Consider the following 72089-nt stretch of genomic DNA (forward strand, 5'->3'; position numbering starts at 1 on the left):
GCAGCATTATATGAAGACATCCAGTCAGCATAATCCATTATGATGCCCCACAAAATGACAATAATGTCCAAATAGTGTGAATACTCTTCGCTCTCAAAGTAGCTAAATAAATAAAAAACTGTCCATTGTCCAATTATGTCGGGATTTGTTATACATAGTTTAGGTATAAAACGCTTTAGAAATACACAAAAAGGTCGACACTTACATTTGCGAAATCGAAAATCGACTCTGTTCGACTCTTCACCCCATGGTTCACTTACTGCATGAAGAGCTGGTTGTGGTGGTTGTAGGCCTGGAAGCAGTGCGGGCACACCCCATGGTTCACTTACTGCATGAAGAGCTGGTTGTGGTGGTTGTAGGCCTGGAAGCAGTGCGAGCACACCCCATGGTTCACTTACTGCATAAAGAGCTGGTTGTGGTGGTTGTAGGCCTGGAAGCAGTGCGAGCACACCTCGTTGACCAGTTTGATGAGCGACTGGAGCACGGCCGCATCGTCTCCGCTGGGGTCCAGCTGCTGCTGTTCACGCAGACGGCCGTACCTGGGCAAAAACATAAGCTTAATGTCGATCTTTGGTGTGGAACTATGATGTACCTCGACCGAAAAACTACCGTAAGCGTGGATGGTAATATTTCTAAAATACAGTGTGTCGCGAAAAAAAAATTGCCCGATTATTTTTACTAACTTTTTAACTTCTTTCGGGACACCCTGTAGATATCTGTCACATAAGGCATTTGTCGGGATGGGATCACTTACGTAGCAGCCTGGAGGACGATGCAGTTTGGTTGTCTATTATTTCCATTCGCACATGCTTTACCTCTGAGGTTAAAGTTAAAATTTACAAGTCGCTGCTGTCATCAAAACAATTGGGTAGGTTATAAAATGCAAACAATGCATGTAAATTACTTCTCTTCTCTTAAATTCGAAATGTCACTTAGGCTCAATTATTTTAAACGTTGATGATTCAAAACATCAAAGACGCAACATGTTTATGTGAGAATCTCCAGGTAAAAGCTCATTCTGTAACACTACTCACCATTCCACGCAGCCCTTTTTCACCGTCTGAATGATTTCGCTGCGAATTTCCTTCTGGAAAGGCAAGTACACGCCGGAAAATCTCCATCCCGGAGAACGCAGCCAGGAATCTGTTGAAAAGTATGATAATTAGCGGATTTAACCCTCGCCCGCACATGGGGGGGGGGGTGGGGTGGTTGCCACCCTCCCCCCCCCCAGGTAGTCTTTCTGCTCTGCACTCAACATTTTTAGAGCTAGAAGGCTGATTTTTCGTATAGCTGCTCCTCTATCCTTTCTTGATGTCCACTGAAAATTTCAAGTTTCTGTGATTTTTGGTTTCGGAGATATGACCTTGTTTTTCAGGTCATGTCATGACCCAAATGGCCAATTCTCAACATCTTGCGTTTGCCATGGGCCTTGCGAGCTTTTGACACCCTGATTTCGGCCTTTTTTGCCAGTCTTACCTCCCACCTATCATGGAACATGTTGTTCGACGATGTACAGGGGTCAAGGTCAGGGTCAAGGTCAACCTAGGTCATCTAAGATAATTGCGTTTTAGGCAAGCTGAATTTACTTTTTGTGAATTTTTTTGACTGCATTTTTGGTAAAAGCTTCTCAGATCATGATTTCATGTAATATGGACACATAAACAATCGGTGCACACATCAGTATACACACAGACACACACAGACATACAAACATATATAATTGACCTTGACCTAACTTGACTTGAAATGACCTCAGCCGCAAAATTCTGGTCTGGTAGTGTGACAAAGAGATTCTAGCTGGCTTGGCACCAGAAAACAGCATCGTCATCGGTATTTGATAAGCAGCGCACTTGATATCCAACGGTGACCAAAACAGCAACATTTTTTAGTTTGACCTGACCTGGAAGGTCAATGACTGACCTGAGAAGGTAAAACTGGGTATCATTGGATTCGTCTCTTCCCAAAGAATCTTTTTGGTCTTTACCGCTAAGCTCTATCTCCAACAGGAACGAAATGGCGCGGGGGGGGGGTGGCAACCACCCCCCCATGTGCGTTCTAGGATGGGAAAATGGCATGTGCGGGCGAGGGTTAACACGTCAAAAATACTCAAAAATACTCGGGACACACTCAATTATAATCATCTAGCATCACTTTCTTCAGCAGTTGAGCTCAAAAGCTACCTCGTTAGGCGGCACGGGCGGAACTCGATAGCAGCGCCTCTATCGGTCACTAGGGAAAGCTTTGCTGTAGGCGACGAAATACCGGCTGAGTTGTCACACGTTGAATAGGTTTATAGACATCCGTCTTGTGAAAAAGTTGAACTTTTGCCTTCAATATTTCTACAGGCAATTTTAGAAGTGTCTTCACATAGATTACAAAACCATTTAGATTATTCTATTCACTTCAAGCCTTTCCTATTGTTCTTGACGAGATGCGGGAACTATTTCTAATTAGTGTTTCTAGCTTAGTAAAAGAACATATTATGCAAACGATGAAAGAAGCATAAATGGAAGATTTTATATGCAATTTTCTCTAACAATTAATGGTAAATTATCTACATATCAAGGAAAAGATGCATGCTAACTGATAATTTAAAGTTCTTGGGGCCAGTTGTTTTCCTCTTTTCTTACGTCGCCCCAATGGCCGCGAATACACTAGTGATAACGCCTATCGTTGAACGTCAGTCTCTCTTTCTGAAATTACATAATTAAATCAGCCAGCCTGCACAGCTGAGTGAATTTTTCGACGGCCGTCTCAGAATGGGACTCCCACGCAGACACGGTCACCTTCCATCTCGCATTTTCCGCCTCCTCAATCAAAGTCTCAAGCAGTCACTAAGGACTCTCCAAACCTCTCTAAAGCGTGGTTTCTAAGGTAAACTCAGGAAAATGAATAAAATCAGTTTTGAGACGAAAAATAAAGCACAAAGTTGATCAATAAGCTTCAGTGTGAGCACTACACATGAAAAGCATACCATAGAATAAATATAATTATTTAAAACGTCCATTACAAATGACGTTATGCCATTAGGTTCTCATTTGACATTTTTTAGATGCTTCTATCGTGCCGCTGGTCTCATGATTGGTTTTAATATCCATGGGTGGAGAACCTGCCCCGGCCACCCCGGCCGTGGCCGGGGTAACTTTCAGCCGACCCCGGCGCGGCCGGGGTAACTTTTTCCACTTTTGCAAATCCTGAAAGCTGTCTCCATACGAAAAAACTGCCATCTATAAAAGCGTCTCTCATTATTCTTATCTACCTTGAAAAGTTATTGAAAATTTACTTTATTATTTTCATTTTGGAGCTTCTATGGTTTTAAGTTTTTTCATCGCAGAGCCCGACATGTTTCATCAAACAGAAGTAGGTAGGTAGGTAAATCATATTTCAGGTGCGAGCTCAAATCAATAAGAGGGTCAAAACGGTCAAATTTGACATTTTGTTTTGTGTGGGAAGTTTGCAACTTCCACGGAATAAGCTTTGCAAAGGGCATTAGCACGATCATCCAGCAAATTTGACCTGATGACCTGACCTAGCACTAGGTGACATGCGTCCGAAATTTTAAGGCGTGTTGCAAAATTGTTGTTACAATTACGAAATCTTCCGCACCTGCGTGCAGCAGTTTTCCCTAAAAACGTACAAACGGCAGACATCCTAGGGGTTTGTTGATAACCGTTGACAAATATTTGAGCATCATCGTCTTTCTGACTTTCGGTCGCCGGCCGGGGTAACTTTTTCAAACATTCTCCACCCGTGTTAATATCATTACAAACATTACAAATGCCAGTGCATCTATGTCGTCACAAACAGAAGCTCTTAAAATGCACTAGCAACTCTACGCCGAACAAAGTCTCCCTGAAACCCCACAAAGTATCGTGCCTAACCGCCAACACACTTTGCAGTAACCGGACCAGTCTGGTTGTGGTAAAAATATACTAACGTATGCATTGGTTTGCAACAATGATTGTTGAGGACAGAGACATACTAAAGGAACGGGTATTGCACTATTTGACAAACTTCCGGCGTGTTGCGGATAACAAAGCACAAATGGCGCACTGAAGCTGCAACAGTACAGCAACTGCATTACATGCAAATGTTTACCATTACATCAAGAAATAGTTCAAGCTAGTGAATATACGTGCAACTCAAAGCATGCTACCTGGTTGGTAGTATTTGCTTTCTGAGCCGGGTATATTCTCTCTGTTCTATGCGAGAATATTCAACTAAGGCGACTTATGTATCGTTACCAGTCATTTTCAGAGTTCTCCTTATCCCGTGCTTCGATGCACCAGCAATTACGTGAGGTCTTAAGTAATTAGGCCCAAACAAAAATGAGCATGAACTATTACTTTGCCCTTCTTTGCCCCAAACAATCAACGCGAGTAAGAACACGTTGCTGAAGTGAACAACCAAACAGCCTAACTCTGCCGCAGGTAGGTTACTAGGTACAGTTTACATTAGGTAAGTGACCCGGGGAAAAACTCACTTGAGCAGGCTGTCGAGCTTCCTGTGAGCTTCCTTGTTTCCGGCCGGGAACAGCTTCCTCAGTTTTCTCAGCACGGCGAAGCAGTGTGCCAGTGTCGTTTTGAACGACTCCGCCAGCGACTCTTGCTGAAAATGCACAAACACGGAAGTACAGTAAGATGATTGTCAGCGACACCCTTGCACAGTTCCGTCTCAGTTTCCAGTTTCAATTTACCGCGAGTTAAACTATCCCGTACGCTCTTCAGCAGCACTCAGCAGCAAATCATAGCAAACATCAGCACCTGAAAAACATTTCATTGCGCATTGGAGCTTGACCATAGTTGTTGATAACCATAATGATCCGCCTATCCAGATCGATTCCTACAGTTATTCTACATTTTCTACACGTTGTTCTATTCCCTTGAATTCCATGCATTTTAACTCGCTGTATCCTTTTCCTCTGTCTCTCCTCTCTGTCTTTTCTATCTCTCCTTCACTCTTCTCTCTCTCTCTCTCTCTCTCTCTCTCTCTCTCTCTCTCTCTCTCTGTCTCTCTCTCTCTCTCTCTCTCTCCCTCCCTCCCTCTCTCTCCCTCTCTCTCTCTCTCACTCTCTCTCTCTCCCTCTCCCTCTCCCTCTCTCTCTCTCTCTCTCTCTCTCTCTCTCATCACACCACTCTCCCCATTATCGTCCTGCCTTACCTCTTCATATGTGAGCGCGTCCTGTGTGAATTTGTCGTTGAGCTGTTTGAGGATCTTGAGCAGCAGGCGGTAGTCGAGGGAGGTTTCCTGATGCTGCTCGGCGTAGGCGATCCAGCGACAGACCTACACAGAGGAGGGGGGGGGGGCGGGGGGAGAAACGGACTAAACTCAGTTTTACAGGGTACAGGCGCAGGAGAGATCGACTTAGATGCTGGGAATGATAATGAGATAGCAACGTCAGTAAGTGTGACATGATGGGCTTGGTGAAGAGTTGGAAATTGATCATGTATTAAGGCATTTGAGAGCATTATGACCAAGGCATTTTTGCCTGTTTACGTAGGTACAAAAGAAAAAGGGAGCAAGACAAGAAGACGCAAGGCCCATCCTCGTCCACCGCCGACTCGCACCGCTTGATTTAGCTTGGTAAAATCGCTTAGTAAGAAAGGAAGAAGAGAAGTAGATCAGGAAAGTAAATTCCACCGGCACACAGTCTACCCGCCGTCTGCCTATAGCTCTCACCGCCTGTTGCAGCTCGGTGAGGTCACCCTGGACGGCGTGCTGGTGGAGTATGGTGGTGGCCGGGGTGGGCAGCTCACCGCTCCACCGGTACGACGGGCCCTGCCGGAAATGATCGGGGGTCTGGTGGTCTAATTTAGGGAAACAGAATGGGTATCTGCCTAGCGTTATATGAATGGGGAACACCCACTACTCGTTGAATAGCGACAGTGCTATGTTTGGTAAGTGTCATATTGCGTAAGTTGAATATGGGTAGCCAAAAATAACACCAAACTCTGCGCTTAAAAGTTAACAAATTATGCATCTGAGAGACATTTTCAATTTGCAGATAATTACCAACCAAAAAGATCATTGCTGATTTGCCTGTGAAAAATTAGTCTGAAACGCAATTTTCCCCAAATAAATCCCAAAACATCTCATCTTACTCTGTACTTGGACAGTTCGTGTTTGACGAACAGTTCGAAGAGTTTCTGCTGCTGGATGACTTCTGACCAAGTGTCCTCCTCCGAAACACCCCTGTGGACAGCGAAAAGAGACCGTCAGGGCCTGAGATGCCCCCATGAGAAGTGAATAGAGACTGATAGAGACAGACGCAACCCTGAAGGTAAAAAAGAGACCGTCAGAGAGCAGGGACCGTCAGATATGAAGACACCCTTGAGGACAGAGAAGGATGTATACCGTCAGTGACTAAAGAAATCCATGACAAGAGGCTGCCAAAGACGGACACACCAGGGTATATTGAATCAAGGGAGACACCCTTGTTGAGAGAGACTTTCGGAAATTCATTAGCAGTTTCGGGTCGGCGGGGACTGAAAGTATGTAGTGAACGGCGTATATTGGGTTCTAAACACAACTGCCGATAAGTTTCGCTTCACTGAAACACGCTGACCGGCATTTTTCTTCACAAACTTCCTATAGATTTCCCAACTTCTTGGCTCGGTAGAGTGCACGGTTTTTTAATGGCGGGTGGTGCCAAAGTTACCTAATTAGAGATCCCCAACGACGTTTGCTCGTTACGGAAATTGAACGAATGGAAATTATCTATTAGAAGTGTGAATACTGCATGAAGACAAGAGCACAAATCAGTTATCAGTTTAACCCTAGAACGCCTAGGGGGGGTTGTATCAACCCCCCCCCTGAGGTTTTTTCGAAGTGCACGCTAAACGGCTTGTCGTAGCGGGCTGAAATTTTCAATACCCTCTGGGGCAACCTTTGCGCATCTTTTGCCGAAAAAAAATTGATCGGGTCATGTCAGGTCACGGAGTTATGACGTCATAAGAGGTACAGCCTCCGGCCGACAGTTACCAAACGTGTGCGCCGAATCCCTAGATTTTCTGCCGGTGATACCCACATTGTTTGATAGATCATGATGAAACTTCCCAAGCATGTTGGGGCAAGCATTGGCTATCGTGTGGTGCAAGAAAATTGACCGGGTCAGGTCAGGTCACGGAGCTATGACGTCACAAGAGGAACAGCGTCCGGTACTATTTTTGAAAAGCGCCCGAACCACTATTTTGCTAATTCTTGTCACCTCAATGGGAATATGCAGCAATATTAGCTTCTATAGGGAGCAAATGGACCTCCCAAATCCAAAAATACAATCAGATTTCAAAAATTTAAATTTTGATTTTTCGAATTTCTGCCGCCGACTGTGACCTTGCCGACTTCCGGCGCTCCCAACGCGCCATTTTTAGGGCTAGGGAAACGAAATACATACCAAACGATAGAGAATTGATCAAGGAACACGATAGTGAAGGTTTCAAGTCGATATCTCCCACCGTTTTGCCGCAATCGCCGCGGAAAGTTGAAAAAGTTTGATTTTTTCGAAAAATTTGACCTTTGACCGGTCATAAGTAGGTCAAATGTTGACCTAGGACCAAAAATATACCACCAATCACGAGATCTCGTTGAGAGCAATCCGTTGTTTTTTTCCGCTAAGCTCTACGACCTTCCGTTTCGAAACGCCAGGGGGGGGTCGTAACAACCCCCCCCCCCCCTGGTCGTTCGTGTTATGAGAAATGGCCTGGTCGTGCGAGGGTTAATAGCCTGCGTAGACAACTCTACGACCTATTAGTTAAAGGGAGATAATGAGCTTTCTTTTTTCTTTAATAAAAATTACTCGACATCTATACTATTTCTACTGTAGTTTCTATAAAATATGAAAATTTCCTAGCACATTTTCGTATGTGAAAAAGGTTTTTATTTTTGCAAAAAAGAAGCAGTACTTGCAGTACTTGTAACACCCACCGAAATGCGTTGTCCTTCTTGTCCTTCTCTATAAAAAAGTCGCAGTATATGGCGCTTTTGTTTCAAACAGCGACGCTTGGGTTTTTGTTTATTTTATCGCCTTGTCGTTGCTTGGTTGTAAGGATTCTAATTTGAATTAGAGTTAATTCGGTTTAGAATTAATTAGATTCGTACATAGTGCCTACTCTTCTTTGTTTCCAAGTATTATTTTGCGCCACAAATGAACGGCATGCGCCAGAAACGCAGCCAAATCTTGCGATTGCGACTACGAAATTCATTATTTTGGCCTCAGAGCCTGAAGCGAAAAATACAAGCATATTTATTTCAAAAAGACTTCAGGTTTGTCGAACGGTGTTATGAGAATTTTGATAACAGTACTGCATAAGTTTTTCAGTGATGCCGCAAAAGTGTTGTATCTATCTTCTTTTATTGTGCAGTCGGCGGGACCGATTCAAAATTGAGTCGTTGCTACTAAAATAGCAGCATATGGCCTCAGATGATGAACAGGAAAAATAGTTGCGTAAATTTAGACATAAACCACCCCCAAACCATGAATATCTTTTGAAGGCACTAAAGACGACCATTAACTAACTAGATGTGATGAAGATCAAATGTAAGGAATACGCTCATTTTACAAAATTACATGCAAGTACCAAAAAGTGATGTAAGTACTTATTCAACGGTCATTTTCAGCGCTCCCCGCTAACGTGACTTCAAGTTGAGATATTTGCGGCAAGGTACCGCATTGAGCAAAATGGTTTTAATTTACATTATAACTTGGTGTGTTTTGTCAGAAAATGATCCTAACTCAGATTTTGTGGAAAAAGGTCATTATCTCCCTTTAACCCGCGCATGACTGGGGTATTTTCCATAACACGAGTGACTGGGGGGGGGGGGGGGCTCTCCAGAGCCCCCCTCCTATCTCCGAGACTACTAGGCCGATCATCAAAATTCAAACGGCGTCTGATAGCCCTGGAAAAACTGTCGAGCGAAACCTATTTTCATTGACCTTGAGGTCACCGATGACGTCACAGGTCAGGTCAAAGTAAAAATTATCGATATTTTTGCTAGTTCACAATTTAGGCTCTGACCACCGGACGGCGAGTCCGATCAGGCTCATTTTTGGTTTACGCACTCCTTGACAGATGCCTTAGATACCCTGCGGGTACCGAACTTTTACTTCCAATTTTTAAGGTCAAGGCCAGGTCATCCTAGGTCACGAAAATTGTATATCATGTATTGGTCACGTGACGCATGTTTTATGGTCCATTTTACTCGTAGATTTCGAAAATAGTGTCGTCTGTGTCATTTGAGGTCATTGTCAGCTGAATTTACCGGAGGTCAGGTCACTTTCAGGTCAGAAAATGTCAAATTTTGAAAATGAAATTTTCAACAAAAAAGGTGCATCTTAGATGCAGTTTGAGCTCAGGAACACGACGGTGCCATTTATATTGCTGTACGACGTCAAAAACGTACCGAAAAATAAACTTGAAAAAACATAAAATTGTAAAAGTTTGACAAAAATGCGAATAACTTGGCTATTTTTGAAGATATTGGGCTAAAACTTGCAAATGTAGTTCATCAGTGTGTGTTCTATCACATGTATTCCGGTTTTTGCGAAAAGTAAAAAAAAATCGAAAAAAATATTTTTTTTTGTAATTGTAAATACATATTTTCCAAATTTTTAAAATGTCGAAAATTCGAGATAGCAGTTTGATAGCTACGTGTATTTGTAGTCCACTCATGCAAAGAAAATGGATCTAGCTTTAAAACTGAGCTCTTGAGAGCGTTTGCCGTAATTCAGTATTTTGCATGAAAATCGGCCGACATGACGTCACTCTGACGTCATTTTCGGTCTAACTATGGAAGCTAGAAAGTTGAAATTTTAACAGAAGGTGTCAAATAAATGCCTTTGAAGGTACCGCAAGTTTCGTGTTGATCCGTCAAACGGTTTAGAAGATATTGCTGAAAAACGGCAGGGGGGCTCTGTAGAACCCCCCCCCCAGTCATGCGCCGGTTAACCTTCGCCCCAGTGGGGGGGGGGGGCATATGTTACCACCCTGTCGCATTTTTTTTGCGTGTGAGCTTTTTGTACATCAATTTTGGACAATGTGTGAAATTTTTGACCCCAGGTCATGTCAGGTCAGGTCACCAGGTCAAGTTAACTGACCAAGCCTAAAAAGGTTTGCAATCATGTCCAGCCTGCAGTGTTAGTCAAACTTGGTGGATTGCATGATGTTATGGGCGACTACAATTTGTATATCTCGGATTTTTTTTTATATCCGTGACCTAAGGTCAGGTCAGTGGCGTGACCTTACGATTATAAGTCAATGGAGAAAAATGAAATTGGCCTCTACATCCATGTGTACGCATAGGAATAGTCCAAATATTTCAGAATCACAATGATTTGGGCCACCCGTGACGACCAAGGTGTCTTTTTTGCTGATAGCCTCTAGAAAGGTCATCCGAGGTCATTTCAGGCTACAAACATATTTTTGCCAATAACTCTCGATTGGAAAGAGATAGGACGCTGGGGATGGCCTCATTGTGTTTGTCTTGTTGAGCCGCATCCAATGATATGAAACATGACCTTTTCAGGACAGGACCTTGACCTGAGGCCAAATTTTCAAGTTGACCTGTCAAGGCCAAATTATAGTTCATTCGACGCGTCTCGGCGAGAAGAACACGATTCTGGCAATAGATTTGTCGTGGCTGTTTTTAGTCAAAAGTTATCGTCGAAAACACTTTTCGTAAAAACAGCTATTTTTGGAGTTTTTGCCCTCTGGAGGCTAAACCGTTGACCTAAGGTCAATTTTGATTATGTCCTTATCAAAAGAAGAGTTCTAAAGCTATCGATTGCTATTCCATGCGTTTTTCTAGCTATCATAGTTCCTGAGATAAATGCATGTTTTCTGAGAAATATAATGACATTTGGCAAATTTTGACTTTTGATGACCTCCAGTTACCCCAATATTGCTCTAAGATGAAAAATGACGGAGATAATTTCAAACGTACGCATTGAGAGCTATCGACTGCTTTTTACCGCGTCTTTCTATCCCTCTTAGTTTTTGAGTTAGAGGTGGGTGGTAACATATGCCCCCCCCCCCCCCCAATAGGGCGAAGTTGGCTGAGACCGCCACTGGGGCGCGGGTTAAGTTGAAGGCAGAGCAGTGCACGCATCCTTGTGCCATAGATATTTGATGCTTTGCATGGAAGCTAGATAAAAAATATAAGAACTATACGTGCGAATGTGGCATATCAAACTGATGGGCCTGGGAAGACTGCCATTGCCGGTCTATAATCACCCGATGTCCGTTATATGAGCGCTCGTTGCCACCTACCTGTCCTCGCGAGTGGAGAGCCACATTTTCAGCCTGATGCGTCCCTGGACGGCCGATTTGGAGGTGCGTCCCTCCAGGGTGAACCACTGGTCTAGACCGGTCGAGGGGATGTCCTGCAAACGAGGGTCGGGGCTCAAACTATCGCTGCGATCCTATGTCATGTCATTATATAAGACCAGACAGCGAGTTGTGTATCACATGAGCCAGTGCTAATGAAATCGACCTATAGACTGAACATTTTACACTGAAAGAATGCAGGAGTGTTGCGAAATGCCACTCCCACCGGTTGCCTAAATCAATCCTTGTTTGTCAGTAAAGCTATGAAAACCCAAAAACGCGATGATAAGCGCTGATTACAGGCATCGTTTTCTTTTCAGCGACATTTCACCAATATTACATACGAGCAGGTTTTATCAGCCGGTAATTATGACCAACCAAAGTCCAAACCATCGGAAAGAAAGGCCCAACAACAAGACTGAAATAATATCCTTGCCGCAGCTCTGCCTCATTCCCGCCTCTCTCAAGAACATTTCAGCCTCATCAAGGTCCTCGTGTTATAAAAATGACCGCGCTCACCGGTGATTTGACATCAGTCAGCCCCCTTTAACAAGCTCCAGTGGCGCTAAACGAGCCGACGCAGTCAGCCAGACCGCACGGTGAATAGTTAACGTCGCCGAACGACCACTAAAGTAATGGCGACAGATCGCGAAAGGTCGCCCAACGGATAAAAATACCGCCCGAACAACGCTCAGGCGAATGTTAAGAGCAATCTCCGCGGCCAAATCTCATTTCGGTAGAACGATAACAGAAATAGGACGGAGATATCTCGGTGGAATTGATACCGTGATTTGAAATTGATGCTGGGACCTGTTGATCTCCTGATGTTGAAATCAATTCGGTGAAGGCCGTTGTGTATTTACAGTGGCCAGTCGGATGTTTGCACCAACTTTTTTCAAACTTCCCCTATCAAATTTTAGTTGCAATAGCCAGGCTGTCAGCATTTTGGAAGTCAAAAACATTCGGGAACAGAACAATCACAAAACCACTAAAACATGGCTGCAAATAGAACAGTTACGAAACCTCAAAAACATTGCAACAATCCATGGCTCTTTGGTGCGGGAAGGTATGCATTATCAAACTCAACAGTTGTACAATAACGGTGCAAGCTAATTTATAATGTAGTCCCTTCTATCATCATCAACTGATGACGATACCGCCATTGAAGATCCTCCCATACCAAGAATTTCGCAGCCCTGGAGCTCCCCTGTCATGTCTGAACAACATCTACTGACAAATACAATGCAGTCCCCATGCCGTACCTGCAGACTGATGTTGACACAGCCGAGGAAGTCATCCTGACCCCCCGACCCGGAGCGGGCCGACTGCGCCACCTGTTTGAAGAAGCGCGCCATGCCGCGCACACCTTTGACCTCATTCAGCTTGCTGACCGCGTCCAGAACGGACGTCTCGTCATCGTGGTCCCTGAGGATGTCGAGGGAGTAGTTAGATGTAAGAAGAGTGGGTGACGGCAGCATACTCTCTCTTTTCCCTGTCTTTTCTTTATCTTTTCATCTCTCTTCTTTCTATTTTTCTTTGCTCTTTCTCTTCTCTTTTCCTCCATCGTCTTTCTATTTTTCTTTGCTCTTTCTCTTCCCTTTCCCTCCCTCGTCTTTCTATTTCTTTGCTCTTTCTCTCCTCTTTTCCTCTCTTTCTCTCTCTTTCTTTCTCTCTCTCTCTCCCTCTCTCTCTCCCTCTCTCTCTCTCTCTCTCTCTCTCTCTCTCTCTCTCTCTCTCTCTCTCTCTCTCTCTCTCTCTATTTTCCCTGGTCTTTTACAATTTGCACACATTTTACAATCAATCTCTCTATCGCCAAGACACATTCATTCGTTCATCCATTCAATGATTCATTTATTCATGTGAATTTCACTTGATGGCTCTCGTTATTTTCCTGAAAACTGCTTTTTATGTATAAGTCTCCTCTCAAAAGGTGCCTGTAATTTAGTTCCGTAATCACTATACCTGCATACAATTTCGGGAAAATACCGACCAATATACCTACCATCCAGGTTTTCTAGGCTCAGGATTCATCAAACGACATGAAAATAAGTTTATGAATGCTGAAATTGGTATTGTTCTTTGATCTCTAGCATCAAAAGTCAAAACTGTCCTTCAAAGCACTGGCAAAGTTATTCATCTAATTTCATTTCCGGTGCAGCGAATTCCAGCCGCGCACCTTAAAAGAGCCCTTTGACTGTTGCCTCGCTCTGTTTAATTCGTACGCCTTCGTCCGGTGTCAGAAGTTGTGTGAAAACTTCCAGCGCAAATTAAACACCTGTGGTGTCGGCCTACAGGGCAGCCTGATTTGATGGCGGCACTTCAAAAGACGTCGTCCAAGTCAGAATGACAATCACAAGTTCAAGGGGCTGCTGAATCCCAATTCTTAATTAATTATGCTGGTAAATTACCACATTCTGAATCATGGTGACACGCAAACACTGAGTCTTTTTACGGAGCTGATTGGTCACTGACGCTGCAATAGCTACTAATCAATGTTGGCTCTGATGGCACATTTATTTGAGCTACAAATTCACAGGCAACTCAAACAAGAAAAAGATCCATCAGCTCTTACCAAATGTCTAGATGAAGCACGTCGGAAGAGACGTCGTCGATGTCCCTGAAACAGCAGAATTGAATTGCGTCTCTAAAATGCAAAATAGAAGATGACGAGGCACATGTATCAGAGGTTATGTCAGATGCTTAATAACAATCGTAATGGAAATATCAAAAGCAGTGTAACCTTAAAAACGTAAGCATGAATGTTACGCACAAAAACATGCTAAAGTACTCGTAGAAAGAAAATACAGAAGCTCTGAGGCATGCCGTCATAAAAAGCAATTGTCGTCTCTCACTCTTCTGCATCAACGCTTAGTATGCTGTCAACGCTGCCGCCATCAACCTTGCTAGGGGCACAACCTGCTTCATGTTCAAGCCTACTCAATTTTCACTCCCTACCTCCCTCCTTCCTTATTTCCCCTCCTCTCACTCACAGTCGGAATTTCTCCTCCCAGCGCGGATCCAGTGTGTTGGGTTTGACGGTGGTCGCTCTGATGAATTTAGCCGGCACCGCGTGACTCAGGCTGTCCCGGTGTCCCTCCCTGCCGCAGCCGCCGCCGCCGCCGCCCGATCCTGCCGATGACGGTGACGACACGACCGAAGGACGGGACTCGGGCTTCCGCTTGAAGCTCAGACGAAAGCTACAGGACAGGGTGAGAGACGTAGACAGGCGCGCGGTTAGTTACCGTACAGCACGCGTCCAGCTTGGTTAGAGATGGTTGTCGATTGTCAGCTTTATCTAATTATTACACGTTTTGTGAGGCTTACCAACACAACCAGTCGATAACTAAGACATAACCAGTCAAATGATGCAACAATGTGAACTTAACCACCAATGAACTTTGACCAAACAACCAGCTTCACCTTACGACCTACGTCTATTCTGTATTACTAAGACAACTTTTTATGACACATTTAGCCTTTTAGAGCTTTTTTATAATGTGCCATATTGTGTGTGTATATTTCAGCTCTGACCTGTGGTGTTTCCTCAGTTTGTCGGCGTGTGTGTTGAGCTGCCGCTCCTCCCCGTCTTCCTCTGCTGGAGGCGCGTGAGACGACCGGCTGACCCGCGGAGACCCAGGCGGGGTGGACCGGTCACCTCCCGACACGGCGCCGGGCACGATACCCAGCATACAGTACGGGTCACTGAACCCTGCCACCGTAGAGGTCATAGAGATCAGCAAAGGTCAACAAGGAGTCACAGAGGACACCTACAGGGGTCAATAGGGGACCCAGCATACAGTAGGGTTCGCTGCATCCTGTCGCGCACAGGGCACAGAGGTCAGCAGGGTCACCTAAACTCTGCCGTGCATAAAGGTCACAGGAGTTAGCAGAGGTCAACATCGGCAGGTCAGTAGGGGACCCGGCATACAGCAGAGGGCACTGAAGCATTCCGTCGGACACGTCATAAAGGGAATACTATAGAACTTAGAAGACACCGGAAGGAAAGGCCACAGGGGCTACACGGGGTCAGCAAAAGGTCTTGAAAGGTTATCTGAGGTCAAAGAATATCACATGCAACAAGGCGGGTTAAGTGATGATGAAGCGCTACACGCGACAGTAGTAGTACTACGACTAGGACACCAACCTGTCAGCGTAATCGGCTTTGGGTGCCCCGGATACAACTGAAATCCGCCAATGATCCTGGGATGAGACTCTTGCTCTACTCCTAACAAGGGTTATCTAAACTTTATTTTCATTATCACACGACTGCCTCCTCCCAATATCTCTTCAAATCCTCCTGGGCTCCCGAACACATTTCGATTGTCTGAAGTCTGATCACATGCCAGACACCCAGACAAAGAGCTACCTTCGAAAAAGGGCTGTCAGGCCCATTCGCCAGCGTCCACGGCGAATGGAAGAATCAGCCGGCGAAAAGCTCTCTTCGTGCTGCGAGTGTTCGTGCAAATTCAAAAGAGTATTTGCCGAAAGTTCGTGTCCAGAGTACGAGTATAGTTGATACTATACCGCAGAAAAATGATCCAGCTGATTTTGAAATATATGGTTGGATAGTTAGCTGCCAATAGCCAATCAATAGGCAATGCATTCTTTGTGTTCAAGGCGATGAACTGTGAGGATGACACTCTTCCATACATCATTGCAGGTGCCCTCTTTATGGGATATTAACTAAACGTAAACGATCAAGATCAGTCTGGCATTATTGACAGTAGGTATGAAAACATCCCCAATGAACAAAAGTAACTGGCGCAATGGACGTTGTACATGAGAACATGCCCAATCTTCAAAAGACAGCCTTTTTATTCAGTCATTCTGTAGATATATCACATTGAGCAATTATACCCCATGGGATACAGAGACAGAAAAAAAAAACTGAGTAACAAAATAAAATCACCAACTTGTTGCATGGCTATAGCGCCACCATATCTCCGTTCCAATTTGCTCCCATTTGTTCCCACTTGTTAGCGCCTTAGCTTGCGAGCCGATAGATTGTTAATTGGTATACACTCCATTACAGGCGAGAATTGGCGCCCAAACAGCCATTAAACGGTCGGGGTGGGCTGGTAGTGGTCAGGTAAATGAGATGAATGAGAATGCGCTGCCGCGTTAGCTGCTGAGTGAGCGGTCGGAGGGGAATCTAGAGAGCAAACAGTTGTCGACGAAATTGGCCATATGAGAAGTTTCAAAGGATAATAAGCTCAAAATTTCAACATCTCTTAAACCGACCTTGACAGCTAGGAACTTAAGTGATGTCAGCCAACCGTATTCGTGATATTGTAGCGTGACTTTAATTGAGAGAAAAAAAACATCTGCTGCTGACCTGCAACAAGCAACTCATTTTGTTGATCTACTTATGTGCTGATATATGACCAAAATAGGAAGTTCTTTGTCAATCTATTACAGCCCCATTTCAAGGCACATAGCATCAACATCTTTGACCTGTATGACTGTAACCATGCTGTAACCAAGCAAAATGACAATGTACTCTCATATAACCAAGCACACACATTAGATTGACCAAGATCCTCCTATAAGATCCTCCTATATTATATAGGATAGGATATATAGTCAGGATTGCCAATCGTGATAGTATATATTGTATAGTTTAAATAGGATTGCCCGTACCCTCTCTTCTATCCAACCTAGCCCGTGTCGGAATGATTCAATCGGCGTGGGTTAGCACAGGTGCATACGAAGGCCGGGTGACACATACATCTGTGGTGGTTAGTGGTTATTGCTCGAATGTACGCACATCTGCGCTCAAGGAGACACATTCAGTCTCATACACATTCATGGGGAGTTTCGCCAATCACCGTTGATAGAATGCAGATTTAGATTGGATTTCAGGCGCAGCTGTAAAGACTAGCACTGTATTGGCAGTGGATGACTTCCTGCCGCCAGGGTTTTGCTATTAGTGTCTGCAGCTTGATAAACTAAATTTCATCACGAAAGATTACCATTGAGTATGACAAGCTGCTTAGACGCATATTTTAGATGACAACACGATGTCATCAGATTTCATTTAACCCAAATGTTATGCAGAGGCTTGAGTAATTAAACATTTAAAAGATTGTTTGGTACATTTTCAGGATTTCAAAATAGATAAGTTGATACCAAATCCATGTCTTATAGTTAAAAATTCACTAGAATGAAGGTGGTAAAACCACGCCCGCGTCACAAGCATCTAATCAATGAGCCTGTGACAGGTGTGACCCTTACGTAAGTCGGCTATCACACCTATCCCAATTGGACAGCGTCTCTTGGCGCTGCTCGTGATTGGCCGGTGTTTTCAAAGCACTCAGCCGTGGCACCTTGTTTGCGTTTGATCAAGGGAAGAGTGGAAGGGATAGCTAAGCACCGCCAATCCCCCCCCCCCCCGATCACGGACGGGATGAGTCAGGGGCGTGTTAGCGGGTGACGGTAATCGGCGAAGGCTTGTCTTTCCAGGCATCTGATCAGGCAACTGCGGCGCTTAGATTCTAGGAAAATACATGAGAAGTGATCGCAGCAATGCCTTCCTCAAGCTGCGATTGTAGCTGGCAAAATGAACTGGAATTGAAGGGAGCATTGCTGTAGTAAATGTCAATGTTCAATGAAGATCACGGTATCTGCCCAGTCCATTACGCTCCAGTAGTGGTTACAAAACCTCCTAGCCACTTATCTGGCCCACCTCGGCGTTGTCAATTGGCCCATCAGTTTAGCTGGTAACCGGCCCATCCGTTTAGCTCGTACCCGAGCCGCCGTGAGTTATCGACTTTCAGCCTTTGACAAGTAGAGACGCCGTCTCACGATCTGGATCCTCGTTACCATGGCAACTACCGGACATCAGTTCTGGTCAGATCACAACCGTGACCTTTGGCCTGGCCTGACCTTTCCAATAACTCATCACTCAAACCGCACGATAGCCGAGCCGGAACCGAAGGACAAGCCAGGCGGCCGGAATAGATGCCCATTGCCCATTCAATGCTTAAACATTTACGGTAATGTAAGGACCGTTTATCCTGGGTATGGCCAATTATTTAATGACACTGCACATTTTTTTATGATCAATTGTGCGAAAGTAAGCCCGTGCTTATTTCCTGTCTTATTTCTACTTATGTAATCCACGCTATGTGGTTAAATGTTACTGGAGATCTGAATCAGTAAGTGACCGACGCGTCAAATGAGGACCTGCATTCATCGACGAAGTAATTTCACTAGAACATTGAAGACGGTTGTGGAGCCGATCAGAATTTACCCTTCAACTACTTTTCCGGTGGCTGGGCATTCATTCTATTTACCTTCTAGTTTTTTCTACTATTCAAGCTAGTCCGGACCCGGCCCAGCCCGGAACCGAGCGTCGGCCGCCGGATCCGGAGTCCGGAGCTCTGCGCGTGCTCATACTCCTCATAATCTATTCAAGCTACTTCATAGTGGCTAATGACATTCATTAGCCACTAGGAAAAAGAGGCAAGTGCTAAGAGCATGGGCACTTGCTGCTTTCTTGGCGTTAGCGGCGTAAAGACATCATTTTTGCAACGAGCTGGAATTGACACTATACTTCGGTGCTGGTCAAACTAAGGCACAACAGTTCGAATATGATGATATTTTGATGTTGATTCGTTTCGCCAAAAATCACCTATCCGCTTACTTTTCTTCAACGTACGTTCGGTCAATAGCTTATCATATTCTCGCTTGTATTATTCATCCACCTTCGCCGGGGCTCCGACAAATAAAAGGCGCCTATCCCGTCGTTCGGGGCGTGTCTTATCAATTTTAGAGCACCTCCTCCGAATTCGACGGCGACGAAAACATTGAAACCGTGCGCTCGACGAGCTGACTGCGCCGTGTGTTCGACGGGACAGCAGCCTGCCGGCGAGGTTAGGTGACAAAAAGGACAGGGTACAATGTCAAACGTGCAGCTGACCAAACTTTCAGCAGCTTGATGAGTTGCAGTGACATATCGACACCTTTTTTTAAACCCCACATCTGCTTTCCCGTGAATTTCCGGGAGGCACGAAAGATCTCCTTTTAAAAGTGTCCAATCGTCCGATCGTGATCAAATATGTGTGTTCGTAGGCCTGTTCTGGTATTGCTTTATCTGCCAAGACAGACAAACTTGAGAAAAATCGAGTGATTGTACCTTTTTTGAAGGTCTCTAACCAACTTGTCTGAAATTCACCGGAGAACAAATGTGGGGTTTAAAAAAAAAGGTGCCGATATGCTAGAGATAAAACACACTTCTAGTTTAGGGCAATAATATTTCATTCAGATTGAAAAAGAGTAAGAGTGCGTTGCAAAATGTTACTATGCATTACAATATAACACCTTATAACGCACGTCACACAACGAAGTACATCAAACCTGAAGTGAAAAAACATAAAGTTGTTTTTGTCTGCATCACAAAAAGTCTGTTTGTTTTTGTCTGCATCTATCAAGTCTGCATCGCAAAAATCACAATGCACACAAAAAATATCTCAGCGCTCTCTTACGAATTTCCAAAGATATTACTCAAACCTAGCATGAAATGATGCTAAGCTCTGTGCTACAAAGTGCATGCAGCAGTCCAGTTACCAGCTATACCGGCGATACCCGGGTAGGGCAAGGGTAAGGTCTCTTCCACACAGGTCTGCGGCTCAGGGGCGCTCCCAAAGTCATGCCAGCCGGGTACAATACCGACCATACAGTAAGGATCGCTGAGGCCTTCAGAGGCGGCCGCATCCGAAAGAGAGAGAGAGAGAGAGAGAGAGAGAGAGAGAGAGAGAGAGAGAGAGAGAGAGAGAGAGAGAGAGAGAGAGAGAGAGAGAGAGAGAGAGAGAGAGAGAGAGAGAGAGAGAGAGAGAGAGAGAGAGAGAGAGAGAGAGAGAGAGAGAGAGAGAGAGAGAGAGCAAAAGACGGTCAGCGTGACGTCAGCACCACAAAAGCGCTACCACATAGAGCACAAGAGAAATTCCAATAAGGAACTCATAAAAACAATCACATGGAATGGAAACAAAAGTGATTACAGCGGTCGTCAACAGTGAGCACATAAAAAGCGGCGTGAAAACGAGCTACACTTGAAACGAAATGAAAAACAACATTTACGAACGTCGCGCATTCTAACATTTGCCCAAATTAGTTCGACGCCACATTACGTAAAGCCCGCAACAATCACCACTGACGACAATGACACACATAGCTTGATTGACCACAGAGCGTTGCGAAGCTGTGATGATGTAAAGCATGCGCCATTGTCACACTTACCATCAGCATCCTTGGCCTCGAGACCGCTCGCCTCGACCACTACCAGGTTCAGGATGACTATGGGCGGCTGTAATAAATAGGGACCCAAGCAGGTCATGTCACCAAACAACGTACGCCGATAAATGAGACAAATGTGATATGAAATGAGCCCACTTCGACAGTTTTGCTGGACATGAAAAGTCTACAGCGTTTTGAATTGTACTTGGAAACGATGTCATCAAAATGCCATAGTCTGAGATATCAGAAACAGGCATTGTTGGTATGCGTGTATGTTTCGGCTCGGCGGCTTGATACAAATTGATCCGGCTAGGGGTTCTGCACGTCCATTGCAAATGACCCATGAAATGGACAAGGCCAAAGGGCCGTTATGTCTTGACTACCCAGGGGAAAAATGAGAAATGAGACAAGTCATTTTCATCTATTGAGTCCCGCTCCATCGCCCGCCATATCTGACTCTTTTCTCTGCCCTCATTGCCTCCACTTTTCCTCTCTCCATCCTGCCCATTTCCTCCCTATTCCCACCCTTCTTTTCAGGGTAAGCATGATGACGCTATTTGCGCCGGTTCAGTTCCCTGCACTTGCGCAGCCACAATGCAACCGCACTCAGGCAACCAGCATGGTACAGCAGTAAGAGCCACCATTTTGCCTTACATAATGCACTAAAAGCAATATCTTTTTATTACTGTTCAAGTGCTCAACGCTTGACGATATTACCAGATATGTGTGGGCTGTGGCGTGGATATAGCTCAGTGCAGTGGGCGTAGGTGTAAGCACAAAAATCAGTTGAAGAGCAATTACTACAAAACAAAATATGAATATAAAAGAGACTTAGTTGCAATCAACCTCAATCTTTTTTTAGTCAAAGGGAGGGCCTGTCCTCCTCTACCCACTCCTTCCCTTCCCTCTCTCCCCACCCGCGCGTGTATGCGCCGTTGTGTGACTGTGTGCGTGTCCGCCTCACTTTGCCGGGCAGTGAGGGCCGCCAATGAACCGCCAAACACTGGAGCTGCCGTGACGAGCCGTCATCAACCGTTTCCCGAGCGGCGCCACGACAAAAATGGACAATTCCAGACAGGCCATAAACGGGAACCGAACACAGCGCAACTCAGGGCGCAAACACCGCAGCATTGAGTATAACTGAACCGAAACTGAGGGGCGATGAACGGAAATATGACGCAAGCACCACGGTACGGGAACGGGGTGAGAACAGAACTAAGGCATCGGAACGGTTCTTGCCGAAGAACTCAGGGGAGTTGGAGGGCCGAAGTTGGGGACAGGAAGGCACGCAATGGGACCTCAGAGACGCCCGTTGACTGCACTGGATATAGCTTCTCAAACCCTCGGGGAGGGCGCCGTTTCGCATCAACAACAACACCCTCATCAGCAGGTGCGGCCGGGGAAATGTGATTAGGGTTCGAGCAGTTCTGAAAGAAAGGAGTGAAACAGATGAGCCCGAGCAGTGAGGGTTCGCGAAATGCGTGCTAGTTTCTGGAGAGTACGCAAAGACAGTTCCTTGCGGCACTGAGTACCTGTTCCACGACGGCTAATCGGCAAATGTTATGGGGTTGGGAGAGCCACAACCATTTACCTTCGCGCGTAAATTTGCTGAACTGAGTTATCAAGTTGGAAAAAGAAGACAACATCGCGATACCATTTTACCGTGAAATTGTTCACAGCCGCTGGCCTCTGACGAGGGAACAAAGAACTTTGCGCCACGCTCGGGCGATTGAAGTCTGCTGACAACTTTTGTGACGATGTCTTTTGCGGCGTTTGTGCGGAGTTGGAACGAGTTGCAGCGGTTTTGGGAAACGGAACTGGAGTCTCCTCGAGCTTTGAGCTCCCGTTCATGAAAATAATGTTTGTTCTTCAATTATAGCTTAAAGGAGCCTTAACCCGGCACCGCCTGGGCTATTTCCGTACCCACGACAGCCTGGGGGGGTCGGATCCGACCCCCCCCCCTGTTATCTCGAGAACCAATGGTCGTATCGAGCCCCGCGAGGCGGCGTTCGAAAGGTCTCTACGAGACCTTCCCAAAGCACTCTTAAGATTTTAAGATTGAGGTCAACTTTCGGGTCAAGGTCAGGTCAAAGGTCAAATTCAGGGGTTTTGCATGAATCGGCTTACGGACAGCGGAATCGATAGCTGCTGCTCGAAACTCACCAAAAATGACCTCAAAGGCCTAGTGAAGGTACCATGTGCGTATAGGGGTCATACTAAGTACAGGTCAAGGTCAGGTCGGGTCACGAAAGGTCACGGTTTTCACTTTCCGCTACATGGGCGTGCGACACATGTTTTATGGCTTATTTTTCACGCCGAATCCGATGGTAATGGGTATATGTGACCCCAAGTCACTGTGCTGGTGATAAGTGTGCATTGAACGCATAAAAAATCGTTTATACTATACTTAACTAAACGAGGGCTAAGAAAAAATGTCAATTTTTCAACTTTTTATTTTTGACATAAAAATGCACTTTTCTAGACGAGCTTTGTCCCAGGAATCTAGTGGTGCCATTTGTTTTCACATGCGATGTTCAGAAGTGCCTCTAATTCACGAAAATGCTTATGACGTCACCATGCCCTATGCATGTTGGAGCTATTTTTTACAATTTGGGGGTCAAAAATCAAGATAGAAAGTTGAAATTTGGGGCATCTCATGTTCTAATAGAGCTCTACAACATATATTCCGGTTTTTTGGAAAATCCCAAAATTTTGGATTTTATAAGCTGTTTTCCAAAAAATATAGTTTTTTGAATTTTTAGGGGTAAAAAACGCATTTTTATGGAAAATCCGAGATAGCCATTTTAAAGAACTCGTTGAGCTGCGTCTTTTGATGTCCTTAATTTGCAATTTGCTTCAAACCCTGATTTTTGGCGATTTTTTAAACATTTACCACTTTTTGACTAAAAACGCCATGTAGTTACATCACTAAAATCGATATATCTCAAAATTTCTTGGAATTTTTTTTTCTTAAAAATTGCACAGGAGACGTCAAATTGATGGGGGAGAAGGTATGCCAAGTTTCAAGTAGATAGCGAAAGTGTTTCATGAGTTATTCAAGAAAAACGGAGGGGGGGGGGGGTCGGATCCGACCCCCCCCCAGGCGGTCGCGGGTTAAGTTTGCAGACCTATAGCCACACCTGGATGTATCCGCATACACATCAAGCGCTGCATTAGCAGGATATCTACATGAAAACTAACAAGAAGAAAAATCATGCGAGGTTTATGCCTATCAATAACATGTCCGAAAACATGCTACGGTGTAAAACGGCCCTAACATGGAGCCGACTTCCCAGCTTTCCAGCACTTCCTCCTCCCCCATTCACTGTCAGCTGCCTCCGTCCACTTCCCGTCCCTTTGACGCCCAACGGCGCGCACCGCGTGACGGCCGTCCATTTTGGCGCCAAACGGCCGAGCGCGGCGATTCTGGCGCGGCGGCGGCGCTCACGTCTCGTCATAGAAAGCCGCCCTAATAGCATTCGATCGGCGCCGTAAAGCGTCGTGGGAGCGCGCCGGCCACCGGGGTACTGCCCCGTATTTGACGGCTGGGGTGGTCAGTAAAGGCTATCACCGCCGGTAGGTTCTGCCCCGTATTTGAAGGCACGGGTGGTCGGCAGGCGGGTACCTTCTGCCCCGTATTTGACGGCTGGGGTGGTCAGCACTCAGCACGCGGTCACCTGCCTCCGCCCCCAACGGTGGAACAGCTCGAGTACTCTAGATAAAGTTGGATAGATGCCGAGATAAGTGATGGAGAAGCAAAGGTAATAGCAATCTCAGCTAATGCTGCTCGTGGTTTCAAGCGTTTTGAGGTTCTGACAATAAATGCAGTTTGGCAACTAACATATTTTGACTCCGCCTAGCTCAATCGTCCTGCTCCTCCATCCACCCTGTTCAATATGATCATTCTACTTCCACTGAATATCCACACTGCCCACTCAACCCACCCCTCCCATCTCCACATCTTATGTCGCTTGGGTGATCTCTCCCTCCTCTTTTTCACCCTCTTTCTTACTCTGCTTCGCTCCTCTCTCTTCATCTGGTTCACTCTCTTCCTCTCAGCTATAAGATAACCTTTTCGATTTTCCCCTTCTACTTCTTCCGTTCCCTATCCCAAAATATTTTTTTTCCTCTCTCTCTCTCTCTCTCTCTCTCTCTCTCTCTCTCTCTCTCTCTCTCTCTCTCTCTCTCTCTCTCTCTCTCTTTCTATCCGCTCCCCTTCCCCTTTCCTCCTCCTCACCTTCTCATCACTGGCGATGGTCATCATCCTCTGGTGCTCGTCCCGGGAGAAGTGGAACGCCTCCTGCGTGTAGTCGTTCAGCTCGTCCACCAGCGACGAGTGCTCAGACGTGGTCGCCCCCACCTTGTGCTTCACCGTGTACAGCACCTCCACGTACAGGTTCTCACGCTGCAACAGACGGAGCGGGGTCAGTGGCGGGTCCAGGGAGGCGGTCTTGGATGATGCTGGGCATTTCTACCCTGAAAATTTTATCCGAATTCCAAAAACTCTGCCACTACCGACCTCTTATGCGCTTTCATGCAGTTTTAATGATTTAAAAAAGAGATGCTGTTTGGTTTTCATTCAAAGCGGTAAATTTTCATCGATTTCGGGCAGGGTGGAGATTCAATCTTTTCCCCGATTGAATCTCCCCCAGAGTCTGCCAGTGAGCGTGAAGTTGTTGATCGCAGTCTCGACATCAGCAGCTATCGATTCGAAGAGGCGGTTCGGCGCCCTGTCGCCGGCGATAGCGGATTACCGGAGGAGCTTAGCGCGGCGTCACGGGACTCGGAGGAATCAGCTCCGGGATTATACCCAGTGTTTACCATAGTTGGCAACTTGTTTGGATGTGCCTACAATAGTTGGCTAATTCTGTTGTTTCAGGTACTCTCAGTGATTAAGCAGCAAAGTAGGCCTGCTTCCAGGGAATGTAAAAGGAAAGCCGCTGGGATAAAGCATTGCGCAAGTTTCTGACAACTATACATTCCCTACAGATTCGAGAAGTCTTTCGTTTTTTTTAACACCCATTCCCAACGCAGGAAGCCCTAACAATTAAATGAGCTGCGGAAGTACGCTCATTGCTTGGCATAACATACCCACTACCCAGGCTATTATGCCCCGCTTACAAAGGAAACCATTTTTTACATTATAAAAATCACAAAGATCAAATTGGGAAAACCATGAAACAGTATCTGCAAAAACAACACAGATTTAAGCAAAAGAGCCCAGCTCTCTGTCTCTTCTGTGCAGGCACTGCAACACAAACTTTTCAAAGGAAAATTGGCCTGCTGGCAACTGCATAAAGAGGTTCAGTACATCTTTGACATATCTACACATTTCTAATTATTATTTCTGCTGTTACTACAGGGAAGCACAACCTTTCAAGAGGAGAAAGTAGGTACTTATTGCCATTCATTATTTATCTAGTGATGCTTTATGTTCACATATTTTACAGCGGTATTTTGCTACTGACATCGGCAACATGATCCAAGCGCATTCCAAGTACTCGTATAAATCGATCATATGGGCATCAAGCCCAACAGTCAACTACTCCGTTACCCGGCCTACATAAACCTTCATTGAGCTTTATGATGGCAATATTTTCGTTGTTCACCCTATGAATGCAAACTCTATTCAACTGTGAAGGTTACCTCATAGGCAGGCACCCTTCCACCCAATTTAGAACCATATTCCAGTCAATCAAATTCTAAACTCTGCCATGCGAGAAACTCTTAGCGAAATGTCTGGTTTAGAGCTGAGAGAATGGCGCGATCATTTCCCAGTCGTAGCACCGGGGAACGGCCTGTGCTGCAACAAAACTGTCGACTCCTGAGAAGTGGGGTCGTATGATTGAATTTCCTAGCAGTCAAACTTGTGAGAGCTCATAAGTGACACATGAGTGGTGCCAGCGGCGACTTTTGGACCACATAAAGGGATTTGATCGAGTATCATTCGACTGCTGAAACCAGGCCCTGTATGGAAGCATGTCAACTTCAAACGACAGTACCCCGCTTTATCGACACTGATTACAGAAATAAATATTGAATGGCTCCCAGTCTGTCTCAAACAATCACCGCACAACTTGGTCATATCGCTCAATGACCCATCCATTTCCTTCGTTTCACTTCACCTTCCTTCAACTCCTGGTCAGTGGTCACCCGCACCCACTGTTGGATCCAGCCAGCTGTCCAGGAGGGAACGGGGTAGAGACAAACCCCAAGCCACCAGCGTACTGTTTAAAGCCTATCCAAGGGGCATATTTGTTATAACGCTCCACTACTGATCCCGCCATTGGCCTCACTCCCTTCCCATTAAAGTCGCATGAGTTAGTAATCCATGCTTTCATTACTTTTTTCCTCTCTTCCTTTTTCCCTTCTTTTTATCCCTGGGGCATTCCACGATAGATCGTACCAGGCCCGTCACCCTCATCTCTCGGATTTTAATGAAAATCGGTCCTAGGGGTAATCATAGGCCCCAAAGACGCCTGGCAAAATATCAGACTTCTCAGATCAAAACTTTTTGAGTTATATTGCATTACATTTTTTTAACTTCGGTATGTAACGGTGAGTTTGATGGCCTATAACTCAAGAACGGGTTAAGCAACCAACAAAAAGTAAACAACACTAAGCTTGCAATGAATCAAAAATTAATATTACTATTTAAAAATTCCAAAGAAAAAATTTCATTGTTGAGCAAAAACCTTAATTTTTTTTTCATTTGCCTCTAATGACTTTTGGGACCAAAATTTTTCACATTTTTATTTTTTCAAAATAATCTTTATGTCATTGCAAATCGACATGCAAAAAATTAGAAAGGTGTTCTTTCTATAAGTTCCTCATTTTCCCGCAAACAAAATGGGTTTCGGAGGGGTTGATCCGACCCCAGCACGCCGTTTCGCTTCTAATAGAGCTAGAGCCTCGCGGAAAAAAACGGGCGTGTGTGCCGTTACAAGTCGCAGCGATTGGTACCCGATTTTAAGGTCTCAGGTTAACCGGTAGCGTCTGAGGTCAGGTCACGTGACTGAAGTTACGGGTTCGGTTTTTAGTAAATAACTTCGCAAAAAATGGCCGCAGAGCCGCGATTTTGGCATCATTGTGTTCGCCTAGCTCAGGTGCATCGAATGGTATACTTTTTGCTAGGGTGAGGTCAACTTTAGTAGTTGACCTCGGGTCAAGGTCAGGTCAGAGCCCCTCAGGTCACGAAGCTGGGCAAAGGGTATCATATGGCATATCATTCGATTCGGAAGGTCTTCCCGAGTCCATTGGTGGCTTTCCCGACTCTCTAGCTCTATTTGATCGGGAGTTATTGACGAAAAACTCGTACGACCCTAGTGACTTCATAAATGACGTCACGCAAGATTAGCAATGCAAAAGTAAAGCATTGGACTTTGCAAGGAGGGCATGAAATCACGATACCATGTACGTGGGATAGTTTTAGATCATTCTCGGCGCCAAAATAACAGTTTTTATATTTCCCCATTGATTTATAACAGTGATGTCACGTAACCGACCTGATCTCATGTAACCTTGAAAAATTCCCAGATATACAAGTTGTGAGACCTCTGGAGGACACCATGTATGCGTCCTGTAACTTTCATCTCGGACAGCTATGGTCATTGGCGTCCCAAACAATGTCAGAACCAAACAGCCTTTTTCACCCTTGCGCTTATAGGATAGAGGGTTGAATGAACCCTCTTTTAACTTTTTTTCAGATGACTGAGACTTGAATTGAAATTTCAGTAACCCGTGATGTCACTAGGCACTTTTACCACGCCATTTGTAAGCTCCCCTCCCGAATCACTATTCGAAACCGTTATCGTGACGTAAAATAAATACATTTATAGAAAGAACACCTTCCTAATTTTTCGCATACTTCTTAACAATGAGCCAAATATCTTTTTAAAGAAATAAAAATTCAAAAAAATTTGGTCCCAAAGTCCAAAAAAATACAAATGAAAGAAAACTCGATATGTCATATATCAAAAATAGCGTATTTTTCGCAATTTCAAAAATACATATTAATCTCTGTTTCATTGCAAGTTCAATGTTATATAACATTTGGCATTTGAATAATCCGTCTTAGAGTTACAGCCCGCCAAACTTAGCGCTGCAAAGCAAGATCCAAAAAATGTTATACACCATAACTCAAAAAATACTTATCTGATAAGCCTGAAATTGTTACAGGTGGATTCAGAGCCCCTGATTACCCCTGAGACCAATTCTCGTCAAATTCCGAGAGATGAGGGTGTAAAATTGGAAAAAAGTGGTACGATCTATCGTGGAATGCCCCCCCTACCTCCCTGGTTCCCTCACCTCCTGCTGGCTGACCACCAACCTCTTAGGCTGAAGGCCGGCGGCTACCCCCTCCTCCCCGGTCCGCTGCCTGTCACGGCAGGCTCGCTTCCCTTCCCTCACCTCCTGCTGGCTGACCACGACCCTCTTTGGCTGGAGGCCGGCGGCCGCCTCGCTGGGTGGCGGACGGTCCTTCTGCTCCTCCTCTTCCTTTAGACTCTGCATCCGGCGGTTCTCCTGTCGCCATGGCAACGACGCAAACGCCTCGAAAAACGAGCCGTCCGTCTCCTGAACTCTGGAAAGCAGAACAGACAAGACGTTAACAGATGCTGACAGACGCAAAGTGCAAATAGTTTGTGAATAGTTTGAAAGAGTAGGACAAGTTGTGTTACGTCAGATATCGTTAAAAGTTGGGACAAAGGGGCGGAAGCTGATAACAGTGATAAGTAGCTCGTTCACTCTGTTGGAGGCAAGCTAACTCACTGAGGGTTCTCATTCAGTGTACTCACCACAGCTTGGGCATGATAGGATATATGTAGCTGCCCCTCTGCATGCAAATCGACGAAATTTTACCTTTTTTAGAATATAAACAAATGAACGAGTTTCATATGAAAAAGTTCGCTTTTGGCTGAACAGCAGCTAATAAGGAATCAAAATGCGAAAAGTTGTTGGAGTTCGGAGATTTTCAGGGAGGATATGCTCCCCTTTCGCAGCCTCAAAGACCGCCTTTCTGGATCCGCCAGTGATTCACCCAGTGGCTGACTTGGCAGAGCCCCAGCCCCCAGGCATTCAGATCATACAGCATGGGACGCCTGGCGATCGGACGGACTGCTTTTGACAAGAGTGTAGCCTAACCAATAACCAGCTAAAGTTCATAGGTCATGAGTTCAGAAGAGCTAATAAGCGGGAGTAGTTATATGACCGTATGGGTGAGCTGACCTTTGATACCAAATCCTCTAGAGACACTGGTCCATAGAGCCGGTGGAGAGGTCAGGAGAGGCCAGGGGTCAGGTCATACACAAATTATGCACGTCCCTTGGTTGAAATCCCACAATTTGCCCATGTTTAACATTCAAAGAAAATGCATGACTTTATGACTGAATTTCAAATGATGCAGAGAACTGGGAAACAGTGAATAGCCGCAGTTGCTTGATTGCATTATTATTTATGAATGCCTTGCCGGCTGCCCGGCTGCCCTGCTGCCAGTGCGGTGTTTCGGCCGCCGAGCCGAGGGTAGTTTGTGCCGCTGCCACTAGATGCCACTAGCGTCCAGCGCGGCTGTATACTGTGCCGCAATACATGCCAGCCCGGCGGCACAGCATCATCCAGCCGGTAAACGTTCGCTAGGATTTATGCATAGTTGATTTTCGTCATTACCCTACAGCTTAGCTCCTTAGTGACGACAGCTGATTAAAGCCAGCTGATGACGACAGCATTAAAAATGCCTGATTTTAAATGACTTGCCGTATCATTCTATTCACCATTCACGCACGCAGCAGCGCGATCGATACGCACGGGAAAATACGGATAAGCCGTGAAAGGCAGCAGCGCGAGCGATGACTGATGGCTGATGCGTAATGACTGAACCATTTATGGTCTATCTGCACGGGTCTGTACTTAGTCCTTGGACATTGATGGCTCTCAGAGAACCATTTCCATTTTGTTGTACTTTGTGGACTGCAAATTAAAGGGAGATAATGACCTTTTTCCACAAAATCTGAGTTAGGATCATTTTCTGACAAAACACAACAAGTTATAATGTAAATTAAAACCATTTTGCTCAATGCGGTACCTTGCCGCAAATATCTCAACTTGAAGTCACGTTAGCGAGGAGCGCTGAAAATGACCGTTGAATAAGTACTTACATCACTTTTTGGTACTTGCATGTAATTTTGTAAAATGAGCGTATTCCTTACATTTGATCTTCATCACATCTAGTTAGTTAATGGTCGTCTATAGTGCCTTCAAAAGATATTCATGGTTTGGGGGTGGTTTATGTCTAAATTTACGCAACTATTTTTCCTGTTCATCATCTGAGGCCATATGCTGCTATTTTAGTAGCAACGACTCAATTTTGAATCGGTCCCGCCGACTGCACAATAAAAGAAGATAGATACAACACTTTTGCGGCATCACTGAAAAACTTATGCAGTACTGTTATCAAAATTCTCATAACACCGTTCGACAAACCTGAAGTCTTTTTGAAATAAATATGCTTGTATTTTTCGCTTCAGGCTCTGAGGCCAAAATAATGAATTTCGTAGTCGCAATCGCAAGATTTGGCTGCGTTTCTGGCGCATGCCGTTCATTTGTGGCGCAAAATAATACTTGGAAACAAAGAAGAGTAGGCACTATGTACGAATCTAATTAATTCTAAACCGAATTAACTCTAATTCAAATTAGAATCCTTACAACCAAGCAACGACAAGGCGATAACATAAACAAAAACCCAAGCGTCGCCGTTTGAAACAAAAGCGCCATATACTGCGACTTTTTTATAGAGAAGGACAAGAAGGACAACGCATTTCGGTGGGTGTTACAAGTACTGCAAGTACTGCTTCTTTTTTGCAAAAATAAAAACCTTTTTCACATACGAAAATGTGCTAGGAAATTTTCATATTTTATAGAAACTACAGTAGAAATAGTATAGATGTCGAGTAATTTTTATTAAAGAAAAAAGAAAGCTCATTATCTCCCTTTAAGGTCTGTTGAATTCCGTAGCATAAGTTTATTTGCTTGCAAGCGGCATTTAAGATTTGAGTATTGCAATGTGAAAAATACCAAAACTAAATCGTCATTTATTCATTTCATTTGCTACTTGTTTATTTAGTTCATTCATTTCCAAATTTTTTGTCAACTTTTTCGTATGTTTAAGCTAAGCTTCAAGGGTACCGGCGAAACGTCCCTTTCTTACTTATATGCTTGGCATTTTTGAACATCAGACATACGGGCGTTAAAGGAAAACATTTGTGTCATATAGTCTCTGCCTCAACCTCTCAACAACCAATGTGACAGAAGACCTGTTCATTAAAATGACACTACTTTGACAGAGATGTAGTGCACTTATTGATCACGATGTGGGTACACATTGCATTGGACACCAGCTACAACAGCACATTGAAGCACCTAATTAGTTCAGACGGGCCAAACAAAACAAGAGCTCCACATCAAATCAATACACCACGAGCAAGAGTCGTATTTATAACCCTCATGTTCCCATTACCAAACCCCGACTCCCGAACCATATTAATGAGTTACACAAACACACGCTTTTATGCAGCAGAGCGCCAGGGCAGCCACATCGCAAACATCGCCACTCCAATCTGATCACAAGCCAATCCACTCCAATCCCCGGCTTTCAAATCACACTCGCTCTGTGAAAGCGCCGGACGGTCGGCCGCCGACCAGGTCATATTGAGTGAGGTCTGATCGACAGCTCAAGGGCTCATTGTAGCGTGACGGTATCGATTTCAGGTGACGGAGGACGGCCTGCAAACTTACGACGGCGTGACTGACTGCCGCGCCTCAGCGACTCAATGATTAAAATGGCGTCTTCCCAGAGCCATCGTTTCATTAAAATCCCTCGCTGGTGATTGAAAATGAGCAGGGTAATTTGAAGACGCTTCACGCCGTAAAAGGTCAGCTTTTAATTGAATGATAATTAATTTAAAGAGAAAATAAGGAGAGAGAGAGAGAGAGAGAGAGAGAGAGAGAGAGAGAGAGAGAGAGAGAGAGAGAGAGAGAGAGAGAGAGAGAGAGAGAGAGAGAGAGAGAGAGAGAGAGAGAGAGAGAAATAGGGAGAGAGAGAGTAGGTTGTGCAAAGTAACGAAATGAAATCAAGACTAGCTATCATATCTTCATTTCAATTGACTTGATGCATTTATTCAGTTTGATGAAAGCACTATTACGAATATTACGAACATAATTTAATGTCAAGTGCCAAAGATAACATGAAATTATTCATGATATCTATGCAAATGCCAATCAATACAAGCTGTTTTTGACAATACAGTGTCATGTTTAATAATGCTAGCATTTACAAACCCTTTAGCATCAGCAGCCAATTAGTCCACCAAAACACACCATCTTATAAAAAGTGAACAAAAAGTGAAGAAACACCCTAAAAACTCACGCATAAAACGTCCCAAAAAGTGACACCGTACCAAATATTCGCACAACCTACTTGGATCTGGACACCATATCGGCGTGGATCTCCAGTTTCCTGCGGGATCCTCGTGTGGCCAGCATGGTGACCGCTCGGCTCACTGCAGTGTCCTGTGTATGTGACCGTCGCCAGTGCACCGATCGATAACCACTTATCCGGCCATATGGGCCCACACCGCCGCGCTGCGCTCTGCACCGTGCCCACGACCAAAGTTCGGCGCAAACCACCGGCACACTGGCTCCCTCGCCGCTGCTTTCCGATCAGGGCGGTGATTCTCGGCAGCTCAGAGAGCCAACTCAGCCTCTAACGAGCGGCTCTGTAGTCGCCGGGGCGGACGGGCGGAGCCGGGCGCTACTGGCTCTTCTCTTGCCCCGGGGGCTGCGGGGCGGGCCAGCAGCCGGGCTGCCGGCCCCGTACGGTCTCCCGCATAGAGACCCCGAGCGGGTGGGCGGGGTAAAACACTTGTTGGCCCAGTTGTGGCGGAAGCGGTGGTCGTTGTAGGGATTCCCGGATTACTGTTCTGAGTGACAAAACATGGGTTTGGTCAGAGCTGATAAATTGGCTCTGAAACTCAATACTGAGAGCGCACAGGAAAGGCTGCGAGCGTCTGAAATCATACTTGACTGAGAAGGGCAGAGAAGCCGAATTCATCGACATTAATATAACAAACATCAAGTCATTATTGCAGTAGGTTAAAAAAATAGCTACGCTTAGCTTAGCTATAACTTCTAGTGGTAAAACATTATTACAGTCCATGAAAGATCGAGCTGATGCTACGGCAAATTGCACAACTTGTTCAGGACTCAAGACTTCCAATCAGGCTATTCCGGGTAGACGAGTTCATTCAGATGATGAGGTCTGAGCCTGGGGACTCGTGTTTCCAGACAGGAAGCTCCTGTCGGACAACATGGCTCAATATAGCGTGTAACATGAACACTGTGCGCTGATCGCAGATCATTTCATCAAACTGAAACGATCATCTGACATCAGCGTATTATAGCGAAGCTATCATCATTGACATGCATCATATCAGCGAGGCATCAAGTAGACATGCAAAGGCAGTCAGTAATCTTCGTAGCACATGATGAAAATCTAGTTGCACTAGTAGTTACCTCGCTAATATAAGAAAGTGATCTTTAGTTTTATACCGTTGCATTTTGAAGGTTATTGTTATATTATGATAAGCATGTACAGCCCTCAGCAGACTGCGTGGTAGGCATTCTTTTTTCGACAAAACCGGTGATAACTCAAAGGCTATGTTATCAGTCGGTCGGAACTCACTGCAAATAGATGCGCCATGCTCCACTTCTTCGATTAGGTCTATCACTAGACAAAGTATACGCCTTGTGTGGCAGCAAAATGCAAAAGTCTGTTTTGGGGGCAAATATAAACTTTTGGATTTTGTTGCCAAACTGGATAGAAAATGAACACGATGATAATGCCAATCTAAGGTGCGAAGTCTCGCGCGTCATGCTGTTACGATTTCCGAGTGACCGATGGCATAGTATTCGCGTTATTCTCGGTTTTGTCGAAAAAAGAATACCTACCACGCAGTTTGCAGAGGGCTGTACATACATACTGTTATTTTTTTCTGCCTATATTCAAAACCCAATGCATACACGTATAATGTTTGTTATCATCCGGATCCGATCAATCGATGTGAAAGCAAACACTTTCTGACGCTACAAAATTAAACCAAATTGGTTTAAAAAATATGAAATTCAATACATCCGTTCTGCTAAAAAAAAAACAAGCCTGGGTTCCAAAGTAGTAATTGAATCACCCTCATATAATTAGATAAATAAAAGAAGTTGACCTTTTCCTCGACATCAAAAATGTAAAAAGCCGAATAATATATTTTAAAAAACGGTGAGCTTTCGGCCACTGGCCTTTATCAAACCAACGTGATAACAATGTTCACGTTGGTTTGATAAAGGCCAGTGGCCGAAAGCTCACCGTTTTTTAAAATATATTATTCGGCTTTTTACATTTTTGATGTCGAGGAAAAGGTCAACTTCTTTTATTTATCTAATTATATTCAATATGTTCCTCGCTCGAGCACTTAGTAATATTACCAATTTGAATCACCCTCGTTTCATCTCAAAACAATTTGTCGCTTATAAAAGCATCCCTCAATTCATCAAACGAAGTTGAACCACAAATTGCTTCTAAATTCGGTGCGTGGCCCGTGCGTCCCGCTCCAATCTAGCGCTCCTCAATGGAGCCTCGGTCGCGTCTCCGTCCGGTCGCCGTCTCCGTCTCCGCGGAGATCACTTCCGGCCCGGCGCAATCTGGTGCCGCAAACAAGCGCCCACTCTAATCAGGGCTTAGTGACGGCGCCGGCCGCCGCCGCAGCCCGGCGGTCGAGGCTCACTCCGCCCGCCCGAGCTGTCAAAGCTCGAGGGGCGGAGCCGTGTCCGGGGTGTCTCTGTCAGAGGCTGTACTGCGGCCGCCACGCACGCCACCCTGGCGCCAGGGGGAGGGGGCGGGGTCGCCCACAGGGGGCGGGGCGGGGCGGCCGTTTGACGCGCTCATTTTCCCCAGGAGATAAGGCTTGAGGGGGCGGGGGAAGGAGAGGGCGGATACGCTCCGGCATGCACGATGGACGGAAGAGCGTACTAAACGGCCCGGAAATGGGATGTGATGGGTGCCGCGTGCCCCATAGACTACGTCGACTAATAGTTACCTTTAGCATTATGATGTCATCAATCATCATGCATCGTAATTCGTAATGCATGAAGAGTTATTGTCAATGCTTGTATAAGTATGACAAACATAATTCATTCGTTTCTTCGTAATTTACTTCGTGATATCAATATATCAATAAATATGATACGACAGCCCTGTCATTGATGGCGTCATCGTACGCCCTTTACAGAGGTCATCCAAGGCTGTCGTAACCAATTCGTGTAGGTAGTTTGAGCCTGCCTATTGGTAATAATGATCAACTCGTGGAAGTAAAGACACTAAAAAGGATGTTGTTATTCAGCTGCCTCTATGTAGTAGATCCCAACATGGACGCGACTTTTGTGAGTCATGATATGCCATGAGCTTTGAAATAAGTGAAAATATATAAGAAATTTACATAATTGTTTGCATATATCAAAGAGACGTTGACTAACCTCTTGCTAGGCTAACGGTGAGATTATATGTGCTTTTCCTTTCCACAAGTTCAAAATATTGATTATTTGGCTCTCAATCATAGCTACGTTGATGTAAGTTTCATTATATAATAATTCCAATATTCTCCGAATGCTCTTTTTGTTGTCGCTCGTTACATAAGTCATATATAAGATAAAACCCATTGACCCAATTAGCAGCAGTTTCACATCGATCTTTGCAGTGCTCACTGCAAGGCAAAAGGGGAAGGCATGCTCACATTATACGCCATCCCCCTAGGCAGAACACCACATAAATGCCTACATGTGATCGATTTATAACGCTTGCCAAGCACTCCAGTGTGCCCTGCCTGTCATATAAAGTGACGTTGATTGGAGCCTTTAACAGTTTATCTGCACAGGCCGCCCGTAACGTTGGACAAAGTTCGGTGAAGCACAATTACCATCGGCCTTATGTCATACGAAGTTTATTGTACGCTATAGGGAAGAGGCTCGAGTGCAGGCATGTTGAGTCAATGCTGGCAGCCATAGAAGGCCTAGAAAGTTTTTCACTTTGAGCCACAACTTGGTGATAAGTGGTGTTCTTGATTTCAAAGGGTTTGATAATTTGATCCTTTCTTTTCTTTGTGGACGATTTTCTGCTTTGATTCAAGAAAAATGCATAGTATGGGAAGGATGCTAATTTTGCTTGGTAGCAAATGCAACCGTCATCATTCGTTTTTATTTTTACTTTCATTCAACTTCAACGCGTATTTTATGCTCTCTCTCTATTTCTCTCTCTCTCTCTCTCTCTCTCTCTCTCTCTCTCTCTCTCTCTCTCTCTCTCTCTCTCCTCTCTATCTCCCTCACTCTCTCGCGCGCTCTCTCTCCCCTCCTCCCCCTCTCTCTTGTTTTCGCTCTGTCTCTGTCTCTGTCTCTGTCTGTCTGTCTGTCTGTCTCTGTCTCTGTCTGTGTGTGTGTCTGTCTGTCTGTATCCCCCCTCTCTCTCTCCCTCCCTCTCTCTCTCTCTCTCTCTCTCTCTCTCTCTCTCTCTCTCTCTCTCTCTCTCTCTCTCTCTCTCTCTCTCTCTCTCTCTCTCTAATATTCGCTCACCTGCACACCCGCCCAGATATTCTGTATCGACCGAGGTCACCTTTGCCAGGTCAGTCGGCTCCCTGTGCGGCCACTCGCCGCCTCCACCGGGGAGCTGTCGCCGTCAGCTGTACCGACACCCGCCCCATTTGCTGTCCCACAGCACCACATCCCCTGGGCGGGACGGGCATTACATTGGAGCCACTGAAGCAGAGCAGTCGTCTGAGTGCATACTCGTATGTGCTGGACGGGTAGTGAAGTGAGGACATTTGCACTGGACCAGAGCACCCGTTAGTGTGCATATAGACTGGACAGTGGGCAGGCACTGGAGCCACTGGCCCAAGGGCAGCCGTCTCGGTGTGCATACTTCATATGCGAGTATGTTGGACGCGTATGCTGGACATTGGAGCCACTGGCCAGTGTCGATACGGGCTAGACCGGCACCAGTCCCAAATTAGATCCGTCAGGCGCAGAGTCGTGCTTCCATCATAGTGGACTAGCAGTCTTGATTCCCTGCGGTTGAATCCGAAGTCCGGAGAAGTCCGGTGGTGCAACGCGCTGCATTCCTTTTAAATACCTATTACAAAAAGCCCTCCACCAAAGTGGCGTTTAACGGGAAGACTTTGGGTGAAGTTAAAACAGCGCCGGTTTCAGAGCTTCTTGCAACTTACCCATAGGTCTATCAAACAAGTCTTCCGCAGCAGTATAGGGCAACTCCTCCCCTTTGAGGCTAATCCTAAATATGCTGTCCCTATCACCCAGCGCACATTAGCGTTTCTATGCCGGCGAGAAACGCTGATGTACCGGAGTCACGTTTTGTACCGGAGTCATACTCTATACCGGAGTCACGTTCTATATTGGAGTCATGCTCTGTACCGGAGTCACGTTTTGTACTGGAGTCACGCTCTGTACCTGAGTACCATGTGCCCTGTACCGGAGTCACGCTCTGTACATGAGTCATGCCCCGCACCGGAGTCATGCCCTACATCGAAGTCACACAAAGCAGTCGCCCTGAGTGACAGCGGCGGTCCCCGTCCGCCGGTGTGAGCGGTCACCAGGTCGATATCCCGGTCACGCCATGTTCTGTTGGCGGTCCGCCGCGCCGCGGGCCACTAATAAAATAACCAGTGTGTCCCGGGTAGGCGGAACGCCCCCGCCGCGCGGTGTGCCGCAGACCTGCGCATTGACCGGCGACGGGTCCTGGGTTTGGTGAAGGCTGGACTCCGGAACTGTGGTGGAAAGAGCCACGGCCCTGCGACGAATCGGACACGGATCATGCCTGGATCTACCGAGGACAAGAACCAGGAACTGTGACAGATTAGAGTTGAACCTCCGGCGGACAAAAGTCGGACCTTCGACAGATTAGAGTCAGCTCACAGCCGGGCAAGGCCCGGAGCAAACCTGGATCTTCGGCGGAACACACCCCGACCTTCGACGAACAAGGCGTCGGTGGAGCTGAAATGTTCTACAGAATAATCCCACACACAAAAACGCACTTACCACGCCAGCAGCGACACACAACGAACGCATTAGATGCAATATCCAGAGTTTTCCCGAGCATGTGGGTCGAAACCGACCGTTTAAAAGGCATGCATCGCTAATGAATACGTGTTGCTTCGCGTGCAAAGTCTAGCAACAATGCAGCTTTCAACGGGGTTTCGTGCAGCACATTTTTCGTTTAACAAGAACTGCGGGCTGTGGTAAGTTTGTTCTGCTAGTGTTATCTGCTGAGCCGTTTTTAATTGGTTCATTACTGGCCGCAGACACAGCAGCCGCTGTCTATTTCGAACCTGGCCAACGTCGCAGCACCAAATCTGGCCGGAAGTTGGGAGCACCTCTCCAATCGACGCCGCCGCCACTGATCGCTCTTTATCACTTTTATTTCTCTTTTTCCAATGTTATCTCCTTATCATCCTGTCTCTGTCTCTATGTCTATGTCTTTGTTGATGTTTTTGCCGAGACTTGCCTCTGTCTCTGTCTTTTTCTCGGTGTCTGTCTCGGTCTCAGTCTCAGTCCCATCTCTCTCTCTCTCTCTCTCTCTCTCTCTCTCTCTCTCTCTCTCTCTCTCTCTCTCTCTCTCTCTCTCTCTCTCTCTCTCTCTCTCTCTCTCTCTCTCTCTCTCTCTCTCTCTCTCTCTCTCTCTCTCTCTCTCTCTCTCTCTCTCTCTCTCTCTCTCTCTCTCTCTCTCTCTCTCTCTCTCTCTCTCTCTCTCTCTCTCTCTCTCTCTCTCTCTCTCTCTATGATCTCTAACAGCCCGACTCTGGTAAAGTCCATTGTTAGTCTCGACACATTCCCTTCTGTTCCGGTTTCAACTGCCGTTGTGAGGGAGGTGGGGAGGGAAAATGCAATAGGCAAAAACAGAGCCGTGGATGCTTCATCTCCGGAACAGAATTAGTTTACCAGCTGCTGGCTGTCGCTATGAAAGTTCGGCTCTCAAACAGAATTCGAAGTTTGGAGAAGTTCTGAATATACATAAATGGAAAAGGGCCTTAAAAGGCCTTAAAAAGGAGATAACCAAAGAAACGTCCTCATTGTCATCTTGATAGAATCCCTTAACAATACCCTCCAAATCATCTTAAAATTGCACGCATTCCAAACAAGCACAGCGTCGCATCAAGTGTGCCTTAGATAGACAGCAGTAAACAAGCATCGTCGGCTGATCCATAGTTGGATATTCGAGACCGCTGCTAAAAATGGGCGAGACTGTGGGTTTGATCGTACGAGGTGCACCCTGCACAACTGCACAGCTCTTCCTAGGGTGTATCAGTTGTATGTAAAATGGAAAATACTGAAAACGAATGAGCTTCTTATCGACATTACTTTTAGCAGCTTTAACCCGGCAGTTGCTGGGGTATTTCGCCACCCACCGTTTGCTGGGGGGGGGGGGGGCGTTAAACGCCCCCAGCCGATAACTCGAGAACCAATAGGCGCAGCGAAACGCACAAGGCGGCAAACGAAAGAGCGCGACGAGACGCTTCAGATGAGTACTTTAAAGTTGAATTTTGAGGTCACAGGTCGGGTCAAGGTCAGGTCAAACACCTGAAATCGGGCTTTCAGTAGCATGGACTTCAGGACTTCGCAATGGGCGCCTCTCGCCATAAACTCTGTCAAAACGGTGCACAATCCACCCTATAAGGCCTACAAGAGTGTCAGCTCCATATAGGGGTCAGTCAAGCATAGGTCAGGGTCAAGGTCAGGTCAACCGGGTAGGCACATATCCCCGAAAATCAAAACTGATATTCGCAGCCTGTGACACATGTTTTATAGGTAATTTGGGGCGTAGAACACGATGGTGACATTCATTTTATCATATGTGTACGTGTTTGGCTCAAAAACTTCAATTTAAGAAATTCATGTATCATGGTCGTGAAGTAGTCACGAAAAATTGCCAAGATTCAGTTCAAGATTTTGGAAAATGTGGAACAATAATCAATAATCGAAGATAGCCATCTGATTGATCATGGTATTGGCAGTCTAATGGCGTTTACGGCATGTCTGTATGTCTATTCTGTGATTTTATATGATTTTTTGAACATATGCCGTTTTTGGTCGAAAACTCAGAAATCATGACGTCACTAAAACCTCGATATCTCAAAAATTTTCCGACCGATTTTTTTGAAACTTTGTCACAATAAACTTCAATCAATTCTCTACAGGTACCCAAAATTTGGCGCGCCTGCGGCGCGCCGTTTTTATGCTATGGCCCGGCGAAAAAAGTGGGGGCGTTTAACGCCCCCCCCCCAGCAACTCGCGGGTTAAAATGAGTAAAAAAAAGCTACAAACTTGATTGATAATGCAAATGTTTATTGATGATGCAAAATAAATCCGGTCGCCTGATCCACCCATACCATTGCGCTAGCTCCGTCCCCGCGTACCGGAAGCGTGCGCCTCGGCGTTCCGTGAGCGGCGCCCCAAACAGGTGAACCCTGTTGCGCCGGCTCTGGTGTGACAGCTTCGATTAAACAACTCCCATTATAGCTGGTGGGATTCAATTACCAACGCCCTGTCCCCAAACAGCGCTGGTCGTTCAAAAGGTGAGTTCAGTTGTGTGATATCACTCGGATTCACACCGACTGCTGAGTAGGGTGGCACTAAAGCGGGGCTAAAATTTCGTTTTGAGAATTTTCAACGGGACGGGCAGCCAATCTGTTCTACCACCCGAGAAAACGTTGTGTGTAAAATATTTTTGAAAAGTATGTTTATTTAGAGGTAGCTCGACCAGGTCAAAGTTCAAATTTTTGTTGAAAACACAACTTTGCCGAAATTTTAATTTCCACGTGTATTTCTGACGTTCACAATGATTTTGGACGTTGTCAAGACTTTATCGAAACGTTTCAGCACCTAAAGCTCAGATATATAGGTACATATGAGTACATCATTCTTTTGAAGGTATGCATAACTTACTGCGTAACTCCATAAAAAGAGAAGCGGTATCATCCATGATCAGCCAACACTTGTACACATCATTCGTCGGCTAGTCTTGCCTATTTAGAAGTTACGACCGCCTTGCGTATGTCAGAATGCTTGCGTCTTTGCTCCTCGACGAGCTACAAGAGGAGCTGCTGGTTAGTCTTTATCCTTCGTGGGGGTCAGATCGATTTCCTGGCCATCAACAAAATGCCTCGTTCCGCGAAGTCGTAGAGGCGTGAAGAGACCTCATGTAGCGCATGGCGGCGTTGTAGAATGGCTTGACCTCCCAAAGAATCGGATCCTTCGAGAAGAAGTCGGTGTCCACACCGAGGATGCTGAAGAAGCTTGTGAAGCCAGTTGTGATATGACGAAGTCTGCCGTTGACTTGCTAGAGACTGAAGCTATAGTAAGTTCAACGTGGGCTCGACGGGGGGGGGGGGGGTTCTCAGCCCTCTCCTTCTCTCGTAACGATGCAGCCATCTCACGTTTAGTGGCAGCGATCGTAATCTCCTTCATTAGAAGATGAGGGCGACCAGCCTCTCATTTAGATACCAGAGGTGACGGCTGAAGACAATGGCTATCGCCTTGGACACCAATTCGAACACCAATTCGTCCAATTCGCACTCCAGGAGGGACTTGAGGAAGTCGAGATCTTGCGCTGGTGGAGGCGCCAGAAGCGGTGCATTGAATCGAGCCGAAAAGTACGTTGTTACCACAAAGGTCACGATTCGCTGGAGGCTCTTCTTCTTAGACGTAGTGAGCCGGGATTGTGCTCGGAAGAGGTAAAGCTTCATAGCGTAAATGGCATTGGTCAACCAGCACACACGGAGCATATCGGGGAGAGCGATCTTCATACCTCGTTTCGGAGCACCACCGAGGACAGTGATGGCCAGCTCCAGCATCTCACGGTTGTCGCGTGAGTGCTGGCGGTCAAGGATATACGACCGAACTGTGCAAGAGCATCACGCGGGTTGTGCAGGTGGAACATGTCACAGTTTTTGAAGGTTTATCGCTTCGTTCTATTTATAGACGCCCACTTTCCATGGAAGCGCTTAAACAAAACGTCCGGGCCCCTGGACGGGCCGAGGCAGGCTGAAAATGCCTGTATAGAACAAATTCGTAAATGTGGCAAGTCAGGTGGAGCAAGTCCTGCTCGAGCCGCTGCTCGATGATCGTGCAGGCTCCTGCATTGAGGCCGGTGTTCGATGCACTTGTGTCAAAACTGAGCGCTTTCACTCAATCCTTCAACTCTCACTTATCGAGGGATTCCAGAACAGCGGTTGCTGCGGCCTGTCACTTTGAGCCTGGCTAGCGAAAAATGTTCTGAAATGGCTTAGCAAAACACAACTTATCTTTTTCACGTGCACGTCATCCCTGACATCACGAAGACACGGAGACCTGCCCTGTGGCCGTACACTGGCAGTGTCCCCCTGCGCATCAGTAACCGGGGATACATGAGCAGAGTAAATGCGTATTACAAACGGATCACAATACTCAGCGAAGAAAAACCATTCCTAACACGCATTTACTTACTCGTGTAACCCCGGTAAGTGCTAGCAGTCCCGTGACCCTTCCCAACCATCATAATACGAGAGAAGAGCTGAAGTTGCACGCCTGGCAGCGGGCTACCGTCACCGAACAAAATAAGCTAAACTACCCTGAACGGCCATTGGTTGAATCACGCATTGCGTCACAGCGCGTTTGCGGCAAGAAACACTGTGGTTATGAAACAAATAGGAAGGCATCTATCATTCATTTAAACGTGTTACGGCAATGCTGGCGCGACACATATCTGAATCCCCGTTCACAATGTACGTTTGGTCAATATGTACCAATTATGACCCCATTGAGCTACTTGATTAATGATTAATGACCTTACCCTCGTAGTTTGAAAAAGTTAGATCAAAACACTTGTTTATTAATAATTTCGAGCACAGCTCTTCATCAGAATACAAAGCTAAAAATGTCACGATAAAAATCCAATCTTGGATTTTTATCAAAGATTTTTATCAAAGATTTTTATCAAAGATTTTTATCAAAGATTGGATTTTTATCGTGACATTTTTAGCTTTGTATTCTGATGAAGAGCTGTGCTCGAAATTATTAATAAACAAGTGTTTTGATCTAACTTTTTCAAACTACGAGGGTAAGGTCATTAATCATTAATCAAAATGCTTTAATATGATCCTCGCACAAGCACTGAGAAACTTAAAGAACATCGAACCCATTGAGCTACCTCTAAATATAAATATTTTTTGATAAAATTTCATACAGAGTATTTTTTCGTGGGGTAGAACAATATAGCTACCCGTCCCGGCCGAAATTAAAAAGTCGAAATTAAGTGCCACCCTACTGCTGAGTCATAGATACTCGGGCTTCAAGGCGGTGCCGATAAGATCAATTGACTTAAAATTGCCTTAAAATGTCGGAAGAGGTCATCGATTGCGCAATATTCGTGGCCATTGGGTGGAACTCGATTTGTTCGCTGTTCCTTGCACGTCCGGCGTGCTAAAACCGGTACTTTTAGGGCTTGGAAGGCGGGGAAAATCGTGACAGCATGAGGCAAGGTACTCCTTTTCCTCTTATGAAAGCTGTTCGTAACTACATACTTAGCCGACTACACTATCGGAGAAATCATGTTTCCGGTGAGAGGGTCAAGAGCGATTTATTGACACTTACTTATGCCGAGTAGGATAAAATGAATGTAATCAGGTGAAAATGAAAAGAAGATGTCAGCTGCCACCATTCAATTTAATGGGAGAGAGGAACATCATTGACAAATTCATCGAGCAATAGTGTTAAAAAATGCATTCTACATATAGAGCGCTGTGATTCAGTGCTGCCCAAGGTATACCGCGGGGACACACAGACCATTAGATTAAAAGGAAGGAACGCCACTGTCAATCTAGACGGAGCTCATTTCCTTTGCCAAGCTAACCCGATTTCGATGGGATGAAGAATAAAGCACGCAATATCCTGGCTTCAATACCATCCACGCGGGGGCGGACGCATACAATCTAACTAAAGAAAACGAATTGCTCGACATTTATGTTGGGTAGAAACTAGAAATGGACAAATGTAGAACCAATACGGTGACACCGTCAGTCATCCCATATATCAGCTATTCAGACTTTCAATGATAGCAGCGCGTGCCACTTTCCTATTGAATGGTGGATAGGGACGTCTTTCAACATATCGAATTATGCATTTATGAGTGCCTTAGCAAAGGATCATGACACATGGAGGGTAAGGTTGGCCTTTGCAGTAATGTTGTGATATTTTCTTCCTTTGAGAACATCGGACATAATCTTTGTCACGAGATTGGCTAGACTAACTTCAGAAGCTGTAACCGCTGTAACTTGTTTGCATTCAGTTTTAACATCACTTGCTTCATTCCGATAAAATTTCTCTTTCAAACAGTGACTTACTTTTTTGATTTTTACTTTACAAATCTGTAGCAAGCAATATATATCATTTATTTTGAAATAATTCGCTATCCACAAAACAAGTCGGCAAACTCAGCAGCTTCCCGTACCGACTTGCTGCCATGTCTCGGCCGTGCTGTGCGCCCGGTGACGTGATGACCGTCCATCATCCCCAGTTCCCTCCGACCCGGCACATCCCCGGCTACACCGGCCACCGGCCCACCACACACTTCCAGGGCTACACCATGACCATCGGCAACAAGACGGGCGCCTACATGGCCAAGGCGCGAGACGCCCTGCTGCGCTCATCAAAAGACCCAGACGCCTGGCCCAATCCCTGGGACCATCCGAAACGGAAACACCTGCAACCGAAGATCCCCGGCGTCGGAAAGCCTCTCGACCGGATGCATGAAGTGAAAAACTTCTACGACCTAGCGCAGCAGCATCGGATCCACTACAAGGACATCACGCGGAACAAGCCCAAGCTGGACTACTTCACTATCCCCATGCCGGCTGCGGAGTTCTACAGCGCTCTGCCCACCGCCTGCCCACCCAAGGAGCTCCACCAGATCGTCACTGCCGACCTCAAGGAGGGCCGCAGGATCGCGGAGCTGCCGCACGCCATGGCCGGCCACGCCAGCGTCCGCTCCGAGTACTTCCAGAACCTGCATCCGCGCTGGTCGCCCACACTGAACAGACCGTTCCAGGAGGTGTGGCGCAGTCCTCACTGTGACCGACAGGCGGCCAGCACCCGGCCCTGGGTCCTGGAGCTCGCCACACCGGCGCCGCTGGACGTCCGCCACTTTGACACGTCCGAGTGCCCCGAGCCCTGCGGCCAGGCCTGAGGCGACAGCGCCCTGCGGCCGGGCCTGAGCTGACAGCAGCCGGCGGAGCTACTCGTGTATTAGCAACTGTACCTATCAGCTGCGCAATGCGCATGCGTCGTTCGGATGGTTTGTCTTGATATGATTTTGCATTTAAATTGATACGCTCATTTCGTTACATAATGTTGTCTATTCGTTGCTGTTTTTAATTTACAATAATGTACACTATCAACTGATATTTCCTTTCCTCTTTCAATGTCATATCTCGCTGTTGTTTGACATCCGTAAACGTTCCAACCATTACAGCGTATCCATTATGCAAACCATTACTGGAACCTTTATAGCTCCACTAGGAAATTAAAATTAGCCCTCCCACACCAGCCCTGAAGAACTGCTGATAAACACTATTTGAACAAAGGTGTGAGGATCACGATGCTTGTAAAGGCGGTACACCATTTGTCGTTTTAGCATACAACAGAAATAGCGATGAAATGCTCCTGTGATACTCAACAAACTCCCTAACACTAATGCCATCCCAGGGTGGAATGACTTTGTCAAAGAAGCCCACTCAGTTCTCGGGGACATATACTGTCTGTGGGCGTTGGTAGGTAAACCAAGAGATGGCTACATCTATGATCAATTGAGACTGGCTAAAGCTCGATTCAAGTATTCATTGCGTTGGTGCCTTAGGAACGAAAAAGATCTACGGGCTAAATCGATGGCCGATAAGCTAGCCAGGGGCCGTATTCACGTCGACTTCGTAAGTCGATTTTCTTTCGTAAGTATAATTTGGTATTCACGTCGACACTGCTGAAGTTTTTATCGACGGAGTTCACGTGATTAAAAAAATTTACTTAAGAAGTAGGTCAAACTTAAGAAAATTCTTACGAAAACCATCGACGTGAATATGGCCCCAGGTATCCACGAAATGTATCCTCTTTTTGGAATGAAGTTAGAAAGCTCAACAGTTCGCCACCGCTAGCATCTACGGTTGGTGGCGTCACTGGTGCTTCTAATATTGGTGAAATGTGGAAGAACCATTTTGTTGAAATACTTAATTCAGTAACGGACCAAAGCTTAAGGCCTTCCGTACTGTCACAGCTTGATGCTGACCTTCCTGATATCCCACTTATTTCGGTTGCTGAAGTTTCCAGATCGATACGTGATCTGTCATCAGGTCGTAGCCCAGGGCACGACGACCTACAGACGGAGCATTTAAAGTTCGCACCTCAATCATGTGTTGTTCACCTCTCGCTATGTTTCAGTATGATGGTAAAGCACGGGCATCTGCCTCATGCCCTTACTAAAGTTGTATTGGTCCCAATCGTGAAGGATAAAACCGGTAATATCTCGGAGAAGGACAACTACAGACCAATTGCTTTGGCCAGTGTTAGCTCTAAACTTCTAGAGACATTGATCTTTAAGCGCTGCAAGGAGAACCTAAAAACAACTGACCATCAATTTGGTTTTAAGCCAGCTCATGGTACTGATATGGCAATATATGCAGTCAAAGAAATTTCAGATTATTACCTTAGAAACAATAGTGCCGTGTATGTTTGTTTTCTGGATGCATCAAAAGCTTTTGATAGAGTGAATCACTGGAAACTCTATTACAAACTTTTAAAGCGTGGAATTGATAAAAGCCTCGTTAAACTTCTAGTTGAATGGTACGGTACTCAGCTTTTTCACGTCAAATGGGGTGGTGTCACAACTGGCGGTTTTAATGTAAGTAACGGCGTGAGGCAGGGAGGTATACTTTCCCCCTTCATGTTCAATGTGTATATAGACTCTCTTTCTTCAGCACTGGATGAAACTGGCGTTGGCTGCCGTTATTTAGGCAGCATGAATCACATTGCTTATGCTGATGATGTCATCCTTCTTTCGCCATCTCACCATGGCTTGCAAGTGCTCTTGAATACTTGCGAACGATTTGCAGAGGAGTATGATATCAAGTACAACACAAAGAAAACTGTATGCTTGATTAATTAAGCACACAAGGCATGTTATTCTCATAAGCTATCGAATGTGTGTGTGTTTTTTTAAGCTGTTTTTTTTTTTAAGCTTTTAAGCTGAAACTTCAGTTACTTCACTTTAGAACATATTGCCCAGAATGCGTCACTGATCATGAGCTGGTATATCATATCATATGTAGCAAATACATAAATGAGAATAGTGTGTCATGAATTTTTGTGCATGCTTCTGGATCATCTGTAATTACATCAAAGGCTCGGCTCAAGAGTGTCCTGCCGACCAGCTTATGCCCAACCCTTTCTGTCCGCAGAACGTCGCCTGCGACTCCCGCACGCCGTTTGCCCCGGCCGTCCGTACTGGTCTTCGCGCTGCGAGCCGCGCTGGAGTTCGCGGCGGCGTCGTGGAGCTCCCATCGGGACGGCGTGTGATGCCCGCGTCGAGCTTATAAGCCGTGAGCTTCGATTGGCGGCTCACGCGGTCACCAGCTGTATGTACAGCCTCGGCCCCGACGACCCCGCTAATGGCCGAGACCGGCATACCCCCGGCATGGGTCCGCTGTCCGGCGCAGCGCTGGCCGCCCGCATGCTATGCTACTTTTGGCTGTATCGCTGCCCAGCGGGAGCGCGCTCCACGCTGCGGAAGAGGTACACGTTGCGACCCGACTGAGGACTGCAACCGGATGGTGACACGTCGGCCTCTGCGCCCTGGCCGGGGCAGGCGTGACCGACGTCACAGTGGAGGAACGCCCAAACAAGACCAGCCCACCGTCGGAGCAGCATGGAAATATCATGTTCTGCCTGGACGTCGGACCCGGTGGCCGCAGTACACCTGCACACGTGCGGAGAGGGGCGCTGGAGGCTACTCTGGAGCTTCTGCCATTCCGCGGCGCGACTGCTGGCAAAACGGCGGCGATTGAGGCGGTTGGGAACAGCTGCAGCAATGGTGATGGCGGTGATGGCGACATGGCGGTTTGGGACTTCATCTCAGCGCGGCCGCCGCCCAGGCGCCGCTGCGCCCGGCTGCTCAGCCACCTACCGGATGGCGGGGTGGCCCTTACGGCCCTCACGCCCGTTCGGTCTGCGGCCACGTTGTGGGGTGGCGGTCGCGGGGTTAGCGGCGTTGGACTTCGTCCTTTATCCAGACTGCACCGTACCATCTGAACGGATGGATCTGCCAAGAAAGATGACATCCAAGGCGGCTATGAGGCGATCACAAAGCTTCACCAAGAGCTTCTCCTTCATGGGGCCGGCCGGCCGTTAAGTCGCAACACCGGCTGCCGAGTGCCAACAGCTGCGTGCGCTGGCGCCGACGCGTTGTGGGCCGCGCTGCTGACGCCCAAGCTGCGATATCAACCATCTATGAATAAGTGGCAGCGGTGGCGACTTGTCAGTTGTTAACGTGCCTTAACAGACGTTGCGAATAGCCCGCGTTGGAATCGCATGGTTGGGAACACAACGCAAGTAAAAATGGGCTTCCTTGATGAACCTACTTTTTAAGCATTGTAGCCTTTGTAATTTTGGATGTTTTGCTGTAGATATTATTTTCTACATATATACTATATAGGCACTCACGTGCTTTAAATCGCGCAATGCAATTGAACCATGGTAAAGACAATAATAAATGAACTGAGAGCTGGCATGCCCCATGCTTTGTGTGTGTATGTGTGTGTGTGTTTTTTTTTTTTGGCGAGTCGATAAAAGTGGTTTTGGACACTGGATGAGTTTTTAGGGGTGTGGTGAGGGGGGATGTAATTCCACAGACATTCTGTCAGATTCACTAATGCAGTAGGTCTGTGCGGTGTTTAGTTATCGGAGCATTCTTTGAAAGTCGTGAATAGGGCCACCGAGTACCTAAAGCCGTGATATTCCCCCACAAAAACTTCTTTTAAATAACCGGGGATAGGTACATGAGCAGAGTAAATGCTATTACGAACGCCTATCACAATGCTGAGCGAATAGGAAAATCCATAGATGGAGAATTGTGCCGCGTTACGGGTGCTCGGGCGCACCCAATCCACCGTTACCCCAGCGGTGACCTTGACCCGCATCGTCTGTCTCGGCTCCAAAGCCAAACCGGCGTGGAATTGGGAGCGTTCGAGCACTCATGGTCCAGCGCAATTCTCCACCTAAATCCATTCCTGATACACATTTGCTTGCTCATAGTTATGTAACCCCGGTAAATTCACCCAACTTTCATATTGGTCGCTCCATAGACAGATGGCCACAGAGATCAACTTAAAAGGCCATTGTTGCATAATGCATTCATTTAGTGGAGATCATTAAAGAGCCGTGACAGGCCACAAGTCGCGTGACATCATACGTGTAACGACCAATGACGACGGCCTGCAAAACCCAATGGAAGCGGCTAGCAGCGTGCAATAAAACAGGGCGCTGCTTTCTAAATGTCTGTCGTGCGCCATAAATGAATATATTCTTTGTAGCCTGGCAACTCAGTATCTTTTTTTAACTATTGTACTAGTATTTAATAATTTCATAATTTTATAATTGTGCTTACGCTTTATGTTGATATTAGTGATAAATCCTTAGATAAAGTAAATCGATGTGATATTTAATAGAAAAATAGCAAACTAACGCACCATTCATTCGAAAGCTGGGGAACCTACTAAAAAGAACTACTAAAATTCCTGAGGAACCAAAGGATCAAATGGGGATTAAATAGATGCCTGCTATTCCGTCGTGAAAACGGCCTGTGTGTACTTCTATTTAGATGGCCGTATATACCCATTTATCTGCCTGTGTAGACGACTGTATCCATACCTGTGCCGAGGGTGGATCACCCCACCCCCGGGGGCTCCCATATCCGTCACTAATGCGCGCGCGCCCGGCGGCGGCTCGGTGCCGTCAGACGTGCCGGGGATCTTGTTACCGCCGTGAGCCGAACACACCCGCTCCGGTGGCGTCGGCTGGCTCGTTACTGAAGAGTAATTATACCGGCGGTGCAGAAATATGGGACTCCGAGGGAGTCCACCGCCGAGCGCCGCGCCGGCCGGCCGACATTTACTAATGTTTGGAAACGTCAAACGAATGTGGACGGATAAAAAAACGTCCTCCGCTATTATGTATTAAGCTCAGTTGTTCCGCAACTTTGCTGTAGCATCTAATGACAGCCAGCTACCACCAGTTATATCGTATTACAATCCTTTATATCATTCTCATGGCATTATCTTTTTCTTTAATAAAAATGTAGGAATGTAACTAGGCATAGCGTATATTTGTTTTACCCGCCAAAATAACTCAGGTGGGGCGTTTTGGACTATTTAGCTGAGCATTTTGTGATCGATGTCTGGTTCGAACCGCTTTATCGCTCGTTGTTTGCTCCTGAGGAGGATGAGATGCAGTCAGCGACGATGGCTTTGTTACAAGATCGAGGACTGTCACTGTTCAGTACATTCTGCTTCCCATTCCTGTCGAAATCAAAGCCAAAATACGGTGCAGTCACTAAACATACAGGTCACTATTGCGCAATGATGATCTCCTGCAATCGGACTGTTAAGCGCGTCAAAGCTCACCTTCTTCTGTCATCTCTTGCAGCCCGTAGTCGATTCTGATTGAATCCACATTGGTATTTGATGTGAGTTCGGGCGCCATGTTGCTCAATGCTCCGGCCTCCGCCACCTGTCTCGGAAATGAAACTGATCCTCCCCCAACAGAGCATCTACTGTCAGATAAAATCACAATTTCCGTTCTTTTGAGGAACAAGATCGGTTAGCTCCATATTCGCTTGGCAACAGCTCACCCGCCTGTATGCACTGATAGATTTTTCCATCAAGGCCGGAATGCGTCCAGAATCTCCGCCAGGGACCATTTCCAATCCCGTGCTGAGTGCCGATGGAACATTTGGTGGCAGTGCATAGTCCCGGTCGTGGTTTTGTCCGTCGGATGTATTATCTCATTTCAGGCGGTCGTCAAATCAGAATTGGAAGTCGCTCTGAATGGTCGGTCCGGTAACTGTTCCCAGTGACGTCATTGAGGGCCCGACCAATCAGCGAGGAACAATACTCGGGGGACTCATGACGCTAAGCACGACCGGGAGTTCTTTGTGAGAATGGTTGGTAATGTAGGCGCCAATGTCTCAAAGGTGATGACAATTGCTGGGAGTAAGATGATATGAGTCACTTTTCACAAACAAATGTTTGACCGCACTACTGAGTGAGTGCATGTAACTCAGTTTGTAAAATAAACATCGCACTCTAAAAATCAGATGACATTTTTTTCTGCGCAACTTTTCCGTTTTTATTCGTCAATACTTGCAACATAATTGACAGCAGGCATGTTTCGATGCTAGGTTAACTGAACCAATAAAATAGCAGAAAGGAAAAAGCGTAAAGAGACGAAATGCAAAAGCACCCTATTAAAAACGCTACAAAATATGGAGTCAAGACACGTGCGGTAGATAATGCGCGAATAGAGAATCAGTCCAGATTGGACGATCTGCTGATAGGCTGATCAGCCCTTTTCAGCCGACTTTCTCTCGGCCAGGCCCATTTTCGTAGCAGCAGGACCCGCATCTTGGTCACGAACTGCCCATCGATTCTCCGAGCGGACGTGCCTCGTAGCTGAATTTCTCTCACCTAATGTCTTCTACCGTATAATGTAATAAAAGAACTAGCATCACAGTTGAACTGCTAGGTATGTGTCTGGTAACTCTATAACTGCATTCCAAGATCTCCTGGTGGGTGACCCCTTCCGGGCTGCTCTCCAGTAACGCTGATCTTCATTTCACTTACATATACATTTAAAAACAGTTGAACGGAAGTTAGAAGCCCCAGACAGATGTTACTATTATTGTTTAGGCAAGGCTCACCAAAAAACTTCAGCACAATACATGTAAGATAGTACGCAGTATTTGTCAAATACCTCGTCAAATGCGCGATACTCGAAAACATTTACATAACGCCGCATAGATTTTAGATGATAATACTAGGTACTTATGATGGCACTGGCACTAACGGCTCCAAAATAATCAGCTATGATGCCATTTATCACATGAAGCACCTGCATCGGCTGTTGCACCCGCTGCAGTAGCAAGCCTCCAGTCTGTTGCAAACTGACGAATGTTGTCGATTTACATGTGGTACCTACACATCAAATCGTGTAGAAAAAAATATCTACTGCAAGTGACTGTGCTGAACCAGGAATCGGTAAGAGACCCACCCCTCTCCCCAAAGTCAAAGAATTTGATCGATGGGAATTGAAGTAAGTGCAGATCTTGGGGTGTTTATCGTTGTCGTCTGAGGCAGATGGACGCCTTTTTCAGCAATAGCCTAAGCCAAAGCAATCGGTACCTGACTATAGAGTTAAGGCGATGATTAAACGCTTTTGCTGTGTCTAACATCCGCCCAATTTTGATCAAAACCTCAATCAGATAACAGCACATCACAAAAACTCTTTTCGATCAATGCCAGTAGGTACCCGTCATCTCAACTAAGCCGGATCGGCAATAAGAGAAAAAGGCCCAAGTCCTGTCTCCGGCTCACCTATCCGTATCAGGCCGGCTCAAAGGCTGCCGCGAGCCCAGCCGCGGCCGCCGCCGGGCGTTTTGGAGTCATCGATCAGATATATTCCCTGGGGTGTGCGGGGCCGGACTGCAGTGCCCACCGGCGTCGGATGACCCCGCTAGGGGGGAGCGATGGGCCGGATCCGTCAGGTGAGACTGTGAGATAGGGGAGGTGGATGGGGGGAGGGGAGGGAGGAGGATGGGGACGATGAGGGAGGAAATATCGGGAATGGTAAAAAGTTGAGGTCTAACAAAGCCGGTGGAAGCTTTTTTCGTAGCTCTTCTCAATAATAGTAGCCCAGTCATCAACTCTCTTGATAGTTTAATTGATAGACTATCATCTAACAAAGAAAAGTTGCGATGCTGGATTTTTGCCTGCAACAGCCAACAGCAGCCAACGATGCCACCGTCAGCCAGCGTCAACAGAATAGGACGTTCACAATAAAGGTTGTTGACGTTTCCATAGAAATCGCAAGCGCTAGTAGCGTTTGTAGCCGCTGGCAGCGTGCCGTGAAACAAGGTCGGTCTCAGCGCTGTAGCATGACTCCACGGCATTGGCTCCCTGGCAGCTCCGCCTGTGCCGTAGTGCAGTCGTGTGTTGCGGTACAGTCTACCTCCTCACGACCGACTGCCGGCCGCCGCGCGGCTGCTGGCTGCCGGCGAGGCGGCCGCCCGACACCGCGGTGAACCCGGCTGGATACCGTCCAATTATCTGATTATCAACCGACGTGGAAAAGAGTTTGAATAATGGAAGAATAATATAACAATGTTTAAACGGTATGGTTTGTTAATAGCTCGCTAGTCGCCTATCTGATTTCCTGTGTGGTAAATATGAGCTGATCTGCATATCTGAAGACGAACTGAATTTACCAGACAAGACTGACTATTTTCAGGAATGACAGGCGATTTATTATTGCTGATCCTACCGTAAGGTAATCTGCGATGTCTGAGGCAGCACTCTCGCACATCAATCCACCAGCAACACTTTGAAGCAGGAACGCAGGCAAGTTGTCTGACGTTCACGATTCAGCTAACGTCCACGATTCGACCGACGGCCTCCTGACAAATCAGGCCACTTCAACAACGCTGGTTTAACCCATCAATTTACAATTTAACAGCCCTCAGACATAAAATCCACGCCTGCCCCTCTCATCCAATTTCCGCGGTCGCGGCCCGCGTTAGGCTGGTTTGCATGGCACCCACGAGCCGGCACGGGTGGCCGGCGGTGTCGGGAGCGTGCCTGGCCACCGGTACCGGGCGAGATCGATAGAAATCGTCCGCCGAGCGGCCGCCGAGCTGCCGGCGGCGGGTCCAGCCGGGCGAAAAGGTGCGCACCGACACACCTCACTAGACGGGCGAGCTGAAGGAGAGCTCCCGACAGATGACAGACCGATAGACGATAATGACAGCCGACAGCCGACAGGAGATAGCTGACAGAGTGGCAGACGACACTGACAGACGATACTGACAGACGACACTCGACAGCAGACAGACGAGAGACGACAGACGACAGTGACAGACGACAGATGACAGACGATAGACGACAGACGACAGACGACAGCAGTCCCCGCCAGGCGAGACGTGCCTGTCGGCCGCCAGCCGTCTTTCCGGTGTGACATCAGCTGGCTGCTGGCTGCTGCAAGGGGGATACCCCGGGATATATATTCAGGAGCGGCAACTGCGCTGCAGCGGCGCTCCTCATACCAATAGGCGTCATATGTGACAACTTGACATTGAACCCGCAGGAAACTACAGATCCGATGAATTGCTAAATGTCATAGGTTTCAGGAAAAGGAAGATACAATGAAAATACATTTAAAGGTCATCCTGGTTGCAGCACCGGCGTTGCAAGGGATTTCCGAGCTGTACGTTTGCGTCAGACACTGTATTTCTCGAGACGCTAGGCCCGTAAAACGTGGGCGGTTCAATCCGGTTCGAGTCACACAGGGCCGCAAGTGTTCTACGAGCCTCCACGGAGCGCTCTGCTAATGACCAATTACTGACTTAGCGGAGTAGATCTTCACTTTTATTTTACGCCAGCGTGCGCTGCTGCGTTCGGTGGCCTCGGGTTGTCGGATAGGTGCTTTGTGGATTTGGAGGACATGCATTTTGGTTTTCAGCACTTATAGTAGATTATCAACTCAACCGAATGTTTCTAATTTGCGCTCAATCGCAAAATATGACGTTCATTGCTTACTTTCAGTACAAGTCTGAGCATAGCGAAGCTGAGCTCTCTGAACTCCACCTTCAAGCAGCTAGGTCTTTAGCTTACTCATTCGATTAAGTGATGTAGACATTCGTTCCGAAATCATCCTTTATCGGTTGTTGGCCCTTCGTAAGCGATCAGTGTGCTATGACAATGAAAGCCAACTTACGGTACTTTGTTTGTGAATGTCAAAATCGGACACCAAAAAGTGACTACTGCAAAACGCCGATTGCTTTTGTAGCTCACAGCTTATGAAAAGCGACAGATTTTATGTGTGGAATGAGCCGCTGTTCATAATTGATAGATATGAGAGTCCGCAGAGTTTTGTAGTAATAACAGAAAAATATGCTTCTGCTGTGGCGCCAATGACAGATTAACAGCACGCCTTTCATTGCTATTAAAAATAGAAGGAACAAGAGTTTTCGGTGGTTTCAATACAAGCTTGTGGGCGTTTTTTTGCTTGGTTCCGAGAAGAAACCGTATATTTTGGTACAAAACATTGCTGACCGAAAAAAAAAATTGGCCTTATAATATATTAGTGTCTAGTGTGTCATAATTTCAATCAGTAAGCATGCAAGTTGCGACCTACGGTGAAATATCTGACTTCGATGCGCCATATCGTGGCAAATGAAAATCGTTTCGAGCTTATTAGTCTCGCTCCAATTGTGTGGAAGCGCAGGTAAATATACCGGCATCTGCGATGCCGGGCTCCGCATCGCGGGACCGCAGGTTGTTTGAGCAAGCACCTTTGTAAACGCAGCAAAAACGCCCGCCACCAAACGAGAGAATGAGCCTTGCACGTGCAGACCGCAGTCGGTGTGCTACGAGCATTGCACATGCAGAACGGGGTGGGTGTGCTACAAACTGACGTGCACGGCACCCTATTCGCCGGTCTATAGCGGTGTGCCAAATTTGAGTCAGGTCAAGTCAGGTCAACCGCTAGGGGTCGTGACGGGTATTCGTAATACGGCACCCTATTGGCCGGTCTCTAGAGGTGTACCAAATTTGAGCTCAATCGGCCCGGCCGTTCTCGAGATCTGAAAGTGTCACCCTGCACGTGCGCACGTGCAGCTGCACCCCATCCGTGACACATGAAAATACATACTAACTGACATGCGCACGGCACCCTACTGATCGGTCTCTAAAGGTGTGCCAAATTTGAATGCAATCGGCCCGGCCGTTCCTGAGATCTGGAAGCGTCACCCTGCACGTGCGCACGTGCAACCTGGGACCCAACTGATCTGTGCAAGGCACCCTACTACGCAGTCTCTGGCGGTGTGCCAAATTTGAACTCAATCGGCCCGGCCGGTCACGAGATCTGGAAGCGTCACCCTGCACGTGCGCACGTGCACCGGCACCCCTACCGTGGCACATGAAAATGGATCGCCTGGTAGGTGACTACCTCCATGCCAAGTTTCAGCGCAATCGGCCCAGTAATTGCCGAGTTATTGCACTTATTACAAAACTGACACCTCTCCGTATTACACGTGTCACGTGCAGTAGGGGTCACCCGCATGCATCGTCCATAGTAAAATACTTCTAAGAAGGGTATACGCTACCCCACTCAAAAAACCGCAAGTGTATTGGTCCAGTGGCTGCGGAGATATTAGTCGTACAAAAACGTCCCCACGGCGGCCGGCTGCTAATGTTTAGTATTAAATCGCATCCTTCAATAGGAGGTATCCCTGTCACCTGTTCGTATACTGTCTGAGCCAAGACCATGTATAGGTCTGAGCTCAAATCTCGGTAAAGTCGTGCTTTTTTACCAAATTCCTCAAAAACGGCACAACGTGCAATAACGTTCTATATATCATTGGAAAGAGCATCAAAAGTTGTATAACCTATCAACTTTTCACTTAAATATATCTCAACGGTAAAAAGTTATTAAGCACCAAAGACGCTCCCATTGACTTTCCATGTTAAAATTTTTCATTTTTAAACGAGCTTAAAAAGAACAAACGAATTTGCACAGCTTAAAGAAGCATAACAACATGTTCTATGGTCTTTTCTCAACAAGTCCTGGAAGTTTAAACAAAATCGTATCATATAATTTTGTACAATGAGCGAATAAAAATGTCTCTGCAAAAACGCCCATTGATTTAACATGGGGAGCGAAAAAAGTTCAACTTTGACCTCGTGCAAAGACACGTTACGAAGTTCTGAGGGGTATACGGCGCACACTAGCGTGTACCCAAACGTGTTTGCCATAAAATGCTGGGAAGAAAACCACCTCTTCCTTGGCTCGTTTTCCCGCCATTGGCGATCGCGCAAAAAGTGTCCAAAACCCCGTTGACTTAACATGGGGAAAATGGAATCGCACGTGCCACGTGCCACGAGGTTTTAAGCGAGTAGCGACCGGTGCCATCAGGTAGATCGCCTGCAGGAACCCATACCCTGAAATTTTTACGAAGATTGAGCGATTCGTCTAGGCCCCGCTCAAGTTGTACTGATTCGCGGCCAGACTTGCAAAACATAGCCCGGAGAAGGACCGCTCCGGTTGTTTTTCAATAGAAAAACACAATTCTAACGAATAGTGTTTGTCTTTTCAAACAACCTGCGGTTACCAGCATCTGCGATGCTGGGCTCCGCATCGCGGGACCGCAGGTTGTTTGAGCAAGCACCTCTGTAACGCCGCTAAAGGTGTGCCGAATTTGAATGCAATCAGCCCAGCCGTTTCTGAGATCTGAAAGCCTCACCCTGCACGTGCGCACGTGCAAGCTGGGTCCCAAATGACTTGTGGACGGCACCCTAGTTGCCGGTCTCTAGCGGTGTACCGAATTTAAGCTCAATCGGCCCAGCCGTTTTCAAGATCTGGAAGCGACCCCTACACGTGCGCACGTGCAGTTGCACCCCAACCGAGACACATGAGTATACATACTAACTGACTTGTGCACAGCACCCTACTAACCGGTCTCTAAGGGTGTGCCGAATTTGAATGCAATCGGCCCAGCCGTTCCTGAGATCTGGAAGCGTCACCCTGCACGTGCGCACGTGCAACCTGGGGCCCAGCAGACCTGTGCAAGACACCCTACTACGCGATCTCTAGCGGTGTGCCAAATCTGAGCACAATTGGCCCGGCCGTTCTCGAGATCTGGAAGCGTCACCCTGCACGTGCGCACGTGCAGTTGCACCCCAATCGTGGCACATGGAAATACATACTAAATGACTGCAACCTACTGATCGGTATCAAGCGTTAAACCAAATTTGAACACAATCGGTCCAGCCGTTCTCGAGATCTGGAAGCGTCACCCTGCACGTGCGCACGTGCAGTTGCACCCCTACCAAGACACATGGAAATGCATCGCCTGGAAAGTGTCTACCTCCATGCCAAGTTTTAGCGCAATCGGCCCAGTAATTACCGCGAGCTATTGCGCTTATTACAAAACAGGCACCTCTTGGCTTTGCACGTGGAACGTGCGTTAGGGGTCACCCATATGCATCGAGAGTAGCACACTATGTGAAAGAAGGGAAAAAGCTACCTCACACAAAAAAACCGCACGTGAATCAGCCCAGTGGTTGCCGAGATATAAGTCGTACAAAAACGTCCCCACGGCGGCCGGCCGCTATTTAGCAGTAAAATCGTGTCGCATCCTTCTATGGGAGGTATCCCCGTCACCTGTTCGTATACTGTCTGAGCAAAGGCCATACGTTACGGTCCAAACTCCATAGTGAGGCGGACATACGAATTTACGAGAGTTTAGCGACGAAATGATTCACTTAATTGTTAAGTAATGGGTACCATTAGGTAGACCATAAATTTTATCGAGCATCTCACCGTAGATGCAGTAAAAAGTGCTTTACTTTTCAATGTATATAAAGACTTGCTCAGCTCAATCAGTTCACTCTGTATTGGCTCAAGCCGTATCATGCGAACGCAATACAAACTAGAGCACCGACAGCGCAGCGCTCCCCAACTCACTGCTCGCCCAGTCCACCCGGGCCGCCGCCACGACGGCCCCCCGCAAGTAGGCATCCCGCACTGCACCGACAGCCGCGGGCGACCAGCTGACCGGCCAGCTGACCGGCCAGCAGCCGGCGGGCGGCAAGCCGCGGATGGCCGACCCGCCGGCGCGGCGAGGGAGGGGAGGGACGCAGCTGAAAGACCCGACTACATATATATCAAAGAAACATTATATGTAATCATCGATGACGCGACATAAATCTGCTTTATTGGGGTTAGCGGTGTAGTCTGTGATGCCATCACAATGAAAATAGCCTAGTTTTGTAGAGCATCAAATTCTGATTCCATAACGACTCTCGCTAGTCCATTTTTAATTGTAAATAAGCCTTTTATTGCGATGCAAAGTCCCGAAATGGTGCCGACGGCGGCCGGTCCCCCGATAGTACCATACCATAGATGGTAAACAGTAGAGGTCTGCACCGGCCGGCTGTAGCCGCGGCTGGCTGCAGCCCCACGGCTATGGGCCGGGGCGGCTGCAAATATCTCCAAGAACACGGCTACGGCTGTGGCCACGGCTGTGAGATTTCAAGCTCAATCTTAAGAACTCAAATATAAAATTTTAAATCCTTAATCTTACATTCTGATAAGCAGTCTAGCCTGTAAAAATCATGCAAAGGATGCCCAGCAACATTGAAAGTGGTGAAGCCTTTGAAAACCTGTAATGGTTTTACCATGGATAACTATATAGTTAGTAGTAATCCATGGTTTTACCATTTGCTGTAGGGGAGTTTGCACTCTGGTACAGAATACTAATTATAGGTACCGATTGTTCCTTCATCATCATTCTGGTCATTAGGAGAGCACCTTACAGCTATTGAAGACGAGCGTTCAATAATTCTTTCAGGTAATAGAAAAAGAAATCACGTCTAGGTAAAGGCAGGTAAAGGCTTCATAAAATATTATCTAAAATAACTCTTAGATGTATTTCTGGATTTTCGGCAAGTCCAATTACATAATATAAAACTGGCGCTTTATGTTCTAACTGGTGTGTGAGTGACCGCTAACAGAAAATGCTGATCAACGAAGCCAATGGAATTAGATTATAAGTGAGCATGAACTTTACTTACGGTTAATTCACATGATGGTGAAAACCCTGAACACGTAATTCACATGGCGGTGAAAACCCTGAACACAATATTTCTTACGCGAGCTGTTGACTTTGCTAATAAAATGACGTCTTCTTCTGAAAATGTAAAATTTTTGATAACAAATCTTTGTTTGAGAGCAAGTTTTTTTACTGTATAGCATTATTATTTATTAATTATAATCCTAATGGCTGTTTATAGTGAAAAAAAACAATTTTTTGCCACTTCTTTGCTATTGACGTCATTAAAAGCTCAAGTAAAATTTTGATTGAAAGAGGCAATTGTGGCTCGCACGTCATTGGGGATTTGAGCGAAGATCATTATTTGGAAAAATCAAAATAGATGAATGTTTTTCTTTTTTTAGATGCTCACTAGTGTTTTGATGCCTTGCATATCAAATTAGTTTGAGACTTGCTCAGAAGGCTGCTTCAAGCCTGGCATATCACACCCCAGAAAATATGCAAGGTAAGAAAGAAGCAAGAGTTTTGACTAGACAATCACTGTTTGACAGTCCATCAACTTCAGTTTCATTTTCCATACCTAACATTGATAATGAAAAGCATCAGGGTCTGTTGTTCTGTCCCAAGGCGTTCTGTCCCACAACCATGCTTCAGGATTTGGCATTAGATGTCTACACTGCTATAGTGCTTCTATTCTGGTTCGTTGTTTATGTTTTCTGTTGATGTAGGTGCCTACCTACCCATCTTTCTTAACCCCTTGCAAGGGCTTGTGTAGGCATGCGATGCGCATCAGGCTTCAGGCCTTCGGCCTAAAGCCAGATACACAACCACTCAACCTATGATGCTTCATGAGCTTGAGAATCTATAGCCCATTGCAATGTGCTTTTGGCTACCTATATGTTTCAACTAAAAACAACTTATTATATACTATTTGGTTGCATTTCATTGAAAGTATCCACGGCCGGCTGACGGCTGGCTGCCCACAGTTTGCCACGGCTGTGGGCGGCTGTGGCTGTGGAGCCACGGCTGCGGGGCGGCTAGGCTGTGGAAAATTGCAGCCGTGCAGAACTCTAGTAAACAGGTTAGTTCACATTCCCGCCGCTATGCGGGCGGCGGCGGCGCCACCTGTCCTCGTGTCCGCCTGACACCGTAACGATATAGGTCTGAGCTCAAATCTCGGTAATGTCGTGCTTTTTTACTATATTTCTCAAAAACGGCACCACGTGCAATAACGTTCTATATATCATTGGAAAGAGCATCAAAAGTTGTATAACCTATCAACTTTTCACTTAAATATATCTATAACGTAAAAAGTTATAAAGCAGCAAAGACGCTCCCATTGACTTTGCATGTTAAAAAAATTCTTCTTTAAACGAGCTCAAAAAGAACAAACGAATTCTGACAGCTTAACGAAGCATAACAACATGTTCTATGGTCTTTTCTCAACAAGTCCTGAAAGTTAAAGCAAAATCGTATCATATAATTTTGTACAATGAGCGAATGAAAATGTCTGCAAAAACGCCCATTGACTTAACATGGGGAGCGAAAAAAGTTCAACTTCAAACTCGTGCAACTCAAGTTAACGAATTCTGACGGGTATACGGCGCACACTGGCGTGTACCAGAACGTGTTTGCCATAAAATGCGTGGAAGAAAATCACCTCTTCCTTGGCTCGTTTTCCCGCTATTGGCGATCGCGCAAAAAGTGTCCAAAACCCCGTTGACTTAACATGGGGAAAATGGAATCGCACGTGCCACGTGCCACGAGGTTTTAAGCGAGTAGCGACCGGTGCCATCAGGTAGATCGCCTCCGGGAGCCCATACTCTGAACTTTTTACGGAAATTGAGCGATTCGTCTAGGCCCCTACCAAGTTGCCCCAATTCGCTGCCAGACTTGCAAAACATAGCCCGGAGAACGACCGCTCCGGTTGTTTTTCAATAGAAAAACACAATTCTAACGAATAGTGTTTGTCTTTTCAAACAACCTGCGGTTAAGACCATATATAGGTCTGAGCTCAAATCTCGGTAAAGTCGTGCTTTTTTACCAAATTCCTCAAAAACGGCACAACGTGCAATAACTTTCTATATATCATTGGAAAGAGCATCAAAAGTTGTATAACCTATCAACTTTTCACTTAAATATATCTCAACTGTAAAAAGTTATTAAGCAGCAAAGACGCTCCCATTGACTTTCCATGTTAAAATTTTTCATTTTTAAACGAGCCTTAAAAGAACAAACGAATTTGCACAGCTTAAAGAAGCATAATAACATGTTCTATGGTCTTTTCTCAACAAGTCCTGGAAGTTTAAACAAAATCGTATCATATAATTTTGTACAATGAGCGAATGAAAAAGTCTCTGCAAAAACGCCCATTGACTTAACATGGGGAGCGAAAAAAGTTCAACTTTGACCTCGTGCAAAGACACGTTACGAAGTTCTGAGGGGTATACGGCGCACACTAGCGTGTACCCAAACGTGTTTGCCATAAAATGCTGGGAAGAAAACCACCTCTTCCTTGGTTCGTTTTTCCGCCATTGGCGATCGCGCAAAAAGTGTCCAAAACCCCGTTGACTTAACATGGGGAAAATGGAATCGCACGTGCCACGTGCCACGAGGTTTTAAGCGAGTAGCGACCGGTGCCATCAGGTAGATCGCCTGCGGGAGCCCATACCCTGAAATTTTTACGAAGATTGAGCGATTTGTTTAGGCCCCTGTCAAGTTGTACTGATTCGCTGGCAGACTTGCAAAACATAGCCCGGAGAAGGACCGCTCCGGTTGTTTTTCAATAGAAAAACACAATTCTAACGAATAGTGTTTGTCTTTTCAAACAACCTGCGGTTACCAGCATCTGCGATGCTGGGCTCCGCATCGCGGGACCGCAGGTTGTTTGAGCAAGCACCTTTGTAAACGCAGCAAAAACGCCCGCCGCCAAACGAGAGGATGAGCCTTGCACGTGCAGACCGGAGTCGGTGTGTTACAAACTGACGTGCACGGCACCCTACTCGCTGATCTATAGCGGTGTGCCAAATTTGAGTGTAATCGGCTCGGCCATTTTCGAGATCTGGAAGCGTCACCCTGCACGTGCGCACGTGCAAGCTGTGTCCAATTGCATTGTGCATGGGACCCTATTCGCCGGTCCCTAGCGGTGTACCAAATTCGAGCTCAATCGGCCCAGCCGTTTTCAAGATCTTGAAACGACCCCTCCACGTGCGCACGTGCAGTTGCATCTCAACCGTGACACATGGAAATACATACTAACTGACTTGTGCACGGCACCCTACTGATCGATCTCTAGATGTTTGCCGAATTTGAGTGCAATCGGTCCAGCCGTTCTTGAAATCTGGAAGCGTCACCCTGCACGTGCGCACGTGCAAGATGGGTCCAAACTGACTTGCGCACGGCACCCTACTAATCGGTCTCTAGCGGTGTACCAAATTTGAACTCAATCGGCCCGGCCGTTCTCGAGATCTGGAAGCGTCACCCTGCACGTGCGCACGTGCAGTTGCACCCCAATCGTGGCACATGGAAATACATACTAAATGACTGCAACCTACTGATCGGTATCAAGCGTTATGCCAAATTTGAACACAATCGGTCCAGCCGTTCTCGAGATCTGGAAGCGTCACCCTGCACGTGCGCACGTGCAGTTGCACCCCTACCAAGACACATGGAAATGCATCGCCTGGAAAGTGTCTACCTCCATGCCAAGTTTTAGCGCAATCGGCCCAGTAATTACCGCGAGCTATTGCGCTTATTACAAAACAGGCACCTCTTGGCTTTGCACGTGGAACGTGCGTTAGGGGTCACCCATATGCATCGAGAGTAGCACACTATGTGAAAGAAGGGAAAAAGCTACCCCACACAAAAAAACCGCACGTGTATCAGCCCAGTGGTTGCCGAGATATAAGTCGTACAAAAACGTCCCCACGGCGGCCGGCCGCTATTTAGCAGTAAAATCGTGTCGCATCCTTCTATTAGAGGTATCCCCGTCACCTGTTCGTATACTGTCTGAGCAAAGGCCATACGTTACGGTCCAAACTCCATAGTGAGGCGGACATACGAATTTACGAGAGTTTAGCGACGAAATGATTCACTTAATTGTTAAGTAATGGGTACCATTAGGTAGACCATAAATTTTATCTAGCATCTCACCGTAGATGCAGTAAAAAGTGCTTTACTTTTCAATGTATGTAAAGACTTGCTCAGCTCAATCAGTTCACTCTGTATTGGCTCAAGCCGTATCATGCGAACGCAATACAAACTAGAGCACCGACAGCGCAGCGCTCCCCAACTCACTGCTCGCCCAGTCCACCCGGGCCGCCGCCACGACGGCCCCCCCCCCGCAAGTAGGCATCCCGCACTGCACCGACAGCCGCGGGCGACCAGCTGACCGGCCAGCTGACCGGCCAGCAGCCGGCGGGCGGCAAGCCACGGATGGCCGACCCGCCGGCGCGGCGAGGGAGGGGAGGGACGCAGCTGAAAGACCCGACTACATATATATCAAAGAATGATACATTATATGTAATCATCGATGACGCGACATAAATCTGCTTTATTGGGTTTAGCGGTGTAGTCTGTGATGCCATCACAATGAAAATAGCCTAGTTTTGTAGAGCATCAAATTCTGATTCCATAACGACTCTCGCTAGTCCATTTTCAATTGTAAATAAGCCTTTTATTGCGATGCAAAGTCCCGAAATGGTGCCGACGCGACGGCGGCCGGTCCCCCGATGGTACCATACCATAGATGGTAAACAGGTTAGTTCACATTCCCGCCGCTATGCGGGCGGCGGCGGCGCCACCTGTCCTCGTGTCCGCCTGACACCGTAACGATATAGGTCTGAGCTCAAATCTCGGTAATGTCGTGCTTTTTTACTATATTTCTCAAAAACGGCACCACGTGCAATAAAGTTGTATATATCATTGGAAAGAGCATCAAAAGTTGTATAACCTATCAACTTTTCACATAAATATATCTCAACTGTAAAAAGTTATTAAGCAGCAAAGACGCTCCCATTGACTTTCCATGTTAAAATTTTTCATTTTTAAACGAGCCTAAAAGAACAAACGAATTTGCACAGCTTAAAGAAGCATAACAACATGTTCTATGGTCTTTTCTCAACAAGTCCTGGAAGTTTAAACAAAATCGTATCATATAATTTGTACAATGAGCGAATGAAAAAGTCTCTGCAAAAATGCCCATTGACTTAACATGGGGAGCGAAAAAAGTTCAACTTTGACCTCGTGCAAAGTCACGTTACGAAGTTCTGAGGGGTATACGGCGCACACTAGCGTGTACCCAAACGTGTTTGCCATAAAATGCTGGGAAGAAAACCACCTCTTCCTTGGCTCGTTTTCCCGCTATTCGCGATCGCGCAAAAAGTGTCCAAAACCCCATTGACTTAACATGGGGAAAATGGAATCGCACGTGCCACGTGCCACGAGGTTTTAAGCGAGTAGCGACCGAAGCCATCAGGTAGATCGCCCCCGGGAGCCCATACCCTGAAATTTTTACGAAAATCGCAATGCACGTTTAGGCCCCGGTCAAGTTGCCCCAATTCGCGGCCAGACTTGCAAAACATAGCCCGGAGACGGACCGCTCCGGTTGTTTTTCAATAGAAAAACACAATTCTAACGAATAGTGTTTGTCTTTTCAAACAACCTGCGGTTACCTGAAATTTTTACGAAAATCGCAATGCACGTTTAGGCCCCGGTCAAGTTGCCCCAATTCGCGGCCAGACTTGCAAAACATAGCCCGGAGACGGACCGCTCCGGTTGTTTTTCAATAGAAAAACACAATTCTAACGAATAGTGTTTGTCTTTTCAAACAACCTGCGGTTACCCCAATCGTGGCACATGGAAATACATACTAAATGACTGCAACCTACTGATCGGTATCAAGCGTTATGCCAAATTTGAACACAATCGGTCCAGCCGTTCTCGAGATCTGGAAGCGTCACCCTGCACGTGCGCACGTGCAGTTGCACCCCTACCAAGACACATGGAAATGCATCGCCTGGAAAGTGTCTACCTCCATGCCAAGTTTTAGCGCAATCGGCCCAGTAATTACCGCGAGCTATTGCGCTTATTACAAAACAGGCACCTCTTGGCTTTGCACGTGGAACGTGCGTTAGGGGTCACCCATATGCATCGAGAGTAGCACACTATGTGAAAGAAGGGAAAAAGCTACCCCACACAAAAAAACCGCACGTGTATCAGCCCAGTGGTTGCCGAGATATAAGTCGTACAAAAACGTCCCCACGGCGGCCGGCCGCTATTTAGCAGTAAAATCGTGTCGCATCCTTCTATTAGAGGTATCCCCGTCACCTGTTCGTATACTGTCTGAGCAAAGGCCATACGTTACGGTCCAAACTCCATAGTGAGGCGGACATACGAATTTACGAGAGTTTAGCGACGAAATGATTCACTTAATTGTTAAGTAATGGGTACCATTAGGTAGACCATAAATTTTATCTAGCATCTCACCGTAGATGCAGTAAAAAGTGCTTTACTTTTCAATGTATGTAAAGACTTGCTCAGCTCAATCAGTTCACTCTGTATTGGCTCAAGCCGTATCATGCGAACGCAATACAAACTAGAGCACCGACAGCGCAGCGCTCCCCAACTCACTGCTCGCCCAGTCCACCCGGGCCGCCGCCACGACGGCCCCCCCCCCCCCCCCCCCCGCAAGTAGGCATCCCGTCCCGCACTGCACCGACAGCCGCGGGCGACCAGCTGACCGGCCAGCTGACCGGCCAGCAGCCGGCGGGCGGCAAGCCACGGATGGCCGACCCGCCGGCGCGGCGAGGGAGGGGAGGGACGCAGCTGAAAGACCCGACTACATATATATCAAAGAATGATACATTATATGTAATCATCGATGACGCGACATAAATCTGCTTTATTGGGTTTAGCGGTGTAGTCTGTGATGCCATCACAATGAAAATAGCCTAGTTTTGTAGAGCATCAAATTCTGATTCCATAACGACTCTCGCTAGTCCATTTTCAATTGTAAATAAGCCTTTTATTGCGATGCAAAGTCCCGAAATGGTGCCGACGGCGGCCGGTCCCCCGATGGTACCATACCATAGATGGTAAACAGGTTAGTTCACATTCCCGCCGCTATGCGGGCGGCGGCGGCGCCACCTGTCCTCGTGTCCGCCTGACACCGTAACGATATAGGTCTGAGCTCAAATCTCGGTAATGTCGTGCTTTTTTACTATATTTCTCAAAAACGGCACCACGTGCAATAAAGTTGTATATATCATTGGAAAGAGCATCAAAAGTTGTATAACCTATCAACTTTTCACATAAATATATCTCAACTGTAAAAAGTTATTAAGCAGCAAAGACGCTCCCATTGACTTTCCATGTTAAAATTTTTCATTTTTAAACGAGCCTAAAAAGAACAAACGAATTTGCACAGCTTAAAGAAGCATAACAACATGTTCTATGGTCTTTTCTCAACAAGTCCTGGAAGTTTAAACAAAATCGTATCATATAATTTTGTACAATGAGCGAATGAAAAAGTCTCTGCAAAAATGCCCATTGACTTAACATGGGGAGCGAAAAAAGTTCAACTTTGACCTCGTGCAAAGTCACGTTACGAAGTTCTGAGGGGTATACGGCGCACACTAGCGTGTACCCAAACGTGTTTGCCATAAAATGCTGGGAAGAAAACCACCTCTTCCTTGGCTCGTTTTCCCGCTATTCGCGATCGCGCAAAAAGTGTCCAAAACCCCATTGACTTAACATGGGGAAAATGGAATCGCACGTGCCACGTGCCACGAGGTTTTAAGCGAGTAGCGACCGGTGCCAACAGGTAGATCGCCTGCGGGAGCCCATACACTGAAATTTTTAAGAAAATCGAGCCACAAGTTTAGGCCTGACCCAAGTTGCCCCAATTCGCGGCCAGACATGCAAAACATAGCCCGGAGACGGACCGCTCCGGTTGTTTTTCAATAGAAAAACACAATTCTAACGAATAGTGTTTGTCTTTTCAAACAACCTGCGGTTACTCCGCATCGCGGGACCGCAGGTTGTTTGAGCAAGCACCTCTGTACCGCCCGCCGCAAAACGCAAAACCGCAAAACTCGCAAAACGCACGCTCAAAACGCAACGCAAAAGCCGCAAAAAAAAAACAATCGCCCGCAGGCTCAAAACCGCAGAAAAAACGCAAAAAAGCCGCAAAAACGCCCGTCCGCCGCAAAACGCAAACACCGCAAAAAACGCAAATAGATTCACTTAATTGTTAAGTAATGGGTACCATTAGGTAGACCGACCATAAATTTTATCTAGCATCTCACCGTAGATGCAGTAAAAAGTGCTTTACTTTTCAATGCATATAAAGACTTGCTCAGCTCAATCAGTTCACTCTGTATTGGCTCAAGCCGTATCATGCGAACGCAATACAAACTAGAGCACCGACCCGACAGCGCAGCGCTCCCCAACTCACTGCTCGCCCAGTCCACCCGGGCCGCCGCCACGACGGCCCCCCGCAAGTAGGCATCCCGCACTGCACCGACAGCCGCGGGCGACCAGCTGACCGGCCAGCTGACCGGCCAGCAGCCGGCGGGCGGCAAGCCGCGGATGGCCGACCCGCCGGCGCGGCGAGGGAGGGGAGGGACGCAGCTGAAAGACCCGACTACGTATATATCAAAGAAACATTATATGTAATCATCGATGACGCGACATAAATCTGCTTTATTGGGGTTAGCGGTGTAGTCTGTGATGCCATCACAATGAAAATAGCCTAGTTTTGTAGAGCATCAAATTCTGCTTCCATAACGACTCTCGCTAGTCCATTTTCAATTGTAAATAAGCCTTTTATTGCGATGCAAAGTCCCGAAATCGTGCCGACGGCGGCCGGTCCCCCGATGGTACCATATCATAGACGGTAAACAGGTTAGTTCACATTCCCGCCGCTATGCGGGCGGCGGCGGCGCCACCTGTCCTCGTGTCCGCCTGACGCCGTAACGATATAGGTCTGAGCTCAAATCTCGGTAATGTCGTGCTTTTTTACTAAATTTCTCAAAAACGGCACAACGTGCAATAACGCTCTGTATATCATTGGAAAGAGCATCAAAAGTTGTATAACCTATCAACTTTTCACTTAAATATATCTCAACTGTAAAAAGTTATTAAGCAGCAAAGACGCTCCCATTCACTTTCCATGTTAAAATTTTTCATTTTTAAAGAAGCCTAAAGACAACAAACGAATTTGCACAGCTTAAAGAAGCATAACAACATGTTCTATGGTCTTTTCTCAACAAGTCCTGAAAGTTTAAACAAAATCGTATCATATAATTTTGTACAATGAGCGAATGAAAAAGTCTCGGCAAAAACGCCCATTGACTTAACATGGGGAGCGAAAAAAGTTCAACTTTGACCTCGTGCAAAGACACGTTACGAAGTTCTGAGGGGTATACGGCGCACACTAGCGTGTACCCAAACGTGTTTGCCATAAAATGCTGGGAAGAAAACCACATCTTCCTTGGCTCGTTTTCCCGCCATTGGCGATCGCGCAAAAAGTGTCCAAAACCCCGTTGACTTAACATGGGGAAAATGGAATCGCACGTGCCACGTGCCACGAGGTTTTAAGCGAGTAGCGACCGAAGCCATCAGGTAGATCGCCTGCGGGAGCCCATACCCTGAAATTTTTACGAAGATTGAGCGATTCGTTTAGGCCCCGGTCAAGTTGCCCCAATTCGCGGCCAGACTTGCAAAACATAGCCCGGAGACGGACCGCTCCGGTTGTTTTTCAATAGAAAAACACAATTCTAACGAATAGTGTTTGTCTTTTCAAACAACCTGCGGTTACACGCGGCATCTGCGATGCCGGGCTCCGCATCGCGGGACCGCAGGTTGTTTGAGCAAGCACCTTTGTAAACGCAGCAAAAACGCCCTCCACCAAACGAGAGGATGAGCCTTGCACGTGCAGACCGCAGTCGGTGTGCTACCCTGCTGGGGGGAGGGGGCGTGTAACTCGGCTCCTCGGCCAATTAACGATACGGGAAAGCGGTGTTCGGAAGAGAGTAAAAAAACAACGACGAAATCCACAAGTCACGTTTTTCGTCAGGTCAAAGATCATGTCACCAGAGGTCATTGAAGTTAAATAACGCGCCTTTTAGGGCGACAAAGGAAGGAGCGGGAGAGTGAGCCATGATACGTGGTAAGAGTGGCTACAGACTTCAGACTTTATGCAGACTTAACATTGAGGTATTATATATGCAACTAAATGACACACATGGTGTTTGTTCTAACCTTCTCAACAGAAAGTGAACGTGTCAGGACAGCACCCCTTGGTGACCATTATACTCAAGGGGTGTAGGAACTGATTCCCCAGGGGTGAAGCGATAGAAGCAAAAACATGAGTCACAAGTTCCCTCCTGCAGTGTATGGAGTACCTATATTCACATTACCAATAATATGATGCACAACAGGCCATAGAAAACCAGTGAATGTTGAATTGTACCCCAATTTCAATATCAATATGGCACTTGGCAATAACAGTAAAACACACTGTTTTTTATGTTAAATCAACAGAGAAAACTCCTGAACCTAAAAAATGATCAGAATGTATAATAAGGATAACAGTATAAATAAAAAACGACGACATCGGCACCTATCATCGCCGTTCCACATTCACCACTCCCCATTCCACGCACAGATTGTTTACGCCTTGGTTTACCCCGTGTTCGCAGTCTCCCTGACGACGGAGATTCTTTACGCCCACCGACCAATCACGTTCAAGATCAGCGGGGCTTGGCCGCAGTTCTCGGACGCCATTGGCCAGATTTAGCAGGACCTTCGTCGTCAGGAAAACTGTGAACACGGTGTTACATATTTCGTCATGGTAACAAAAGCGCCAGAATTGACTACCAGAATTGGATCCGAAGGTCAAATGGGTCACGTGACTGTCAAGTTCGGATGGACAACACCTGGAAAGTGGAAAACCGCACAACGTACAATAACGCTCTATATATCATTGGAAAGAGCATCAAAAATTGTATATCCTATCAACTTTTCACTTGAATATGTCTTCAAGGTACAAAGTTATTAAGCACCAAAGACGCTCCCATTGACTTTCCATGTTAAAATTTTTCATTTTTAAAGAAGCCTAAAGACAACAAACGAATTTGCACAGCTTAAAGAAGCATAACAACATGTTCTATGGTCTTTTCTCAACAAGTCCTGAAAGTTTAAACAAAATCGTATCATATAATTTTGTACAATGAGCGAATGAAAAAGTCTCTGCAAAAACGCCCATTGACTTAACATGGGGAGCGAAAAAAGTTCAACTTTGACCTCGTGCAAAGACACGTTACGAAGTTCTGAGGGGTATACGGCGCACACTAGCGTGTACCTGAACGTGTTTGCCATAAAATGCTGGGAAGAAAACCACCTCCTTCTCGGCTCGTTTTTCCGCTATTGGCGATCGCGCAAAAAGTGTCCAAAACCCCGTTGACTTAACATGGGGAAAATGGAATCGCACGTGCCACGTGCCACGAGGTTTTAAGCGAGTAGCGACCGGT

At 46.4% G+C, this 72089-nt stretch overlaps 1 protein-coding gene across 1 annotated transcript; it reads right to left on the reverse strand.

Moving 5' to 3' along the window:
• Positions 1-312: 312 nt before the first annotated feature.
• Positions 313-33365, reverse strand: LOC122371228 (protein unc-13 homolog D-like). Its single transcript, XM_043347381.1, has 15 exons — positions 33025-33365; positions 28965-29136; positions 24793-24960; positions 20559-20625; positions 14853-15030; positions 14312-14518; positions 13894-13938; positions 12584-12746; positions 11265-11377; positions 6102-6192; positions 5680-5778; positions 5161-5283; positions 4484-4608; positions 1035-1143; positions 313-539 (listed from the first exon to the last, which is right to left on the reverse strand). Exons 1-15 carry the CDS (start codon positions 33087-33089, stop codon positions 522-524), a joined length of 1743 nt encoding a protein of 580 aa, XP_043203316.1. The 5' UTR covers positions 33090-33365; the 3' UTR covers positions 313-521.
• Between the last annotated feature and the right edge of the window lie 38724 nt (positions 33366-72089).

The sequence above is a fragment of the Amphibalanus amphitrite genome, unplaced genomic scaffold (genome assembly GCF_019059575.1).
Source record: "Amphibalanus amphitrite isolate SeventyFive unplaced genomic scaffold, NRLGWU_Aamphi_draft 001218F_arrow, whole genome shotgun sequence".
In the NCBI taxonomy this organism is placed as follows: domain Eukaryota; kingdom Metazoa; phylum Arthropoda; class Thecostraca; order Balanomorpha; family Balanidae; genus Amphibalanus; species Amphibalanus amphitrite.

What these genes read in the sequence shown, in the direction of transcription:
- LOC122371228 (XM_043347381.1), bottom strand. Translation starts at nt 33,089, where the DNA reads ATGCTGGCCACACGAGGATCCCGCAGGAAACTGGAGATCCACGCCGAT. An exon ending in GATATGGTGTCCAGATCCAA is followed by an intron (nt 29,137 to 33,024) that starts GTAGGTTGTGCG and finishes TCTGCTTTCCAG; the next exon opens with AGTTCAGGAGACGGACGGCT. An exon ending in CCATCGCCAGTGATGAGAAG is followed by an intron (nt 20,626 to 24,792) that starts GTGAGGAGGAGG and finishes TATTTATTACAG; the next exon opens with CCGCCCATAGTCATCCTGAA.